This window comes from Eubalaena glacialis, chromosome 4, assembly GCF_028564815.1.
Source record: "Eubalaena glacialis isolate mEubGla1 chromosome 4, mEubGla1.1.hap2.+ XY, whole genome shotgun sequence".
NCBI lineage: Eukaryota > Metazoa > Chordata > Mammalia > Artiodactyla > Balaenidae > Eubalaena > Eubalaena glacialis.
The window spans coordinates 172,767,681-172,839,769 of NC_083719.1; the positions used below are offsets into that span (position 1 = coordinate 172,767,681).

The 72,089-nt window shown below is 42.6% G+C and overlaps 2 protein-coding genes and 3 pseudogenes across 2 annotated transcripts; 1 reads left to right on the plus strand and 4 right to left on the minus strand.

Annotated features, from left to right (window-relative positions):
- Positions 1-7,082: 7,082 nt before the first annotated feature.
- Positions 7,083-8,017, minus strand: LOC133090659 (olfactory receptor 7D4-like; annotated as a pseudogene).
- A 9,967-nt stretch (positions 8,018-17,984) lies between these two features.
- Positions 17,985-27,624, plus strand: LOC133090660 (olfactory receptor 7E178-like; annotated as a pseudogene).
- Positions 27,625-36,998: 9,374 nt separating this feature from the next.
- LOC133090254 (acyl-CoA-binding protein-like) lies at positions 36,999-37,517 on the minus strand. Its single transcript, XM_061188598.1, has one exon. The coding sequence runs from the start codon at positions 37,479-37,481 to the stop codon at positions 37,221-37,223; it is 261 nt and encodes an 86-aa protein (XP_061044581.1). The 5' UTR covers positions 37,482-37,517; the 3' UTR covers positions 36,999-37,220.
- Positions 37,518-37,711: 194 nt separating this feature from the next.
- LOC133090255 (heterogeneous nuclear ribonucleoproteins A2/B1-like) lies at positions 37,712-38,789 on the minus strand (annotated as a pseudogene).
- Positions 38,790-54,196: 15,407 nt separating this feature from the next.
- LOC133090661 (heterogeneous nuclear ribonucleoproteins A2/B1-like) lies at positions 54,197-55,264 on the minus strand. Its single transcript, XM_061189036.1, has one exon. The coding sequence runs from the start codon at positions 55,262-55,264 to the stop codon at positions 54,197-54,199; it is 1,068 nt and encodes a 355-aa protein (XP_061045019.1).
- Between the last annotated feature and the right edge of the window lie 16,825 nt (positions 55,265-72,089).

The following is a 72,089-nucleotide window of genomic DNA, read 5'->3' on the forward strand; positions in this document are numbered from 1 at the left end:
TTGTAAATTGTCCTACAGTTCTTGGATATTGTTTTTCTCTTCATATTTTTCTTTGCATTTCAGTTTTGAAAGTTTCACTGCTGTATCTTCAAGCTCACTGATCATTGATTCTTTCTTCAGCCACGTCCAGTCTACTGAGCCCGTCCTTTGATAGCATTCTTCATTTCTGATATAGTGTTTTTTATTTTTAGCATTTCCTTTGATTCTTTCTTTTTTTTAATTTTAATTTTAATTTATTTATTTTTGGCTGCGTTGGGTCTTCGTTGCTGTGCGCGGGCTTTCTCTAGTTGCAGCAAGTAGGGGCTACTCTTCGTTGCAGTGCGCGGGCTTCTCATTGCGGTGGCTTCTCTTGCTGCGGAGCACGGGCTCTAGGCACGCGGGCTTCAGTAGTTGTGGAACGCAGGCTCAGTAGTTGCGCAGGCTTTAGAGCGCAGGCTCAGTAGTTGTGGTGCATGGGCTTAGTTGTTCCGCGGCATGTGGGATCTTCCCAGACCAGGGATCGAACCCGTGTCCCCTGCATTGGCAGGCAGATTCTTAACCACTGCGCCACCAGGGAGGTCCTTGATTCTTTCTTAAAGTTTCCATTTCTCTGCTTACATTACCCATTTGTTCTTACATATTCCCTTCCATACCATATTAACCACAGTTAATTAAAATTCCCAGTCTGGGGCTTCCCTGGTGGCACAGTGGTTAAGAATCTGCCTGCCAATGCAGGGGACACGGGTTCGAGCCCTGGTCCCAGAAGATCCCACATGCCACGGAGCAGCTGGGCCCATGAGCCACAATTACTGAGCCTGCGCGTCTGGAGCCTGTTCTCTGCAACAAGAGAGGCCGCGATAGTGAGAGGCCCATGCACCGCGATGAAGAGTGGCCCCCACTTGCCGCAACTGGAGAAGGCCCTAGCACAGGAACTAAGACCCAACACAGCCATAAATAAAAAAAAAAAAAAAAAAAAAAAAATTCCCAGTCTGGTAATTCCACAATCTCTGCCATAACTGAGTCTGGTTCTGATGCTTGCTTTCTTGTTTTAGACTGTTTCTTTTCTTTTTTCCTTGCCTTTTAATATGCCTTGCAGTTTTTTTGTTGAAATCTTGACATGATGTGTTGGGTAAAGTGAACCGCAGTAGATAGTCCTTTAATGTGCTTTATATTTTTCTAGCTAGAAGTTAGCCTATGTTTGCTGGTTGCTGTAGCTAGTGTGTCAGAGGCTAAAGTATCCTCCAGTGTCCTTATTTTTATCTTCCCTGTTCTTGGGTTCTTCTAGAGACTCTTTTTAAAATTTTTATTTATTTACTTATTTTTGCAGCCTCTCAAATTTATTTGGATTTGCTTAATTTTTATTTTTATCTTTTGGCCATGCTGTGTGGCTTGTGGGATCTCAGTTCCCCGACCAGGGATTGAACCCTGGGCTGCAGCAGTGGAAGCCTGGAATCCTAACCACTAGGCCACCAGGGAACTCCCTAGAGACTCTTTAAATAGGAGCTTAAGACTAGCAATTCTTTAAATTGTAGTCCTTTGTTCTACACGAGCCCAGGAAAATCCTTTCCCTTCAGTTTAAGCTACATGCGTTCCTTTATATTTGTCTTTAGCCCACTGCTACTTTTATGAATTCAGAATAAAAGCTGATTTTTAAAAAAAATACTCAGTTATGCCTTGAGAATCTAAGTAGATAAATAAATCTGCTTCCTAAAGACAAGTTCCAGCCTCAGGCCTTTGACAATCCTTCTGACTTAATATTTGTGATAACTAAAAAAAAAAAAAAAAAGTTTCTCTACCTTACCCAAGAAGAAGGGAGATTTGAATACTGTAACATAGATTAACTGCCATCTTCTACACACCACTGTAAATTAGTCATTCACCTGAGAAGACACAGGTGAAATAAGTCAACTTATCAGCTGGAAACTGGGACCATTTATCGAGTGCTGTCTGTTCAGCCTCACTTCATCTCAACTGCAGTACCTTTCATGCTGGCACCACCTGATAGATCAGTTGGGCTTATAGTGCATTATGCCAGGGGGGCAGGGTCACAGGGCTTCCATCTTCCGTTTGTCTTCCTGAAGTCCCTGCACTCTTTCCACTTGCAGTGCTCCATGCACGTCTTTGGGTGCTTGGTGGGGGGCAGTTGCACATCTGTGAGTGAAGGTGGTGAGTGTTCCGCAGATCAAAAGTTTTCCTCAGCTCATTAGTGAAGAAATAGCAATTATTGACTGGCTCTTGCCTACATTTGAAAAAAAATGTACCCTAGAGGCCAAGCCCAAGGGGAGAAGAGCACTTTCTCTCAGCATTGAGTAAAATATGACTATTTCTTTAATTAGGAGCCCTGGGAGTCCAGCACAGCTACTCCCTCAACCCAGTTCCTCCATCATGTCAATTAACAGGGCAGAAGGAAACTGAATTCCCATCGCCACCTAAGTGGCTCAGAGCTCTTGCATCTCATTGCACTGTTCTGCCAGTTCTTGGGACAGACGTGATACCTTACACAGTCTCTCTGGAGAGGACTTGTAGTTATACTCCTACCCGGTCTTCTTGTCTCACTGTGGCTTTCAGTTCTTGGGGCCTCTCCAGCAGGAAGCAGCTCTATCTTGTGTAATGTTTGGGTAATTCCACTCCACTCAGGATTTTTTCCTCTCTAGGGAACCAGTGAATATCAGTTAAGTGCCTTACACTGGACTAGGCTTTGGGAAGAAAGACATGGTACTGTCCTTACAGGAGTAAAGGTCTAGGAGGAGAGACAGATATAAACAACAAATAAGATAGTTAGTATGGCCTGGTAATCCATTAACGAGGCCCCGAGGAGGGATGTTGAACTTTGGGAGTTCAAGGAAAGCCATATTGAAGAGATGATGCAAGCTAAGTTTAGAAAGCTTATTTATAGTGTTCAGGATCAGATTTGAATAAGCATGTCAATCCTGAGTGCAAAGGCACAGAAAAACACATAATAACATTCTCTGACAAGTAAAAGGACAATCTTTGAAGTAGGAGATCAAGCTGAAGGGATAACATGGGACATTATATAACACATACACATGTACATCAGGACTTTATCAGTCTCAGTTTAAATGTTAGTTGAAGTTGATGGAAATCCATTGGCATCTGATGAGATTTGCTGTGTAGGAAGAAAGGTAGCCTGTGCATGCTCCTTAGTAGAATGGAATGAAGGTGGCCTGTTCATATTTGCTGCATAATAAACTACCCCAAACACCGTGGTTTAAAACAACCACCACTGATTTCGTTTACAATTCTGTTGCTTGACAATTTGGGCTGTTCTTAGCTGGGCTTACCATGTGCTTGCAGTTGGCTGCTGGTTTGGTTACTTGCGCTTCACTCCGGTCTCATCCTCCAGTAGTCTAGATAGGGCCTGTACACATGATGCCAGAGGGTTCCAGAAGAGCGCAAGCTCCACCCTGCAGGGTGCTTTTCAAGCCCCTTCATGTGTCATGTTTGCCTGCACCCCATTGCCCAGTGCAGTCACATGAGTGAGCCCAGTGTGGAAGGGTCCTCAGAATTACACAGAAGGGACATGGGTACAGGAAAGGGAAGAAATGGTACCTATTTTTACAGTTGCCACAAGGCCAGTGTTTATACTGCAAGAATTTCAAATGAGGGAGAATAGCTTTTTTTTTTTTTTTTTTTTTAATTTATTTATTTTTGGCTGTGTTGGGTCTTCGTTTCTGTGTGAGGGCTTTCTCTAGTTGCGGTGAGTGGGGGTCACTCTTCATCGTGGTGCGCGGGCCTCTCACTATCGCGGCCTCTCTTGTTGCGGAGCACAGGCTCCAGATGCGCAGGCTCAGTAGTTGTGGCTCACGGGCCTAGTTGCTCCGCGGCATGTGGGATCTTCCCAGACCAGGGCTCGAACCCGTGTCCCCTGCATTAGCAGGCAGATTCTCAACCACTGCACCACCAGGGAAGCCCCGAGAATAGCTTTATATAGATATACAATTGACATATAAGAAGCTGCACATTCTTAAAATATACAATTTGATAAGTTTTGACCTATATGTACACTTGTGAAACCATTGTCACAGTCAAGGTGGTGAACCCCCAAAAGTTTCCTCATGTCCCCTTGTAATCCTTCCCCATCATTACCCAGGCAACCAATGAACAGATAAGGTTCTTGTTCTCTGGCGCTTCGGTCACTAAGATTTGTTCATCTGTTTATTCAACAAATGTCCGTTGATGCTCTGTTCCAGACCTATGGCCTCCTTCTCCATGCAAGGACTCTTCTGTCTAGAGACCAGTATTTTAGGTCCATTCTGTTTTGGGCCTTAGGAAAACTAGGGTCTAACCCTTACTTTTTTTTTCTCTTCATTTTCCTTTCATTGATTGTTCTGAGTTGTGGTAAATCAGTGGTTCTCATTCAGGAGTGATTTTGTCCCTAAGGAATATTTGGCAATATCTGGAGTTTTTTTTTTTTTTCGTGGCTGCACTGTGCAGTTTTCAGGATCTTAGTTCCTTGACCAGGGGTTGAGTCCTAACCACTGGACTGCCAGGGAATTACCTATTTTTTTGCTTTATTTTTTCTTAATTTATTTATTTATTTTTGGCTGCATTGGGTCTTTGTTGCTGCGCGCAGGCTTTCTCTAGTTGTGGTGAGCAGGGGCTACTCTTCATTGCGGTGCACGGGCTTCTCATTGCAGTGGCTTCTCTTGTTGCAGAGCACGGGCTCTAGGCATGCGGGCTTCAGTAGCTGTGACATGCGGGCTCTAGAGTGCAGGCTCAGTAGTTGTGGCACACCGGCTTAGTTGCTCCGCGGCATGTGGGATCTTCCCGGACCAGGGTTCAAACCCTATCCCCTGCATTGGCAGGCGGATTCTTAACCACTGCGCCACCAGGGAAGCCCTTTTTACTTTTTTGAATGGGATGTGAGAGTGGCAGAAACTGCTGGCATCTAGTGGATAAGGCCACAGATGCTGCTAAATATCCTACAATGCATAGGGCAGTACCCAACCCCCGCTCCAAGAATTATCTGGCCCCAAATTTTAACAGTAGCCAGGTTGAAAAACCCTGTGGTAGAATAATAATTTCTATACCTGCAACTAATTGAAAGATGGAGGACAATCAAATACTGTTCAGGCTTATTAAGATGGTCCTATCTTGGCTTCATCTTACTTCAGTGCCCCAGGTCACCAGGGCCAGAGGTTCCATAGAATGGTTGGAAACTAAGACATTGCACTGAATAAAGTGATTTTTTTTTTCCAGTAGCAATCAGTTTTTATCTCACCCTCAGACCTCTCCTGGAGAAGAATGCAGCTGGGCAGAGCTTTGTGGGGTGCAGGATCCTGCCAATAGATATACCTCTTTTTGGCACAAGATGGGGGCACAAATAAATAAATATTGTGTTCATGAATATGATATCCACTGCTTTTTCAAAATGTGTACATTTGATACTTAACACTGATTTTCTATAATCACCCCAGCAATTATTTACAAATGAAGAATCTGAGGCTGCTTAGAGACAGAGTAAATGATAAAGTTAGGATTCAAACATTGGAATCTGCCTGCGTCCAAATCTGGTATTCACCAAGAGGGTTCATCGTTCCTCAAGTCAACCCAAGACAGGTTTTAATTCTTTGCTCTCGTTTCAAGAGAATCTCCCCACGGAGCTGAACCAATATAAAGGATGCTCTGCCCTCCCAGTTCCCTGTTGTAAGGAGTCCTTGTTTGGGGCCATTTCCTGGTCCAATCCTTAGTCTCTAGATCCAGGAAAGTTCTCTCCTGGAATCTACAGATCTGGTCTCCAGCACATGGTGCTCCCGGGGCGATTCAGAGGGCTGAGCCTTGCACAGGGCCCCCTCCTACATGACGTCCTCGGTGCCCTAAGTCAGAGCTCTGGGGATTCATTCAGCCTCATCTAAATCCATAGCCTGATCAACCCTCTCTAGTCAGCTTTTCTACCTGTTCTGCTGATAATGGATCCCTTTGTACCTTCACATGGTGAACATGGACCCAGACAGCTCTCATGGATCTTCTGATGGCTAACAATTATTGAGTGCTTATACCAGACACTGTTCTGGGCTCTCTTATGTGTACCATTTAATCCCCACCAGAACTCTTCAGGAAATATATTATGGGGCATAGAGGCACAGAGAAGTTAAATAACTTGCATGAGATTGCACTCGACGTGAATGATGGCAATATTAACCCAGAGCCCTCTTAGCCTCTATGTTCTGCCACCCCTCAAAATATGATAAGTGCTATAGAAACGAATGAATAGGAGGATGGTGGTCAGGGTGGGGCTCTCGGAAGAGCTGACAGTTTTGATTTGAAGCCCAACTTGTGAAAAGGAAACAGGTGTGTGAAGATTTGGGGAAGCATGGGCCAGCCAAGTAAGACAGAGAGTAGATTGCTTTCGACCTTTATTCCATATCAAATGGATTGATAAAGACCAGAATTTCCCTTCTCTTAACATAGTCACTACAATGATTTTCCTAAAGAAGTTTCTTATTAAAATTCTCAGTATAGGTCAATAGCCAACACCAAAGCAAGAATCAGTAAGTAAAATCTTATGGAGTGAGGGAGGTTGGTATGAGACAGTCCAAGTAATGGTTTTCAGACCAAGACCAGGGAAAAACATGGTCCAGTAGGCATGGTGCTAGAATAACCGAGAGGGTTAAAGTATGAGCCAATGTGTAAACTTTTGTTGTCACTCTTGTCCTCTCTTCTCCCCATCTGCATTCCTTGACTTGATTTCTCCCCCCATGATGCTTGTAGGAATCTATATCCTTGAAATCGTTTGTTTTCATGAGAAATTTTGTTATTGGTTGGCCATTTTTTAAAAAACTTTTTATTGGAGTATAGTTGATTTACAATGTTGTGTTGGTTTCAGGTGTACAGCAAAGTGAATTAGTTATACATATATCCATTCTTTAAAAAAGATTTTTTTCCTATATAGAGTTGTCCATTCTTTCTTGGTGGACGGTGAACATTCTGGTGTGCTGCTTCAAGTTTGTCTTTGGCTCAGGAATGTTTTCTTCTAGTATATCATAAATGGTATTTCTTTTCTATGTCTTCAGGTTACATATTCAGGAACACCAGTTATCAGCACTTGGGATCTCTGTTGCCTGCCCTTAACTTCCATTATCTCACTGAGAGTACGTTCCTCTAGTGAAAAGTCTCCTCAGAGCCCCCTTCATGTCCCTGTTCCTCAGACTGTAGATGAAGGGATTCAGCATGGGGGTGACTACCGTGTACATCACCGAGGCTACTGAACCCTTTCTGGAGGGATGGACTGTTCCAGAAGTGAGGGAGACCCCAAGGCCTGCACCATAGAACAAGGAGATGACTGAGAGGTGAGACCCACAGGTGGAAAAGGCTTTATACTTCCCACCAGTAGATGAAATGCCCATTATGGAGGAGATAATTCTAGAATAAGAGAAAAGGATCCCAGTCAGGGGAATAACACCCAGCAGGCCAGTTACAAAATACAGCAGGATGTCATTAACAAGGGCGTCAGAGCAGGTGAGCTTGAGAATCTGAGCAAGTTCACAGAAAAAGTGGGGGATTTCTGTCTCTTTGCAGAAGGACACCCTCAAAACCAAGCTTTGCGACAAAGAATATGTCAGGCAGATCAACCAAGAAAGCAAAAGCAGGAGACCACAAAGGCGAGGGTTCACGATGACCGTGTGTAGTATAGGGGGTGACAGATGGCCACGAACCTGTCATAGGCCATCGCTGTCAGTAGCAAATTATCTAGCCCAGCGAAGATCATGAAAAAATACATCTGGGTAAGGCAGCCTTCATACGTGATGCCTTTGTTCTGCATCTGGATGTTCACTAACATCTTGGGGACTGTGGTGGTGCTGAAACAGATGTCAGTGAAGGACAGGTTGGAGAGGAAGAAGTACATGGGGGAGTAGAGGTGGGAGTCTGAGATGACGGCCAGGATGGTGAGCAGGTTCCCTATAACACAGACCAGGTACATGGACAGGAACAGCCCAAAGAGGAGGGGCTGCAGGTCCATATCTTCCGAAAGGCTCAGAAGGATGAATTTTGAAATAGCTGTTTGGTTCCGTTTCCATATAACTTATGGAAATTGCCTGGAAAGAGGCAAGAATAATGTTCAAACAATGACAAAACAGGAAAGTGCCATACATTTGAAACTCATTGACTCATGAAGTCTTATGTTTTATCTAGCATTTTCTAGACCAAGATCTCCTCAATAATACCCTCCCTTCCCTGCTTCGACCACTACTACAAGGAACACCTCTTTAAAAATGAATGTCCCACACCATGCAGGGGTGTCTTGCATCTTCCCTGACTCATGACTATTCCTTTGCTGTGTAATTCCTGCGAAAGTACCAGCCTCGGTAACATCTCCTTTCTGCCTTGCCATTGTGGTCTCTTCAAGTTCCAGGGAAACGTAGAGAGAAAGAGATCATTGGGAGTTACAGAATTTAATGATGTTTTATTACCCTCATGCCATTTGCCTTGAAATAATATCTTGAAGCAGACCATTCTGTCTCAAGTTTGACTCGGAGAAGGATATTGTGCAAAGATTTTATAGATAATTCCTCCATTATCATATAGTAACTTCTCCATTACTCTCCCAATTTGTCCCTCTATTGTTGTCGTAATGATCAATGTAGCATAATACACCCCAATTCTAAAGACCAAATCAGAACTCCCACCATACATTCTAATTGTGCCCTGCATGCTCGTGTTGCAGTTCTTTAAATTTCTTTAGGTTGAGAGGACTATGCCTTTTCTGTTTCATGTTAATTTTGTAACCTAAGCACTTAGTACAGTACTTGGTATATAATAGGTGCTCTATAAATATTTGTTGAATGAATGACAGAAATTGTCAGGGTGTGTAGAGGCAATTCCCTATCATAAAATCTTTTTTTTAATTAATTAATTTTTGGCTGCATTGGGTCTTCGTTTCTGCACACGGGCTTTCTCTAGTTGTGGCGAGTGGGGGCTGCTCTTCATTGTGGTGTGTGTTCTTCTCATTGCGGTGGCTTCTCTTGTTGCAGAGCACAGGCTCTAGGCGTGCAGGCTTCAATAGTTGTGGCACGTGGGCTCAGTAGTTATGGCTCATGGGCTTAGTTGCTCCACGGCATGTGGGATCTTTCCAGACCAGGGATCGAACCGTGTCCCCTGCATTGGCAGGCGGATTCTTAACCACTGCACCACCAGGGAAGTCCCTATCATAAAATCTTTTAACCAAGAACAAAGAGACCATTTATCATGAAGCCTTTTCAATTGAAAATGAAGAGAATGAGAGCCTTCTACCTTTTATGTCCCTCCTTAAAATTAAAAAAAAAAAGTCTTAATTTCTGTTTGAATATTACGTCTCTACCACAGGAGGGAATTTCTAAACTAAGAGACAGTTATCCTCACTTTCATATACATTTAAGAAAAAGTTCCTTCCTTTGAGTTGAAATGTGTCTTTTTATAACTTACATGGTTTTAGTTCCTCTCTCTGAAGATCATTTCTCTTTGTCATGATAATATTTAGATATTTGTAGACCTCTAAATGATTCTCTGCATCTCCTCATCTTCTATTTATTCCACAATTATTTGAGTGCCTACTGTATGCCAGGCAGTGGGTTAGAACTAAGTATAGAAAGGTAAGAGGCATGGGCTCTGCTTTCCTGTAGCATTGTTATGGAAATGTCGCTGCCTTTGACTCCTCTGAGGTAATTATTCTGATTAAGACTCTTATGATCAATCCACTCAAGGAAAGTGATTAGTAGGAGTATTAACTGGTCATACTTAAGGAATATTAACTTAGTTGAAAATTCAAGAAAGTTTGTAAAAGGAGATGAATGAGGACAGGCAACTTTTAAAACAGTGCAATGGACATAAATACAGAGATATCAATGGGACAGACTGGACAGTCATGAAACAGATATTAGCCAATATGAGAATTTAGTTTGTAATATAGATATATCACAAATTAACCCATAAAAGATAAATGATATAATAAATGGTGTTTAGAAAACTAGAAAACATTTGAAAAATACCTCAAAATAAATACCTAACAGAAAAGAGAGTGACTGGCAAAACTGAAATCAGAACACTATTAGAAATGAATACAAATAATGTATTTATATGACTTCATGAAGTGTGCAAGCTTCCTAAGTAGAAGAGCAGTGAAAGGAATCACAAAGGATTAGATCAGTAGTTTAAAAAACATTCAGTAGGGACTTCCCTGGTGGTCCAGAGGTTAAGAATCCACCTTCCAATGCAGGGGACACGGGTTTGATCCCTGGTCTGGGAACTAAGATCCCACATGCCATGGGGCAACTAAGCCTGCGTGCCACAACTAGAGGGTAGCCTGCGCGCCGCAACGAAAGATCCCAAATGCTGCAACGAAGATCGCACGTGCTGCAACTAAGACCCGACGCAGCCAAATAAATAAATAAATAAATAAATAAATAAATAAAATACATTCAATAAATCATGTGTTTATCAATAATACCAAATGACATGAAGTAGGGAGGATTTATAAGAAAATATAAAAGTGCAATAACAATATATTAGAAAGCTCGTATAAACAGTAAGAAAAAAATAGAAAAAAATAAAAGGCTAAATACAAGTGGATAAAAACATGAAAAAATGCTCAAGTTCCATAAATATATCAATGAAAACCAAAGTAAAGGAACAATTAGATGCTATTTTTGTAGACTTTATTTTTTAGAGTAGTTTTAGTTTACAGAAAAATTGAGCAGAAAGTGGAGTTCCCATTTATTACCCCTCTCCCTGCTGGTCCTTGGTTTTACCTATTATTAACATTTTGCATTGTTGTGATACATTTGTTATCATTAATGAACCATTATTCATATATTATTATTAACTAAAGTCCATAGTTTACTTTAGAGTTAACTCTTGGTGTTGTACTGTTTTATGGGTTTTGTCAAATGCATAATATTATTTATCCACCATTATAGTATCATACAGACTACCCTAAAAATCCCCTGTGCTCCATGTAATCTTTCCCCTCTCCAACCACTGGCAACCACTGATCTTCTTACTGTCTCTATAGTTTTGCCTTTTCTAGAACGGCATATGGTTTGAATCGTGTAACCTTTTAAGACTGATTTCTTTTACTTACATATGCATTTACAGTTCTTCCATGTCCTTTGATGGCTTGATAGCTCACTCCCTACTATTCCTAAATAATATTTAATTGTCTGGATGTAACCACAGTTTGTTTACTGAAGAACATCTTGGTTCCTTCCAATTTTGGTCACTTATGAATAAAGCTACATAAAATTTGTAGAAGTTTTTGTGTGGACATAAGTTTACAACTCACTTGGGTCAATACTAGGAACACAACTTCTGGGTAATATGGCAAGACTATATTTCCATTTAAAGAAATAGCAAACAAAACAAAACAAGACCAGCACCAAATTTAAATTTATCAAATGTTGGTCATAATAAGTGAAACTGGCATGACTGTGTTTGAAAAGACGCCTTTCGGCTAAGCTATTCTAGAGATCAAGTTAGTAAGTATTTGGAACCCTCCAAATGTATATATACACTGGGAGCCCTCTATTTTAATTCTAAGAAAATAGGTTATCAGATTGGTCCCAAAAGATTTAGGTATGAGAGTGTTGCAACATTACTTCTTATGTTATGGTACTTTTATTTTATTTTATTGAAGAGAATGGATGAATGAATGATTTTCTTTTTGGCCATGCCGTGTGGCATGTGGGATCTTAGTTCCCCAACCAGGAATCGAACCCATGCCCCCTGCATTGGGAGTGTGGAGTCTTAACCACTACACCACCAGGGAAATCCATTATGGTATTTTAGAATGTACTGTGGAGTATTGCTGTTACAGTACAGGCATACCTCATTTTATTGTGCTTCACTTTATTGTGCTACACAGATACTGCATTTTTTACAATTGTTAACTAAGTCTATTGACACCGTATTACCAACAACATTTGCTCACTTCATGTCTCTGTCACATTTTGATAATTCTCACAATGTCTCAAACCTTTTCTTTATTATACTTATTATATTATACTTTACTTATACTTGTTTATTATCAGTGATCTTTGATGTTACTACTATTACTCACTGAAGGCTCAGATGACGGTTAGCATTTTTTAGCAATAAAGTATTTTTTAGTTAAGGTTATACACATTGTTATTTTAGACATAATGCTATTGCACACTTAATAGACTACAGTCTAGTGTAAACATAACTTTTATATGCACTGGGAAACCAAAAAAAATTCGTGTGACTCACTATTGTGCTATTCGCTTTGTTGTGGTAGTCTGGAACCAAACTCGCAATATCTCAGGGGTCGGCCTTGTATAATGTTTATAGAACATTACTGTTAGAGTACAGATCTTCCTTGACTTGTAAAGAGGTTATGTCCTGATAAACCCATTGTAAATTGAAAATATCATTAAGTTGAAAACGCATTTAATACACCTAACCTACCCAACATCATAGCTCAGCCTAGCCTACCTTAAATGTGCTCGGAACACTTACATTAGCATATAGTTGGGCAAAATCATCTAACACAAAACCCATTTTTAAATTGAAGTACAGTTAATTTACAATGTTGTGTTAGTTTCAAGTGTACAGCAAAGTGATTCAGTTATATATATATATGTAAAGAATATATTCTTTTCCATTAGAGGATATTACAAGATATTGAGTATAGTTCCCACAAAGCCTGTTTTATAATAAAATGTTGACTCACTCATGCAATTTATGGAATACTGTACTGGAAGTGAACAACAGAATGGTTGTATGGGTACAGAATGGTTGTAAGTGCATCGGTTGTTTACTCTCCTGATTGCCTGGCTGACTGGGAGCTGCGGTGGCTGCCACTCTCCAACATCATGAGAGAGTATCTACCACATGTCACGAGCCGGGGAAAAGAGCAAGAATCATAATTTATAGTACGGTTTCTACTGAATGCTAATCGCTTTCACTTCATTATATAGTCAAAAATAGTAAAGTTAGGGCTTCCCTGGTGGCACAGTGGTTGAGAATCTGCCTGCCAATGCAGGGGACACGGGTTCGAGCCCTGCTCTGGGAAGATCCCACATGCCGCGGAGCGGCTGGGCCCGTGAGCCATAGTTACTGAGCCTGCGCGTCTGGAGCCTGTGCTCCGCAACAAGAGAGGCCGCGATAGTGAAGAGGCCCGCGCACCGCGATGAAGAGTGGCCCCCGCTCGCCGCAACTAGAGAAAGCCCTCACACAGAAACGAAGACCCAACACAGCCATAAATAAATAAATAAATTTTAAAAAAAAATAGTAAATAAATAAATTTTTTAAAAAAATAGTAAAGTTAAACCACTGTAAGTCAGGGACTATCTGAATACTGTGTGGAGTAATGTTTATAGAGTGGAAATTTTTGAACAAACAAAATGGGATGGTTGAGAACACTAACATGACAAAGAGTCCATATTATAATCGTTAGTGGGGAGAATAGGACAGAAAGCCATTCATTTAGAACAATAGCAATTTGGAGATGAACTGTGACTAGAAAGAAATTCAACAGAATGTCCACGTTGATTGTATCTATGGGATTATGGGTGCCTACTTTCTTTTGATTTTGTTTCTTCCTATTCTACATTTTTTAAAAATTCTTTTATTTTTTGGCTGCCCCACATGGTATGCCGGATCTTAGTTCTGCAACCGGGGATCGAACCCACGCTCCCTGCAGTGGAAGCACAGAGTCTTAACCACTGGACCACCAGGGAAGTCCCTACATTGTCTTAATTTTCCACAATGAGAATATATTATTGATACTTTGTGATCAGAAAAAATTACTTATAGAGAACTATATTCATATCTTGGAACAAATTTCAGGATGGCCTTTCCATTCTCCCTGTTCCCATGGGGTAGGTCAGGTATAGCCCCCTCAACAAAAGATAATTTATCATGAGCCATTATTCTAGGCTAAGAGGGAATAGTGGTTGGAAGAGGAAAGAAAAGGGAAAGCAGGAGTAAAATAAAAATATAGAGATGGGCTTCCCTGGTGGCGCAGTGGTTGAGAATCTGCCTGCTAATGCAGGGGACACGGGTTCGAGCCCTGGTCTGGGAAGATCCCACATGCCGCAAAGCAGCTAAGCTCGTGCACCACAACTACTGAGCCTGCGCTCTAGAGCTTGCAAGCCACAACTACTGAGCCCACGTGCCACAACTACTGAAGGCTGCACGCCCAGAGCCCGTGCTCCGCAACAAGAGAAGCCACTGCAATGAGAAGGCCGTACACCACAACGAAGAGTAGCCCCTGCTCGCCACAACTAGAGAAAGCCCGTGCACAGCAACGAAGATCCAATGCAGCCAAAAATAAATTTTTTTTAAAAAAGAAAAGATGAAGAAACTGTGTAATAAGTTGGGATTCTCCAGAGAAACAGAACCAGCAGGGGATGTGTGTGTGTCTGTGCGTGTGTGTAAAGAGATTATTATAAGGAATTAACTCACACAATTATGGAAGCTGACAAGTCCCAAGGTCTGCAGTTGGCAGGCTAGAGACCCAGGAGAACTAAGGTATAGTTGTTGTCTGAGCCCAAAGGTTAGGAACCAGGAGAGCTAATGGTATAGTTCCAGACTGAAAGCTGGCAGGTTTGAGACCCAGGAAGATATTTTAGTTCCAGCCTGAAAGCTGGGGAAAAAAAAAAAAAAGGAAGTTGCAGGCTGAAGGCCGTCAGGGAGAAGGAATTGTCTCTTACTCAGCCTTTTGTTCTATTCATGCCTTCAACTGATCAGATGAGGCCCACCCACATTAGGGAGGGCAATCTTCTTTCCTTAGTTTACAGATTCAAATGTTAATCTCAGCCAGAAACATCATGGACACACCCTGAATAATGTTTGACCAAATATTTACCATCACAGAATTGTATAGGTTATAATTGGTGTGTTCATTTCAAATGTAACAGCCTGCAGAACTAAAAGATCTCCACCTGGCTGCAATGATAATGAGGGATTGCAAACTGGGTAACATCCAGTAATGGGAGGCAGACATTGCTGATGACTCTAGCAGAGAATTGGAGATATTTGCTTTGATTTTGAATATTTGGTGGTGGTGGTGGTAGTGGTATGTATACAGCATACAGAATAAAAGATCTGTATGGGAGGAATATAATCAGACTACGTGACAGGTGCAGGTTTATTGCTTCAGAACTCCATGGATCATAGGCAGACAAGCGAGAGGAACTTTGTCAGTGGGAACATCTGAGACTCAGACATGCAGTAGGATATGAAGCCAGGACTGAGTGAGGAAGGCTGTTGCTACAATACTGATTAATAAAGCACATGGACATAATGAAGATTGCTATTTAGGGAGAGTCTGACTGCCTTTGGTATCCACATGTCAACAGAAATGGCCACTGGACACTTTGTTCACTCACCAATGCTGCTTTAATTCAGGTCCACATAACCTCTCCACTGGGCTACAGACTGGCATCCTTCTAAGTTCATCCTGCAGGGGATGTCAGAATAGTTCAGTCTCATCATTGTATGCATTTTAAAAATCATTCAGTGGCCCCATATCCTCCAGGAGAAAGCCCAAATCCCAATGTCCTCCACGATCTGGTCCCTGTCTTATTACTTCAGCTTTGTCTCCCACACTCCCACCCTCATCATGTACGCCAATCCATCCTTTGAATTAAGGGGAAAATTACCCAAAACTTTTCAATAAGGCAAAAGGATGCCTACATTTCTTTTCAATATCATGCTGAAGTATTGTCTGATAGGCCTGCCTAATTCTCTCATTTTGGGGGCAATTGTTCCTTTGTTCCGTACCTAGACTCTGTGAAGTTAATGTTAACTCATAGCAGATTAATAAATTGCAAGTAGTTTTTGTCCAGTGGAATGCAAATTATTTCTGTTCATCTAAAAATATTACCCCAAAGGTTATGTTTTATTGCCCTGTGAGACTTCTCTATCTGATAGAAAAGATAACTCCAAGGGCTAAGGTTTTCTTTTTCTGTATTTTTTTATCTAACTTGAAAAACTAAATCCATCATTCCCGACAAAATAAATCCCTGTTCCTCAAATGCTCTGCAAACTAGCTTTACTCACCTGGCTCCCTCATTAATAAATGTCCTTGACATACGCTCACTATATATTTGTAGGAGAGTCACATTTTAATCTATTGGAATATAATACTTTGACATTAGATACTCAACTACTCAACATCTTATAATTTTAGGAACATCCTATGCAATTTCATAGCTCTGGACCTTTGCACTTACCAGCCGCTCTCACTGGATGAATCCTCTCTCACCTGGAAAAAGTCCTATGCTCTCTTCCATACCCGGTCCTGAAATCTTCATTGGCATCCGCAGGCAGTGATAAGCACACTCTCTTTGGACCTCCCCGTACCTTGTGGAAACTGGACCACATCTGGGACAAGCTATCACACTGCATGCACGTGTTCATTTCTTGGTTTTGCATCCTCCCAGGAGAGCAATACATTATAGTTCCCTCTTTATGTGCAGTACCTAGCTCAGTGTTAGGCATAGGGGAGAAGCTCTGTAGATGGAGAAATGTCCCCCTGAAGAAAAAAATGGGGGGAAGGATATTCAAGTGGGTGTAGAGTGGGTTTTGAGGGGGAAGCCCAGAATTTAGGGACAACGAAAGGAGAGCTGACGTAGAGATAGAGGTAAGAGAACATAGACTGTAGACTGGGGCTTGGAGAGCCCTTTCCAGGGCTGGGGACTTTTTCTTGGTTTTGGTGGGCTTTTCTTCCCCCTACATCCCTGCCTATATGCCAGGAAAGCATGCAAGGAAAAGATATGGCTCCTTCTTACCTCTTTGCCACAGCAGTTTCTAAGCAACACGAGGTCCTCACAGTGGAATTTCTGAAGGTCTGGGCTCTATGATCTTTGCTTCTCCCAATGGAGGACAAATAAGGACGGAGATCAGAGACAAAGAGCTGAGTCTGGGACTCAGGGCCAGACTGATACCTGGTATGGCACAAGGGCGTTTCCTCCTGGTATGGGATAGGTGAGCCAGAGGAGAAGAAAACAAGAGGATTATCTGGGGCTGAATCCCCTCACTTCCCATTAAATAATTTGCTGCTTTGACTGTTTCTAGAGAGTTTCCCCCTCGAGGGTCAGGGGAGTGATCTGCTCTGCCATGTCTACCCACTGGGAGCAGTGTTGGAGCCACCTGTGGGATCTCTGCCCTCACCTCATCTCCACATCCTCCAGCCCCACACCTCAGCCCTCATTACACCCTTTTCTTCCTAAACCACTTCTTCTCCTCTTGGTTGTGGCCTCCAGGGTACCCAGCTTCCCTTAGGGAACATCTTACTGCATCTCCAGTTTCTTTACAAGTCTAAAGATTAAGAAACATCTTTGGTCACATCTTGCTCAAGATCCCTGGGGATACCTGCGGACCTTGCTTTGGAACAAATATCAAAGCAGTGGAGAGGAGGGCAAGCTTTCCAAAGAGTCACCTGAGTGACAAGGCAATGATCTTGACCATGCCCAGGCCCTAATGGGCATGAGGTACCTTGACCGTGAGTGTCTGGAATGAGCCTGAGGTCAGGAGTACCTGAATGATGGGGATGTCAGGACCTTCACAGAGCCCTTTGCTAATCCGCTTTGCAGTCAGCCTAGCAGATGTCCCCCTGTTCATTCAACATGTAAACCCTTTTTGAGCACCTTCCATTTTTTTTTTTTTTTTTTTTCTGAAAGTTAGATTTAATGTCATTTTTTTCCTCCTTGGAACCATAGATTACATAAATATTTCCATTAGATCCAAGATAGAGTTACATGATAACAATGATGAATTGAAAATTATAGTTATCCATTGGATATCAGAAGAAAAAGGAGATAGAAATTTATAGTGAAAATTAAACTCAAAGGAATTCAAACTCATTCCATTTGCAATCAAAGCACACACTTAAGTATGAGGTTATGCAGCCTTAGCAGATGAGCTGAGCTAATTTATAGGTATTTAATTAACTCCACAGGGTACAGTCCCCTGCTGTTGCTTTGTGAATGTAATATTTATATTGATAATTATAAAACTAATTTAAAATATTAAAGGAGACCTACATGAATGCAGTAAAGCCCAATCTCTCTCAGACTCCAGATGGTCCATATCAGATTGTGAAAACTGACCCAACATTCATCGGGAGCTTTACTTGGGACTTCAGTGGTAGGGGAACAGGACGAAAAGAGAGATAAAAGAAAATAGAGCAAGATTCCTTCCTTTTGTTTTCTTTGGGTGGAGGAATCTAGAGTATCCTGTTTTCTTTTTACCATCTTGGCTGAAAGTAACATAGGGCCAACAACAGGAAATAACATCTCCTGTAAAAGACATAGACTGCTGACAAACCAGTCAAGCCCTCAATTAGAATTAATTCAATGTAACTTTCTTTTTCTTTTTTTTTTTTTAACTTCTCTTGCATTTCTCCCACTTCCTGTACAGGCACAGTTTTTCAAAGTTAAAAGCCATCGCATGACTGTTTACTCCTTTCTCTTTAAGAACTGACTCTAGAGTTGGTTCAAGGATCAGCCCACACAAGCGACAGAACTGAAGGATTGTGATGGACATGTTTCTGTCCTCCCAACAGCAGGGAACAACGGTGCTGAGTTTAGTGAGCAGAACTCTCCTGAAAAAAAAATCCATTAAACTCAAACTTCTTAGAGGAAGTAATGGCAATGTAAAAAGTGGTATTATTTAGTTGACAATATTTACTGAGCACTTGATGGACAGTGTCTGTACAATTTCTCTAAGCTTCATCCTGCCTGTCTTTGAAGAGGAGAATGGAAAGTATTATTTTCTAAATTGTCTTGGGTTAAAACTCTGATTGATTACAAAATATTAGAGAAATTGTTAGTAGAGCAAATATGCTTTTAAAAGAATGAAAACTTTATTCACTACTCATAAGTGTACTTAAAATCCAACACTAGGGACTTCCTTGGCGGTCCAGTGGTTAAGACTTCGCCTTCCAATGCAGGGGGTGCGGGTTCGATCCCTGGTTGGGGAGCTAGGATCCCACATGCCTTGCGGCCAAAAAACCAAAACATAAAACATAAGTAATATTGTAACAAATGCAATAAAGACTTTAAAAATGGTCCACATCAGAAAAAAAAACTTAAAAAAAAAAATCCAACACTATATCTATTCCCGTACATCATATTTAAGTAGCTCTCTCTATCCTCTGCTTCTGTCTTCCTATCTCCGTCTCTGACTCTGATGCTCCTGTACTCCTGCCTCCCTCTTGTAAGGACCCTCATAATTCCATTGAGCCCACTCAGATAAATCAAGGTAATCTCCTCATCTCAAGGTCCTTAACATACTTACATCTGCAAAGTCCCTTTTGCCATATAAGGTAGTATACACACAGGTTTCAGGGATTAGGATGTGGATAACCTCGGGGGAGCCATTAGTCTGTCTACCCGATATGCCAGTTGCTAAGCTTTTTCCTTGGTGACAAACCCACTTTTCTATTTTGCTGATTTGAGATAATGGACTTCACACACTATATTTCTGCTTTAGTAGCTGGTTCTCTGTTGGGTTATGCCAATAGGGGGCATTAAAAGATATCGGAAGGCAAGAAGAAGGGACTGAATTCTTTCTGTATAGCTTGATGCTCTTACTGGCATTGCTCCAGCAATGGTCCTTACAGGCAGCAGCAGATGGCTAGTACCTTCCATTTTTGATCGAGTGATAAACAGGTCGGATAAGGACCCTCCCCTCATGGGATTTCCTTCTAGTTGTGGGTGAGGTTATGCAAGGGGACAAAGGATAAATAAACAGGTAAATAGATAATGATGCATATGATTAAAATAAAATAGGGCTATGTGCTGGAGCAAGCCTGGGGGCTTCTCAGAGGAGGTGACATTTGGAGATAAGATGGAAATGTTGAGAAAAGGCCAACCAAGCAGAAGGGGAGTGGAAAAGTATACCTGGCACTCGTGGGAGAGGAAAGCATGAGTGCAAAGGTCCTGAAACAGGAACTGGTTTGATATATTTGAATCACAGGCCTGTGTTTCAGAAGGCAACGTGGAAAATAGTGTGAGGTGGGTGTGGTCAAAAGTCAGGGCCCTGGTCATTCAGGGCTTTATAGACCCATGTGAGGAATTAGGGATTTAATGTAAGAGAGATGGGAAATCACTGGAAGGCTTTGTAGCAAAAATGATGTGATGTGATGTGATGTCCTTCTCTGATTTCTAAGTTTGCTCTGGCTGCTGTGTTGAGATTGGGCTGTAGGCGGGCCAGACTGGAGTTAGAGAGACCAATGAAGAGACACAGAGACCATCTTGGGGAGCAGTGGAAACAATCATTATTACTACTCAGGAGATTTTTATTCTGATCTGTCCATCTGTCTTATGTATTTCCAGTTAGTTTAATTCTGACCTGATCATCCCAAAGGGAACACAATAAAATTTCCAAGACTATGAAAGGCCTAGACCCCAGGAAAATGCCAACCACCTAGACAAAAAGATGGGAGTGCCAGCAAGCCAGCCTGTGCCTGTCACCCCATAGTAGCCTTTTTCTTCCTCCCAGGTCTGATATCAGGTTTTCAGGATGGGAGACAAGGCACCTTTAGAGAGGTCCATTGGGTTTGTGTGGGCCTGGAGGTTCACTGCATATTCCTAAATTGGGGTTCTGTGGTATGTGGGGTCGATAAGATGGGAGTGTCGGGAGCCGTGTTTCCTCATCATCAGGACAAACAGGACAGTTGGGACAGAGATGCTAGGGCACCAATATGCAAGGTATCTGCTCCGAGGACTTTGGAGTTTATGTTCTTGGTTTTGATAGGGGTGCAAGGAGTCTCCCTCAGAGTTCTACTTTTCTCCGCCACGTGTTTGAGCTCCCATAGGCATCTTGCCTACTAGAGCAGGAAATGGGTGCCTCTAAAGTGTCCCTAAGTGCTCCAAAAAGATTGTGAAAGTGATGATTAGAATGAGGACAGGGCTTCCCTGGTGGCGCAGCGGTTGAGAATCTGCCTGTCAATGCAGGGGACACAGGTTCGAGCCCTGGTCTGGGAAGATCCCACATGCCGCGGAGCAACTAGGCCCGTGAGCCACAACTACTGAGCCTGCGCGTCTGGAGCCTGTGCTCTGCAACAATAGAGGCCACGATAGTGAAAGGCCCGCGCACCGCGATGAAGAGTGGCCCCCACTCGCCGCAACTAGAGAAAGCCCTCGCACAGAAACGAAGACCCAACATAGCCCAAAATAAATAAATAAATTAATTAATTAATTAAAAAAAAAAACAGATAGCTGTTGCATGTTGGAAAGATCTTTAAAAAAAAAAAAAAAAAAAAAAAAAAAAAAGGGCTTCCCTGGTGGCGCAGTGGTTAGAAATCCGCCTGCCAATGCAGGGGACACGGGTTCGTGCCCCGGTCCGGGAAGATCCCACATGCCGCGGAGCGGCTAGGCCCGTGAGCCACAACTACTGAGCCTGCGCGTCTGGAGCCTGTGCTCCGCAACGGGAGAGGCCGCGACAGTGAGAGGCCCGCGCACCGCGATGAAGAATGGCCCCCGCTCGCCGCAACTGGAGAAAGCCCTTGCACAGAAACTAAGACCCAACACATCCAAAAATAAATAAATAAATAAATTTAAAAAAAAAAAAAAAAAAAAAAAAAAAGAATGAGGACAAGGAGGACTGAATCTTTATAGAGGGCGTCCTAAGTGCCGGGCTCTGAGCTATGCAACTTGTTTCATTTCATCTGCACAATCACCCTCAAAATCTAGGTGCACCCCTTATTATTATTATTATTAATTTTTGTTGGAGTATAGTTGCTTTACAATGTTGTGTTAGTTTCTGCTGTGCAGCAAAGTAAATCAGTTATACATACACATATATCCGCTCTTTTTTAGATTTCCTTCCCATTTAGGTCACCACAGAGCACTGAGTAGGATTCCCTGTGCTATACAGTAGATTCTCGTTAATTATCTATTTTATACATAATAGTGTGTATATGTCAATCCCAATCTCCAAATTCGTCCCACCCACCCCCCCTTCCCCCCTTGGTAACCATAAGTTTGTTCTCTATGTCTGTGACTCTATTTCTGCTTTGCAAATAAGTTCATCTGTACCAGTTGTCTAGATTCCACATATAAGCGATATTATATATTTGTTTTTCTGCTTTATTATTATTTTATAGAAGAGAGAAGGAGCACAGAATTTTTGTGTAATTTGTACAGGTCATGAAGTAGAAAGGTGTGAAGCCAAGTTTAAATCAGGAAGTCTGACTCTCAACACAGGGCAGCTGGCCACTATTCTCCCCCTGCCAACCCAACTAGCCGTTTCACTTCCCTGGACAAGCCAGGAAGAGATCACCTGCTCACTCTGGGCTCCATTTGGGGGTGCCTGGTACAACCACGGTGGAGAGCAGTGGATGGCACCTGCTGCAACAACTAAGGAGGACATGTGGCTGTGATCACAGGCAGAGAGCACGGAAAGCGTTGGCACACGATAGTTTAGGGCAAAGGCCCTGCTCCTGGATAGCCCTCCAGCTGTCCACTTCCTTCTCCATTCGTGTAATCAGTCCACGCAATCTCAAAAGGAGACATAAAGTCAGACAACATTTAAGATGTCCAGGCTACATAGAACCACACAATCTGACAAGTCTCAGAATTCCTCCTCCTGGGCCTCTCAGAAGATCCAGAACTGCAGCCCTTCCCTCTGGGCTGTTCCTGTCCGTGTACCTGGTCACTGTGCTTGGGAATCTGCTCACCGTCCTGGCCGTCATCTCTGACCCCCACCTCCACACCCCCATGTACTTCTTCCTCTCCCACCTGTCCTTGGCTGACATTGTCCTTGGCTCCACCAACTCCAACATGATTGTGGACATCCAAACTCACAGCAGAGTCATCTCCTATGTGAGCTGCTTCACTCAGATGTCTATGTTTTAGCCTTTTTGGAGACATGGAGGCTATACTCCTGAATATGATGGCATATGATCAGTTTGTGGCCATGTGTCATCCACTGCACTACCCAGTCATCGTGAATTCATGCCTCTGTTGCTTCTTAGTTTTGGTGTCTTTTCTTGTTAGCCTTTTGCAATCCCAGCTGCACAATTTGATGGTGTTACAACTTAACCTGCCTCAAGAATGTGGAAATTTATCCTTTCTATTGTGATCATTCCCAACTCCTCAACCTTGCCTTTTCTGACACCTTCACCAAATAACATAGTCATGTGTTTTGTTGGCACTATCTCTGGATTATTCCCAATCTCAGGGACCTTTTACTCTACTATAAAATTGTAAAATTGTTTCTTCCATTCTGAGAGTCCCCTCATCCAGTGGGAGGTATAAAGCCTTCTCCAGCTGTGGCTCTCACCTGTCAGCTGTTTGCTTATCCTCCTCCCCCATCCCCTGGAAACCTCTAATCTACTTTCTGTCTCTATGACTCTGATTATGCTAGGGACCTCATATAAATGCAATCATACCATAGTTTTCCTTTTGCGACAAGTTTCTTTCACTTAGCGTACTTCACGTTTCATCCATGGTGTAGCAGATGTCAGAGTGTCCTTCTTTTTTAAGGCTGAATAGTATTCCATTGTATGGATGGATGGACCACGTACTTCTGAGGATGGACATGAGGGTTGTTTCCACCTTTTGACTATTGTGAATGGTGCTGTGATGAACATAGTTGGATGAGCATCTGTTCAAGTCCCTGCTATCGGTTCTTTTGGATACACACCTAAGAGTGGAATTGCTGGCTCATACAGTAATTCTACACTTAGCTTTTTGAGGAACCACCAAACAACAGCTGCATCATTTTACATTCCCACCAACAGTTCACTAGGGTTGCATTTTCTCCACAACCTTGCCAACACTTGTTATTTTCGAGTTTTGTTTTTTTTTTTTAATTGTAGCCACCCTAACAAGTGTGAATGCACACACCTTTTAATGCAGCAATTCCACTTCGGGGAATTTATCTTTAACCTCTTCCAGAACTTGCTTTTGTTAGTTCATTACACATCCTGGCCATCCTTCCATGTCATGCATGTAATTCTCGCCCTCTTGTTGATGCCTGTGCTATTTCCTAAGAAGGATGGACCTGGGGTTAACTATTGTTTCCTCATGGACAGTTACACTGATTTCAATTTTTAGACATTGCCACATTGCAACAAATACATGCTTCATGGGAATACTCCAAGAAACACAGTTCATAAAACCTTCCAAAAACCCAGCTTCTTTCACTCTTTAATTTGCTAAGCACCCCTGAAAGACTGGAGTCTGTGGGCTGTTTGCTTTCAGACCGTGCTTACATGAGAGCTCTTGCACGGTCGGTAGGTCTCTGCAAACTCTTCCCCCAAATAATAGAGCTTTGGTGGCTGGACCTAAATTTCTGCTGAACATTTCTGCAAAGTGGATAGAGGTCGTTTCACGCTCATGTTTAGTTTCAAACTGTGATTCCCCAGAGACCCTATGCCTGGGCGGTAATGAGCAGGCAGCAGCTGACCTCATCCGGTGGAAAAAGAATGGCCAGCCAGCTACTCAGCTGCTGTTCCATTGATCAACTCCCAGTTTCGTCTGGTGTTCTACATTTCACTATGCAAAATTTAAGAGATGCAAAACTACGAAGACCCACACAACAGATATCCGCATACCCACCCCCCAGGTTTTCCAAGACAGCTCAAGTCTCCAGCCCACCCCTCCCCAGTTTCCTGCCCTGGACCCCACCAGAGGCCAGAGACAGTGGCTGTCTGTCATGAATCTGGTGTTTAGTATGCCCTGACTTGCCTGTATATCATCACAGAGAATTGGGTTTTGCTGGTGTTTGGATTTTATTTTGTTTGCTCTTTCTTTAAAATTGAAGTATAGTTGATTTACAATGCTTCACGTGTACATCAAAGTGATTCAGTTATATGTGTATATCAGTATCTTATTTTCCATGGCATGACTGTAGCCGGTGTGGTGTCTTTGGTTTCCACAGGATCGATCCTGGTGAGCAGGAAGGCTCCTGTTGACCCATGTATGGGTTTGCTGAGCCCGCTCTGTCCTTCTACACGTGTTTTTTTCGATACACTGAAATTTCCTACAGTTGACCACGTCCTATGCAAACAGGGAGTTTCATTTCTTCCTTCCTGATCAGTCTGCTTTTTCTTGCCTTATGGAAGCACAAGGCTGACCTGAAGGGTACGGACAGAGCTGACTCCTGGTCCTGCTCCAGCCCCCGGGGAAAGGCTTGTGTGTCTGGTCAGGAGGGGCATCAGCCTGTGGGGGGACAGTGAGCTGGGACCCACCACGCACGCAGTCCAAAGAGACCTCAGACATGGCATCAAGTGTGATTTACGGCACGGGGTTGGTCCTTACCTGCAGTGATAATGGTGCGGCTGGCTCCACGGATGGGAACAGACGGTGAAATTGGATGTGGCACCACAGGACCAGGTTACTCAGCCTTGACGGCCAGAGTGAGAGACCTGGGCTCAGTCCAGAAGCTGGTGGAGCTCAAGACAGACGGAGAGATGGACAGACAGATGGAGAGAGACAGAGTCAGAGACAGATGGAGAGAGATAGACAGCCGGAGACAGGAGATGTTGCGGCAGAGGGACCCTTCTTTTGTGACTCGTCTCTTTGGAGCGTGACCTGGGGTGGGACTTGTACTGACTGGCCGCAGCTGAGCCTCTGGACATGGGGCTCGAGTGCTGGGGGCCCGGGCCGGTCCTAGCTGTGTCTCAGCACACCTGAGGCGCCAGGTTCCTGGACTCTCACCAGGACCACAGTAGGTGCCACATGGTGACTGGGAGACTGACACACTCACCTCAGAGCTCCAGGGTCCTTGGGGCTTTCATTGGCACTTTGGACTTTCCATGTACCAGAAACTCTGAAGTGATGGATGGTCATGGGGTGAACACAGTGACCTCCGATGCATCTTCGCTTCTCTTAGACTTGTTTTTAAGAGATCGAGAAGCAGCAGGCGTCTCCTTGGGACCTGCCATCTCGCGCTGTAGCTGTGACCCAAGGGGGAGCAGTCTCCGGAAAGCGGATGGGAAAATTGCCACCTGGGAACGTGGCCCTCCTCCCCGTGCTGGAAGCTATGGGAGGGACCTGGCAGTCGGAAGGGAGCCTCTGCACCTCTGGACCTTCCCCGGCCTGCACCCACCTACTCAACGCCTCCTCCTCACCAATCCCCCTCCTCACCAGCCCGACCCTGGCCCGCACACCCTCTCGGCCACCTGGCCCTGTGGTCCTTGGGGTCGTGTCTTGTAGTTTAAAAATAACCTCCCTTGGGGACTTCCCTGGTGGTCCAGTGATTAGGACCCTGTGCTTCCAGTGCAGGGGGTGTGGGTTTGATCCCTGCTCAGGGAACTAAGATCCCACAAGCTGCGCAGCCAATCAATCAATCAATAAATAAAAGAAGGATTAAAAAAATAAATATTGGGCTTCCCTGGTGGCGCAGTGGTTGAGAATCTGCCTGTCAATGCAGGGGACACGGGTTCGAGCCCTGGTCTGGGAAGATCCCACATGCCGCGGAGCAACTGGGCCCGTGAGCCACAACTACTGAGCCTGCGCGTCTGGAGCCTGTGCTCCGCAACAAGAGAGGCCGCGATAGTGAGAGGCCCGCGCACCGCGATGAAGAGTGGCCCCCGCTTGCCGCAACTAGAGAAAGCCCTCGCACAGAAACGAAGACCCAACACAGCCATAAATAAATAAAAAAAAAAAAAAAAAAAAAAGAAATAGTTACTTTAAAAATAAAAAAATAAATATAATAAAATGGAAAGGGTGTTTCTGCATCTTAGTGACACAATGTTTAAAAAAAAATAACCTCCTTTGCAAAGCCTCCCCCAACTCCCCACCCAGCCCTCTCCAGAATCCCAGTGTCCAGCCACCCGGTGGGCATAATGACAAGGTGCCGACCGCGTTCAGATGAGCTCAGCGGAAACCAACGGTGAAGACAGGCTGCCCAGAGGCGCCGAGGAGCTCTGGACGGGCCTCGTCCCTGGACGCCCAGGCACAGCTCGTACCTCAGCCCACCAGGCGTCACGCATCCCGTGCTTGTGTTGCAACAAAAATAGAAATGAGACTTTTTTTCCTGATAAACAAGGAAATAAGGAAACAATGAACAGGCTGGCAAATAACATAAGCAGGCCTGAAAGAGTTAAGCAACCTTGGTCATTCTTAGTTGTTAACTACTAACAAACACTTGTCGTTAGACTTGTCCTTCACAAAGATGATTACTCTCTGACTCCATATGAATTACCCTTTGCACCTGGCATTTCTTCTCCCCCTATACTCCTTTGCAGCACCCTTCATTTCAGGAAGAAGGTCACGGGCTAATAACCTCAGGGACAACAGACCCAGTGGCTGAGCCGCCTGACCCCAGCTTCGGCCATGAATTTGCACAAGAAAAGAAATGCAAGACCTTTATTACTTTGAGCCTTATCACATACCCCAGACCACGAGCCCTGGGCTATATAAGCTTTCTCTGTTCCCCAGGGAAGGGGTGGGGGGGTGGGGCGCAGTTCTCGTGCACTAGCCTGCTGTGCTACGCCTTTGCCAGGAAAGTTTATTTTTCTCGTTCCTCCAAAACTCTGTCTCCGTATTGCTTTTTAGCATCAGTGCACAGAGAGCCAAGATTTTGGCATTACTTCTCGGGGTCTGTCCCCACTGTGCGGGTCCCCAGGCTGTGTGCTCACCGGTGGACGTGCTCGCGGGCTCCAGGCCTTTGATGGACCAGCTCCTGGGCCCTCCTGCGTACTCCTTCATCCTCTTCTCTCTGCCCTGAGTCTCTGCCCCGCTCTGCGTCCAGCCTCCCGAATCCATGAACAGCTCACTGATTTCCAGTGTCTCCTGTGACTCGGTTAAATCACACTAAGGCTCCACATTTCTCCTGAAATACACTTTAGCTGCCTTCCCGTGCCTGTCGGTATTGTCAGGTCTAAGTATTTCTAATTTCCATTATGATTTCTTCTTAGACCCATGAACTATTTAGAGATGTTTTCAAATGTATGGGTTTTTTTTTTTTTTTTAAATCATCAACAAGGATTTATTGATGGCCCCTCGTAGCAGTCACTGTGTTCTAGGTGCTGGAGGTACCCAAAAGAGCACTCCCCATTAAATGTGTATTGTTGGCTACACATGTGTTTTTGAAACGCTCTAAAGTTTTAATTTTTTTTTTTTTTTTTTTTTAATTTATTTATGGCTGTGTTGGGTCTTCGTTTCTGTGCGAGGGCTTTCTCTAGTTGTGGCAAGCGGGGGCCACTCTTCATCGCGGTGCGCGGGGCCTCTCACTGTCGCGGCCTCTCTTGTTGCGGAGCACAGGCTCCAGACGCGCAGGCTCAGTAATTGTGGCTCACGGGCCCAGTTGCTCCGTGGCATGTGGCATCTTCCCAGACCAGGGCTCGAACCCGTGTCCCCTGCATTGGCAGGCAGATTCTCAACCACTGCGCCACCAGGGAAGCCCTGAAACGCTCTAAAGTTTTGATTCTGCAGTTTTTTTCTCAAATATCAGAACACACACACACACACATTTCCATAACCCTTTCTTAAGATCACAGGCCCATGAAGCGGGTGCCTCATGGCTACAACAGCCCTGTTGCCCAGCACCACAGGCCACCTCCTCCAGGAAGCCCTCGGAGTTTTTTCAGACCATACATAGGGCTGGACGAGGGTACCACCCAGCCCTACCCCCTTAGCAGGGAAGGGTCCATACAGACAGTGCCTTCCTCCACCCCGTCCAGCTACTTCCTGGGATGGGAGGGAGGGCGGCTGAGATACCCTAGGAGAACCACCTCCTGAGCCTCTCCTGCCTGAAAGCTGGGATAACAGCGGGGTGCCTGCATTGAGCCCCTCGCTCCCACCCCTCGCAGGACTCCATAGGGTTCACGTAGGAGGAGCCGCTCTTCCTGGTCCCTGGGCAGCCTGGCCACCAGGCCGCACGTGTCTCCAGGCTTCAGCAGCCTCAAGCTGAGCCTGGGGCCCAGTAGGGGTTTTCACTGCAGGCCTGAGTGGCCAGCCTCTGTGCCAACGTGCAGAACAATGCAGGGCACAGTTCTGTGTAGGTGCTACCTGGGACAGGTGCTATCCCTCAGCCCCGGGTGCACCAGCATTCCCAGAACCGGGCTGAATTGCAGGCTCGTGCTCTGGCCTCCGGGCTCCTTGCTCCACCTCGGACCTCCTGCTGCCCCCAGGGCAGACCCTGCTCTCCCAGGACGTTAGCCTCCCAAAGCCCGTGCCCTCTCCTCACGCTGAGACAGGCTGGGACCTGGGACTCTTTGCTGCAGGGCTGCAGGCTTGCACCTAGACACACCTCTCCTGGAGCAACAAAATACAAAGTAACTGTATGGGACTAAAAATAACTGCATGCATGAGCAGTTGGGACAAATTCTGGACAAAAGATACAAAGAGACCAAAAACCCCAGTTCCCACTTTTGAAGAGCCTGGAGCAAAAGCAGGGGGTTGGGAGCAAAAGCAGGGTACTGTGCATGCCCCCTGCACACATCACCACCAAAGGGGTGGGCAAACCACCTAAGCCGCCCCTCCAGCCCGACCCCTGGACACACCCCTACCCTCACCCCATATAAGGAACAAGCTCGGCCCTGCTTCAGGGAGCGAGCAAGCAAGGGTACCTGTTGTTTCTTCTCCTTCCCCCCTGCTGCAGCAGGGGCCCCAATAAAGACTTGCCTGAATGTCTTGTCTGACCGCTGATCAATTTCTATTGACTAAGGGGGCCAAGAACCCTGGTCGGTATCAACACCACACCTGGCCCCCTGAGGCCCCTGCAGGGACAGGCCATGGTGGGCTTCTAGGTCCATTCCTAGATGCGGCCAGAGTGGGAGAACAGCTCCCTGGGTTTAAAATGATCTTTTCATTGTCGATTCCTGACTTAATGGCATTGTGATTAGAAAATGTTCCTTATGATACTGCTTCTTTTTTCTTTTTCTTTCAATTTTTATTTTTGGCTGTGTTGCGTCTTCGTTGCTGCGCACAGGCTTTCTCTAGTTGTGGCGAGCAGGGGCTATACTTCATTGTGGTGCGCTGGCTTCTTGCTGTGGCTTCTCTTGGTGTGGAGTACGGGCTCTAGGGGTGGGGGCTTCATTAGTTGTGGCGCGCAGGCTCAGTAGTTGTGGCGCACAAGATTCATTGCTCTGCGGCATGTGGGATCTTCCCGGACCAGGGCTTGAACCCATGTCCCCTGCATTGGCAGGCGGATTCTTAACCAATGCGCCACTAGGGAAGTCCCAATACAGCTTCTTTGGTACTTGTTGAGATTTGCTTTCTCCCTGGTATATGATCAGTCTTCCTAACCTTTGCACGTACGCTTCAGAAGCACAGGCAGCCCCTAGTTCCATGTGTGTCCCCTTGATCAAGCCCAGCAGCTGTTCATCGAGGCTTCTGTGAATTTGCTCATCTCTGTAAGACTCGTTGGTTACGACATGCAGGACATCCAGGCATCTTGTCCCTCTCAGGTCCCATCGGTTTTCGTGTCTGTCTTTTGAGGCTGTTAGAGGAACACAGTCTGGGTCCCGTCCCTTCCCCGGGAACCGCGTCTCCAGACAGCATGTCCCTGATGCTGTCAACCCCCAAGGCTGCCCCCAGATTCCCCACCAGCACACCCTCCTCCACCCCTACCGTACTCCCGTCCTCACACTTAGGGTTGCTGCTCATAACTGCTTTTAGAGAGAACTTATTTCATTTCACTTACAATCATTGCATTGTGTTCACCTTGCTTTTCCTTTTCTTTGTAATATGAACACACGAGCTCTGCCCTTGGAACATTTGAAGTGCACAGTGCAGTGTTGGTAACCACAGGCGCCTCTAGAACGGATGTTTTCCAGTCATACATACTTATGTCTTTATTTTTAGTTTGAACTTTTTTTATTGAGGTATAGTTGATTCACATTATTATGTTCATTTCAGGTGTACAGCATAGTGATTCACAATTTTTAAAAGTTACCTGTCACGCATTTTTAAACTGATTTTCATTCTGGAGCTTCTGCTGAGTGTCCAGGAGCTGTGCAGGGCACAGAGACTAGAACAGATACCACCCTGCCCACGTGAACTTCAGGAAACAGTGGGAATCAGTAAAATGTTTTCAGGTGCTTCACTGTGCTAAGTGCTCAAGAGAAAACTGGAGCAGGGGAGTCGGGGCGGGGCAGGTGGGCGGGGCTGTCCGTCCTTCCCTCTGGGGAGGAGGCTTAGACGCCCAGGGGTGGGACAGGATGGACGGGGGCGTGGCCTGTGGGGTCTCCAGGCCAGGGTAGCTGCTGTGCTGGGGCCAGGGTTCAAGGGCAGGAGCAGGAGGCAGGAGGGCGCCGGCTGAGCAGGGTCCGGGCCCTGGGGGTGCCGCCCCTCGTCCCTGCCCCTGGGGAGTGAGGACCTGGGCTGTCGCTGTTCGGCCCGTTCCTGTGGGTCGGGGGCTGCGCAGGGGGAGGGCCGTGGGCGCAGAACCGGCCGAGGCCACTGTCATTTCCAGTTCTCTGCTGTTTCCTGTCCTATGGGGCCCCACCTGACACCCTGACTGCGGGGCAGAAGCTGACAGCGAGCGGTGAGTTCACGACCCGGGTCCCCAGCCACCTCGACCGCTGGGACTGGTCAGGGGCGCCTGGCACGGAGGGTCCACACAGTGCCGCTGGCTTGGGCTCTGGCCCTTCCTGTCATGAGGATGGAAGGCAGGAGTGAGGGATGGGAAGGTCTGCTGATTCCTGCCCTTCTGGGCAGTCCTGGAGCCCGTGACCCCGCCCTGCAGTCTGTACCCCCAGACACTCCTAAACGGAGTTGTGGGGCAAATCTGGGGAGCACCCATCTGCTCCAGCTCCTCTGGGTGCAGAGGAAGAGCGGGACGCCTCCCACACAGGCACGCACAGGCCTCCTCGGGAGCCAGAGCTGGAGGGGGACACCTGTGCCAGGTGACGTGGTGGAACCAGGCCGACAGCACAGGGAGGCTGGTGTGGTGCCCACGCAGGGCCTTATTCACGTTGCTCTGCTTTAGTGGGGTCTTAGTTCTGAGAAGTTACAGAGACCCCCGAGCGCCCTCCTTGCAGGAACTTGACCACGTGCCCAGCCTGCCGACCCCTCCCCACGGCCAGGGGGGGGAGTCAGAGACCACATGGGGTGCCACACCCTGAGGACGTGCGCGACCTGAGTCGACGACATGGAGGAGCCCCGGGAAGATGTCGTGCCAGCTGTTTCGGGACTTAGAGGAGCTGATTCGAAAGTTCACATGCAGAGTAACTAAGCAAGAACAGCTGGGAAAACCCTGTAAAAATGTGAATGAGGGACTAGGTACACCAGCTACAAGACATAGATAAAGGTTACACTAATGCTACCGTAATTACCAAAAGCCTTTCTAAGTCAGACAGAATCCTAGATTCCACTTTAAAAAGTGGCTGATGCAACCACATGAAAATCAAGTGTCTGCATGGGGGAAAAATCCCTAATCAAACTCAAAGAAACTGTGAAACTGGGGAAAAATATTTACAGTTCTAATGCCCTTAATGGGTGAGGACTTTCTACGAATCAGTTTCTTACAAGGCAAAAATATGAGAAATGATAAGAAGGGATAGTTCACACAAAAAAGGAAGGAATGATAAAATATGCTTGTTCACCTCGCTCCTAAGAGATGTGCACATTGACACCAAATCAATGTCACCGTGTCCGTCTCACCTCAGCAGCGAGGTCACAGCTATGAGGGAAGGTCGAGGAATCTCAGAGGGTTCTGGTTGGGGGTCATCGGGTACCATGAACACACTGTTAAAGCTAAGAGCGCGGAGGTGACAGACAGCGTCCTCTACAGGTGGGAAGCGCACGAGCTCGGAGCCCTCCGTTGGCCCTTGTGCATTTGCCAGATCAGAGAAACATGAGTGCCCATCAGTAAGGAACTTTAATAAAATCATGATGGAAAGCAGCGACAAGTACAACCGTATCTAAATGTAAAACTGTCATTCTGCAAAAGACACAGTTAAGAGAATGAAAAAGCTACAGAGTGGGAGAAAAGATTTGCCAATCGTATATCTCACGAAAGACTCGCGCAGAATAAGAACCAAAGTGCTGGCGAGGATGTGGAGCAACAGGAACTCTCGTCCAGCACCGGTGGGGATGCATATGGCGCAGCCACAGTGGGAGACAGCTTGCCGGTTCCGTACAAAACCGCACACACCCTCACCACGTGCTCAGCAATCATGCTCCTTCGGATTTACCCAAAGGACTTGAAAACATACATCCATGTAAAACCTGCATGCAATCTTCTCTGCTTTGCTCATGATCGTTAACAACTGGAAGCAACCAAGATGATCTTCAAAGAGGGAATGGAAAAACCGTGGAATTCCATGAAACGGACTACAATTCAGGGACACAAAGGAACCAGCTATTGATTCACTCAAAGCATGGGTGAGTCTTAGACTTGTTTTGCTAAGTGAAAGAATCCAGACCCATGTATGACTCCATTCACAGGACGTTCTGGAAAAGGCACAACCCCAGGAGGATAAGGAGCAGTGGCTGCCGGGGCTGAGAGGCTGGGGGCTTAAGCTGGAGCATGGATGCGGCGGCCCCACCCTTGTGTGAAACCCACGGGCTGTGCATCCCAGAGACTGAGCTGTTCTGTGTGCAAACTGAAAAAATAAAGAAAATCAAAGCTCGTCACCCTGTACACCTGGGCTCTATGTGTTTCCTTGCATGTACGCTTTACCCCTGAAAAATGTTTCACACTGAGGTGCCCTAAAGACTTCACTGCTTTTTTGCCTTATTTCTTAAACACACCTGTTTTGTCAGACAATATGAAACTAAAAGCATCAGCATGAAACAAGCATCCCTGTGTTCCCTTCCCCAGGCAGCAAGCCCTGTTCCACGCGCTGGCAGCCTACTCCGTGTATGTCACCGTGAGTAGCCCCGCACCCAGGCCCTGCCCCTTCCGGGAGGTCTTCACGATGGTCAGGATGCAGGCGCACAGGGTCACAGGGATGACGTAGGGGGCCCCCCAATCTTAGACTGAGACAGAAAGGCTTGGGTGCAGACTCCACTTTTCAGGACAGAAACAGCACCTAACTCCTGGGTTGATGAGACCCGCACTTGACGGGGCTGCCAGGCGCTCGCCGCAGCGGAAAGGTTTTGTAACAATTAGCTCGAGGCCTGACAAGCATTGCTGTTGTCATGAAACTTGAGTTTTGATCCTGAAGATGCCGTATTATTAATCGGAAACTTAGCAGGGATGGACCTTCCCAGTAACCCAGACGCCTGTGGGGCCCCAAGGGTGGAAGACCCCACCCCATCTGCTCTTTCCAGAACATTCCCTCAAAGAACATCAGCTGAGACGACCCCACAGGCTGCCCACAGTGGGGTCTTGGGCCAGCCCTCTGGCCATGTGCCCTCCCAGGCCCGCACGGGCCACAGTCAGGGTCCCAGACTGCCCTCATGGCAGGACCTCCACGCCGTGCTGGGCCCCATCGCCCTACACGCCTTGTCTGAGACAGAGGACCTCAGGATGGCGCCCAGAGCCTCAGGCACGGGGCTGCCGTGGTGCTGGCGCCTGAGCTGCTATAGGGGTTCTCCCGGCCCAGAGGGTATCTCGGGTGGCCCCTCCAGAGCGGTGTGAGCTTGGCCAGGAGAGAGCCCATCAGGAGCTGAGGTGGTAGTGTGGGGAGGGGGCAGAGGAGGCCTCCGGGTGGGTCCTCCATGCACGTCTGGCTCTTGCAGGAGGTGGGCTACTGCCAGGGCATGAACCACATTGTGGCCGTCTTGCTGATGTTTCTGAGTGAGGAGGACGCCACCAGGTGGGCTCGGCTGCGGTCTCGTCCCGAGTCACCCTCTGGGGTACTGAGTGGTGGGGCGAGCCCCGGGCCTTCCTCCTCACCTCCATCCACCTGCTCTTCTGCTCTAAGACTCGGCTGGCCAGGGCTGGGCATCGGGGCAGCCACTACAGATGCCAGAGTAGATTTCACATCAAAGAAAATTACTAGGGACAAAAAGGGACATTACCTGATGATAAAAATGTCAACCCACCAAGAAGACAGTGATTACGACAGAGAATCAACATACATGTAACAAAAACTGATATATCATCACATTGTGCATCCTTAGGGAAAAAAAGACACCACACCATATAACCTAAATATATACCATTTTTATTTTTCAATCGTACCTCAATAAAGCTGGAAAAAAAGGGAAAGAGAAATGTATCAACACATAAGATGGTTTGATTGATGGTAGATGATAGCTATGTGAAAAAGCAAGTACAGCGAAACATTAACATGCATTTGATTGTAATGAGTATTTCTTCTTTATTCTGTTTTGAATAAGTTAGCATGCATTTATTATACACATATATTTGACTAGTAAAGTAGACCCTTGTTGCAAATTTCTGCCCCTTCGTGTTGACTGTGAGTGCCCTTTGGCCACTGGAAGGCCAAAGGTGCAATAAGTTATCTCTGCTCTGCCATAGTTGTACCCACAAGACTTACTCAGTAGCGCTCCATGCTGCCTCTGCTCTCAGGAGCCTCACAGTCCTGCGGGAGAAACTCTTCTTACACCACTCCCTCCTCCTAGCCTTGGATAAGCCCTGGGGCCTGGCATTCTCTTTCTCTTTGGAGTGAAAGTGCAGCCTTACCAACTTCCCTTTAGCAAATCACTCTCTTTGCTAAAGAGTGTGACGTGGCACATCCGTCTGTCCCGCGTCAGGTAGGGCCTGGGCTGCTGGGAACCAGGGTTTATCCTCAGCTGCTGGCTGTACTGAAAAGGCCTCCCTGGCAGAGGCCAGCCTGCTGTGTGTCTCCATGACACTTGCACCCATCAGAAAGGAGGCTTTTGGGCTTCCCTGGTGGCGCAGTGGTTGAGAATCTGCCTGCCAATGCAGAGAACACGGGTTCGAGCCCTGGTCTGGGAAGATCCCACATGCCGCGGAGCAGCTAAGCCCATGAGCCACTACTGAGCCTGCGCGTCTGGACAGCCATAAATAAAAAAATAAAAATAAATAAATAAATAAATAAAAATAAATAAATAATAAAATAAATAATAAATAAATAAATATAAAAATAAAAAATAAAAAAATATTAAAAAATAAAAAAAGGAGGCTTTTAACTCAGAAGTGTCAAGTTAATCTTTCCGGGGGATGAAGTTCAAAATGCCAGATAAAAACCCTTTAGCTCCTGGTCATGGCATGGGTACTTGTGGTGACCCCAGCTCAGTGATTGTTTACTGCTCTGATTGGAAACATTTCAGGATTTTAATTGGTAAGCCAGTGCCCATGCATGTCCATGCATCATCAGTTTGGTGACATCTACTTCTGGACCTCTCAAAACCCCCCCTTCTCAAGGTTTATCTTTCAAACTCCCACCAGGAAAATTTCAGGCTCTCCCCTCATTAAGCACAGCTCAAGGCAGTAGAAAAGAACACAGCCATCCCCAGGGCTACAGCTTGGTGGACTCAGGCGAACTGCTGCTTTAGGACACATTGGTAACAAGACAAATGTATTTGTGATTACCAGAGGTGGAGAATTGGCGCGAGGAGAAAGAGGATGAAGGTTGTCAAAAGGTTCAAACTTCCAGTTATAAGAGAAATACAAAAGATGTAATGTACATGAGGGCCATACTTAACACTGCTGTATGATAGTGAAAATTAAGAATTCTCATCATAAGAAAAAATGTTTTAAGTATGAGATGAATGTTAAAGTTTTGTGGTAATCAGTTCACAATATATGAAAGTCATATCATTAAGCTGCACATTTAAACTTATATGGAGCTGTATGTCAGTGATCTCATAAAACTAAGAAATATTTATTTAAAAGATAAAAAATAAAAATGCAAAAAATGATCAATGAAAGAGGACAACCAACAGTTGTTTTTCCTTTAGAAGTCTTTATTAGATCATAAATGTACAATAGCTTCTTAAGTCTACACAGACACTTCGGTTTTTTAAAGGAATACATGTAACATTATGTCTCATTACACCATGGTCCTGGATAACAGCTTTTCAAAACTTTGTGAGAAAATTCTTGAAAATGGTTTCATATGTCACCCAACACTTACAAATTTCAACATTATCAAAGAAGGTATGCTTCTACACTCTTACAAAGACCAGTAGAAAGAAACAATTAGAAAGCCAAGAAACTGTCTCAAAAGCATTGTTTTCCACAATCTTTCCTCCATAGTAAGGTAATGTTCTTTTTTTTTTTTTTTTTAAGTAACAAACGTACTTTTAATTGATCTATTGATAAAAACTACTCAGGGAGGATCAGTAACCATTTCAGCCCCTACTCTGTTAGTGTCATATCCTGGGCTATTTTGAGCAACTGGGTTAACTAGTTATTTATTAACTTCATCCACAGTATTAGAAAAACAAGGTATTAGATAGTTTAGGTGAAATGTGTGGCTGGCAGCCAAACCCAGTCCCTTACATTCCATATTTTTTCTTTAGTTCTTCTACTTTGTCGACATAAGCTTTCATGGCATCTTCCCTGGAAGTCCCTTCCAGCTCATTCCAGGCATCCCACTTGGCCTTGCCTTTGAGGTCCAACATTCCAGGCCGTTCTGTATTTATGTCACCCACGGTTGCTTGTTTGTAGCAGCTGTAGATGAACAGCATATCATCTGCTGACTTGGTCTTGAGGTGCTTAACTTCCTCAGCAGCTTTCTCAAACTCAGCCTGAGACATGCCGGCGGCGTTGCAATGATTCTAGGAAGCCCACGAAGACGGAGGAGCAGAAAGCAGTCCAGGTAATGTTCTTAAATAATCCAATCCATTCACAAATGGCTCTCCGCATCTGCTCTGATGTCTTCTGCCATATCACTGCATATTTCTGCATGACTGAGGTAAGAGTTTCCACGACCTGAAGATGTTCTGCTGCTTCTGGGCTTTCCCGCTTGCCCACAGCAAATAGAAGCTCAGTATCGGATGGTCCCTCCATAACGCCCACTTCCTCCACTGCCTCCTGGACCATACTTTCCTCCACGGTGTAATCCTTGTTCCTGCAGCCAAAGTTTCCACCCTTCACTAAGCTTAGTTAGAAGGTTGCTGGTTATGATTTCTGAAAATCATTGTCGTTTCCACTCACACTTTCCTCCTCCATAGATGCCATACCCACCCCCGGAGCCTCCACCCTGGTTGCCAGATCCAGGTCCTCCACCACCATATCTTCCTCCTCCTCCATAACCAGGGCCACCTCCAAAATTGTCACCTCCAGGTCCCTCTCCACACCTATTAGAGCCATGACCAAGTCCACCGACCACTCCTGAATCCGTCAGATCGTCCTCCAAATTTCCTTCCTCGTCCTGGTCCTGCTCCAACATTTCCACCACCACCAGGAGAATCTCCAAAACCGACGTTGCCTCCTCTTCCACCTCTAGAACTGTGGATTTCCTGCATTTTAGGTCGAGACAAGGCCTTTCTTACTTCTGCATGATGACCATTGATGCTATGGTATTTCTGCAGCACAAGCTTATCCACCGGATCATGGTCATTAAAAGTAACAAATCCAAAGCCTCTTTTCTTTCCAGACTCCCTATCGGTAATTATCTCAATGGCATCGATTTTTCCATATTTCTCAAAGTAATCTCTAAGATGATGCTCCTCAGTATCTTCTTCAATTCCACCAACAAACAGCTTCTTCACAGTCAAGAAAGCGCCCCGCTGTCCAGAATCCTCTCTTGGGACAGCACGTTTGGGGGCAACCGTTTTCCCATCAATGGAATGAGGTCTGGCAGCCATGGCAGCATCCACTTCAGCCATGGATGAAAATGTGACAAAACCGAATCCTCTTGATCTTTTGCTGGCAGGATCCCTCATGACCACACAGCCTGTAAGTTTTCCCCATTGCTGGTAGTAGTTCCTCAGACTTTCTTCTGTGGTTTTAGAGCTCAAGCCACCAATAAAGAGTTTACGGAATTCTTCTTTTTCCTTCTTCCTCCAGAAAGTAACAGTTTTGAAAGTTTCCTCCATCTCGGACTCCATTGCTTCAGCCATTTTCTTGAAGCTGAGGGAGATAAGGGAGATCTCAGGGGAAGATCATGGACCTGGAACCTGACCTGCCCCGGATCTGAGGTGAGAACGAACCTCCGATGCTCCAGCAACACTTTCTAGGAGCACCTCCACGCAGGACCCGGTGACTCCCTTGAATAATTCTTGGAACACCTTTCAATTTTCCTGCAAAACACCATTTGCACAAGTGACCTTTCCTGATCCACTAATCAAAATCAATATTACATTTTCTATTTTTTTTCCAATTTTAAATTGTATGGGTATTGCTCTCTTTCATTTTATATTGTTTTTCTCACTAAATTGACATCCAATGAAGAGAAGACTGATCTGGACCTTAATGTTTAACACTGACATATTATTCACTTATTGCTTTGTCCCTAGGAAATGCTCAGATGTATTTTTGAAAGAATTTATCCATACCCCAAAACAAACCTTTTTTTCTACATTTTTGAAATAAATTCACTCAACTACAATTATGCACTGATAGTCTCTTTTGTGATATACTGCAGTCAATTCTCATTAAGATTTCAAATCCTTTTTCTCTTTGTAATCCATTTTAAGACTCTAGTCACTGAAATCTGTGTAAAATGTAAAGCTAATCAGTGCACACTTTCTTTTATATGTTTTTTTAATTAATTTCTGGCTGCGTTGGGTCTTCGATGCTGCAAGTGGGCTTTCTCTAGTTGAGAACCGGAGCTACTCTTCGTTGCAGTGCAACGGGCTTAGTTGCGCCGCGGCATGTGGGATCTTCCCGGACCAGGGATCGAACCCGGGTCCGCTGCGTTGGCAGGGAGATTCTTAACTACTGCACTACCAGGGAAGTCCCCACCCTTTCTTTTATATCTTTCATTGCTGTCCTCGTATTTTTTTTTTAAATTAATTAATTTATTAATTTATTTATGTATTTTAGGCTGTGTTGGGTCTTCGTTTCTGTGCGAGGGCTTTCTCTAGTTGCGGCAAGCGGGGGCCTCTCTTCATCGCGGTGCGCGGGCCTCTCACTATTGCGGCCTCTCGTTGCGGAGCACAGGCTCCAGACGCGCAGGCTCAGTAGTTGTGGCTCACGGGCTTAGTTGCTCCACGGCATGTGGGATCTTCCCAGACCAGGGCTAGAACCCGTGTTCCCTGCATTAGCAGGCAGATTCTCAACCACTGCGCCACCAGGGAAGCCCTGTCCTCATATTTTTAAAGGGAGAAATAATAAATCGAATTTCATTTCTGCTGTCCTGTCATAATTATTAACACTACCCCTTAAAACACTCAAGATGTTTGAGTCTGGAGGGAAAGTTACTTGATCCTCTTATTTACAGAGCACCTAATATATGCCAAGTTGTGAACTAAAACCCAGGATTCAGAATTGCACTTAACAAAGTCACTGCCCCAGTTTATTTTAATGCTGATGAGATAAAAGGGTTAAATGACTGAAGAGTGTCTACTCTAGTGTTGGTATGAATAAGTGCTGTTAGGTATGAATAAGTGCTCTGATTAACAGTAAGGCTAACACAGAAATAGAAGGAGGCTTGGAGGAAGAGCAGTAAGAAGGAGAGAGGGAGGGAGAATTAACTACAATTTCTGATGATGATGAGATTAGGGGAAGCCTGACTGATGACATTGGAGCAGAGAACTCAAATTTTTTTTTTTTTAATTAATTAATTAATTAATTTTTGGCTGTGTTGGGTCTTCGCCTCTGCGCGAGGGCCCTCTCCAGTTGCGGCAAGCGGGGGCCACTCCTCATCGCGGTGCGCGGGCCTGTCAGTGCCGCGGCCTCTCCCGTTGCGGAGCACAGGCTCCAGACGCGCAGGCTCAGCAGCTGTGGCTCACGGGCCCAGCCGCTCCGCGGCATGTGGGATCCCCCCAGACCAGGGCCCGAACCCGTGTCCCCTGCATCAGCAGGCAGACTCTCAACCACTGCGCCACCAGGGAAGCCCCAGAGAACTCAATTTTAAAAAAGAAAAGAAAAAGGGGAGTTCCCTGGCTGTCCAGTGGTTAGGACTCAGCGCTTTCACTGCCCTGGCCCAGGTTCAATCCCTGGTCCGGGAACTAAGATCCCACAAGCCACATGGCATAGCATGGACAAAAAATAAAGAAAAAAAAAAAAAAAAACCAAGCATGTTCTGGGTAAAGAATTTTCCAGAGAGGAGAGCAATTTCAACAGCACAGGGCTAAAAACACTACTTCCCTTCCCAGTGATGTTGGTTTAAACACAAAAATCCAGGGCTTCCCTGGTGGCGCAGTGGTTAAGAATCCGCCTGCCAATGCAGGGGACAAGGGTTCAAGCCCTGGTCCGGGAAGTTCCCACACGCCGCGGAGCAATGAAGCCCGTGTGCCACAACTACTGAGCCTGCGCTCTAGAGCCCAAAAGCCACAACTACTGAGTCCTCGTGCCCCAACTACTGAAGCCCGCACGCCTAGAGCCCGTGCTCCACAACAAGAAAAGCCACCGCAATGAGAAGCCCACGCACCGCAACGAAGAGTAGCCCCCGCTCACCGCAACTGGAGAAAGCACGCACGCAGCAAGGAAGACCCAACGCAGCCAAAAATAAATAAATAAATTAATTAATTTAAAAAAAAAAAACTGGATTATTATCCCAAGAAACTTCATGTACAAAGATATACAAAACCTTGAATATTTCTTAATACCAACACCAAAGAAATAACTTCAGTAAGATAACTTCTTGTTTTAAGAGTAAAGTCTGCTAACTTAAAGATATTTTACTGAAGAAATAAGGATACAAATGGACACTCTTGCCATCAATAAAGATGCCACACTCACCAGAGTCTGATTTGTGAAAAAGGCTGTTGCAGGTTCCCCCAGTTCAAGAGCTGTCCTGGGACCCACTCCTGAGATGCAGACAGCCTGTAGCTTGCTGGAAAAAGGAGTGACTTCTGCCTCTGATTCTTCTTTTATAGACTAAGAGAGTGGATAATCCAGTCACTGGATAATCCAGAGGAGGCACCCTGTCTCAGATTAATGGGATTGGAGAGATTCTTAAATCCTTTCACACAAAGATAAAAATATGGGGCTACTCACATTTGCATACTGTCCTAGATGAAAAAAATGTAATACATATGTGTATGTGGGTGTTACTTAGAGTTTATGTCAACATTTCAGTCAATATTTTAGTATTTCCTTTTTTTCTCACTCTGGAATACATTCTACAAAAATAGGAATGGAAGTTTCTATATATAAAAATTTCCAGGTAACATGTTTTAATACGAAAAAGTAGAGACCATTAAAATGTTTATCAATAAAAAAGTCAAAAATACTTATTGACAAATCTATACTGTCTATATCATACAGCCATTACAACAAAATTAGTGTTTTGTGCATTTACATTTTATCTAATTACTGGGAATTTGAGATGATTACAACCCTCTTACTTTTTCCTCATTCTTTGACCTAAATATTCTCTTTACTCTTTTTACTTCACTTTTATTATTCCATTGTTCCTTCTGTCAACTTGTTAATCCAAATCATGTACAGATCTGGGTGTAGTTACATTGGTGACTAAATTATGAATCCTTCACTTATTATTCTAATACAGGTAATTACTTTTACCACCTTTCCCAATGACTAAAACCTTAGAACCCTTTCAATTCCATTACACCTTCCTGACTTTTCTAACACTGCTGTCATGCATTTTAATTCTACATATATTTTAATCTCCATGAGATGTATCTAGTTCCTTATAAAACAAAATTTATTTATATTTATTTTGAAATTATCCCTTCCTTTCCTCTTCATTCCTTCCCTCATTCCTGGTTTTCAATCTGGGATTTTTTTCCTTTGGACTTAATAACTCACTCTAGTATTTTGTTTAATTCAAGACTGCTAACAATGAAATGTTTCACTTTAAGACTTAAAGACATCTTTACTTGGGACAATATGATGCTCGACATAGAATTCTGGTTTGATATGATACTTTCTGTGCTTTAAAAATGGTATAGATACCAAGGGGGAAAGGGTAGGGGTGGGATGAATTGGGAGATTGGGATTGACATATATACACTACTATGTATAAAATAGATAACTAATGAGAACCTACTGTATAGCACAGGGAACTCTACTCAGTGCTCTGTGGTGACATAAATGGGAAGGAAATCCAAAAAAGAGGGGATATATATATACCTATGGGCTGATTCACATTGTTGTACAGCAGAAACTGACACAGCAACTCTACTCCAATAAAAAAAAAAATCACAAAAAATTGGTGCTCTGTTGGTATCTATCTTATTCGGTTTCAATATCAATGTCACCAATTAACCTTTTTCTTGCTCATTTGTCTTCTGTATTCTCTACAAATCTATTAGGTTACCTTTGGCTTTTAGATCATAGAATAGCTCTGTTTCCTCTGTATATGCTTTTCTTACGGAATGTTGAGTTACTCCAACTGTGGGTGGATGACTTTCATCAATTTGAAAAATGCTTGTGTATTTTCACTTGTGATATTGTAACCGAAAGTGGGGTCCAGCTGCTTGCCACTCAAAAGCCATTAAAGAGGCAAGGTTGGTGGAAAGGAAAGTTTGCTTTATTTTGGATGTCAGCAACCGGGGAGGGGGGTGGGGAGGGCAGACTCCTGTCCAAAGGCTGACCCCCTGCCCCCGACAATCAGGGAACAAGAGATTTTATAGACAGAGAGAGGGGGCTACATGCAGAAAAGCAGTCAGCTCTGACAGTTATCTCGAAATTGGTCATGCAGTGGTCATCTTAATTGTTTTAAGTACAGTTCGTCTTTATTTCCAGAGTTGGTTTGTTCCCATTTCCTTGAGGCCAGTTCTCAGAATTGTGGCAGCTTATGTCATGGCTACAGTCTGGTCATCATGTAGTTAACTTCTTCCACCTGGTAGGGGTTTCAGTATCTAGCTCACAGAATATGGCTCAGAATATTATCTATAGCCCTTGAGAAGGAATTAAAGGTCCTTAACTATGCTTAATGACTGAACTTTTTATTTAGTCTTGTTGGACTGCTTTCCTTTGTTTCTGCAGCATTTTCTCACTTCTCTGATTAAACTTATTCTTTGGCTAAACTTTTTCCACAGACAAAAGTCAGGCTGAGGACATGGTGGTGGGGGGAAGGACCATAAGGTCCTGCTCCATTTCAATATCAATTCCTCCCCACATTTACTCTGCTTCCCTTTTAATGATATCTCTCTTCCATTTTAACTCTGTGTTGAGTTGTTTATTATTCTTCACTCTCAGCTTCTGTTAGGCTATTTGCTCTGTCTTGCTGTTTAGTAATCCAGCTAAACTGTTTAGAATCACTATCTTCTTAATTACCTAAATTCTTAGTTTCAGTTCTAAGACAAACACAATACAAAACTTTAATTTTTTTAAAAAGGAGCAGTTTCACAATGAGGAGAAAATTCTTTCCTTTTGATACAATAACACTCAAACAGAGAGGAGAAATTATAACTTGGATCAGATTAAGATATTTTAGGATTCAGTATTCATCAAAATTCCTCAGAAGGACAGAGGGAATGGAAAACTTGTGTGGGAGAAGAGATTCGCATTACATACCTTGGTAAAGTACATCAAGCTAAATTATGTAAATATTCAATACAAATACTGTCAAATGAAACAATATACTGAAAAAACACTAGAAAAATGCGGCAAACTAGAATAGGCACTGTGTAAGAAAGGATAAATACTCTGTGTGAATACTCCCTTACAACTATAAATCTTGTGAAATCTTGATACAGATCAAGTATAATGAATCAAATTTAACTTTTGTATTGACATGTGCTATAAATCATAAGGCATCATATTTCAAGGCTCAGAAAGAAGAAAAGGATATAATGAAATGAAGCTGGGCCTTATGAGGCCCTCCCTGGTACAAATCCTTTCTGTGTCCTCTGTTTCTTGTTTGTAGGAAATAGGTTTCATTCAGTCTCCTTGAACTTCCCTGAGTTCCAAAGGGCACATTCAAAAAGTAGCTTATGAGGGAAGGGAGGGAATGAAAGGAAGAGCATTCAAGAAACAATAGTGCAGCCTTGGAGCAGGGTGCCTCCTGAAGGAATATGTATAACAATATTGTTGAGTTCTTCTGCAGGAACGAAAGACCCCACCCAGGTGGAGGATGGTAACTTCAGCCTGAGCACAAGATTCCCAAAACAGTGCACTGTTAACCACCAACCAACCAGAAAAAGTCACAAACCCTGCAGCCCTAGATTGGAATTGACATATATACACTAATATGTATAAAATGGATAACTAATAAGAACCTGCTGTATAAAAAAATAAATAAAATAAAATTCAAATTTTACCTATAAAAACTTCTCCCTGAAAACCATGTGGGAATTCAGGGTTTTTGAACATGAGCTACACATTCTTCCTTGCTTGGTCCTGCAGTAAGACTTTCTCTGTTCCAAACTCTGGCGTTTCAGTTTGTTTGACCTGACTGTGCTTCAGGCACATGAACTTATGTTCAGTAACAATAACATATCTTGTTCTGTTCTGGACTACATTTTGAAATGACAATAACTCTATTTCTTTGGTTAAATATAGATGTTATAGAAACAAGGGTCCCCTGTGTGGGTTTACTTTCCTTAATGTGTGTTCTCCAAATTTTAAAATTACATAGGTCACATTGTTCTCTTTCTATTAGTGTTAGCTGGATAAAGCCATGGATGACAGCTAATTTTTTGTGTCAACTTGATTGAGCTGTAGGATATCCAGATTGCTGGTTAAGCATTGTTTCTGGTTGTGTAATTAAGGGTGTTTCTAGAAAAGATTAGCATTTGATTCCACAGACTGAGTAAAGAGATTCACTCTCACCAATGTGGTTGGGTGTTATGCAATTTGTTCAGGGCCCAAATGAACAAAAAGTGAAGGAAGGATGAATGCATTCTCTCTTCCTGAGCTGGGACATCCATCTTTTCCTGCCTTTGGACGTCAGAACCCCTGGTTCTCAGGCATTCAGACTTGGAATCAAATATACTACTGGCTTTTCTGGTTCTCCAGTTTGGAGATGGTAGTTTCTGGGACTTCTCCATCTAATAAGCCTATGAGCCAATGCTTACAAAAATTTTCAGATATATATGAAACATTATGGTGAACAGATCAGATTTATGTTTTAAATGGATCATTGTGACTAGAATCTCATAACTGAATTAGTGGAGAAAGGATTAGGAATCTTAACCTGTCATTGCTAATTTACTAGAGGAGGTCACTCAAAAGATGACATCTTACATAAGTATAGTTAGTGGATGGATTTTAAATATATCAGAAAGTAAAGTTTTAGTGTTTGAATAATTTATTCTGTAAATTGGTCTGGATTTGGTGCTGGACAATGACCTTCTGCTTTCTGTCTTTGTCTCACGTCAGCTTTGTAATGTCCCAGAATCCCTTTCTCAATGTGTGATGCCTGTACCAGCAGCATCAACATCACCTGGGAGCCTCTTAGAAATGAAAATTCTCCATTCCCACCCTAGATCTACTTGGATTGACGTCTAGAAATCTGAGATTTTAAAACCCTCTAGATGATTGTGATGCACTCTAAATTTGAGACACATTTCTCCAGGGAGACAAAAGGGATAGAATATCCAAATGAGCTGAGACATTCGCCATGGATGGTGGTCTTTGTCCTCCATTTTGTTCAAATTTCACATTTTAATTTTAAAAAGAAAGCTCCAAACAAATGCTGGAGAGGGTGTGGAGAAAAGGGAACCCTCCTGCACTGTTGGTGGGAATGTAAATTGATACAGCCACTATGGAGAACAGTATGGAGGTTCCTTTAAAAACTAAAAATAGAACTACCATACGACCCAGCAATCCCACTACTGGGCATATACCCTGAGAAAACCATAATTCAAAAAGAGTCATGTACCGCAATGTTCATTGCAGCTCTATTTACAATAGCCAGGACATGGAAGCAACCTAAGTGTCCATCGACAGATGAATGGTTAAAGAAGATGTGGCACATATATACAATGGAATATTAGTCAGCCATAAATTGGCTGGGGCATCTGATTCCCCCCAGAAAGCCAAAACAGGTCACTTCCCAAAGTCCTATGGTCACTTTCAAAGGCACTGTAGAGATCATAACCAAAGGACAGGTTGAGGAGTAGGTGGGGGTTCTTGTTAATCTCCTCAGTGGCCAGAGAGAGAAAGGCCAGAACATATTGGTAGTTCTTGAAGAACCGCCTAAACAGAGGGGAGAGTATTAGGCAGAATGGTTTAGTAATTCAGGGGTGAATCCTAAGCCAAGTTATGGGAAAAGAAAGGTTTTAAACTCAGGTTTCCCATTCAGGGATTCTCCTGTCTTGTCATATGAAGATGGTGTGAATACTGTTCTGAGGGCTCTGGAAGACACTGGCAAGGCTCTCTTATTCTAAGGAGGCAAATTGTGGCTAATCCACCTAGAGAGGGTTATAGGGCACTGTGAGTGGGGTGAGGTCATATTTAGCTGGATGATAGAGCTGTCAACGGGACAGATTTTCATGAGCTCTTTAAAGGTGAGGTGCACCAAGATAGCAAGATAAGGGACCTCCCTGGTGGTCCAGTGGTTAAGACTCTGTGCTTCCAATGCAGGGGGTGCTGGTCCAATCCCTGGTTAGGGAACATGCTGAGCTGCATGGACAAAAACTTTTTTTTAAGAAAGATAGCAAGATAATTCTCCTCTAGGTATGTGAATAAGGAGTGCACAACCATCTCATAAACAATTTTTCAAAGATTTATTTGAGTCTCAAATGTCATCTTCTTTTTCTTAGGACTGAAAGCCAAGATGCAAGCATTCCCCCTTCACCATACTTGGATTACTTTAAATAGCACCTGACTTAACCGTTCCTAAAAATTTTGGAGAATTACTTTCTGATGCCATATTCACCTGAGGCATTTCAAGGGATTTTCACTCTTATTTTCTATTCTAATTAGTCAGCTCTTATGAAGCCAATTTTGTTAAATTATATTTTCCTTAAAAATATACTCTTCATCCATTATTATAGTTTATATTCATGGATTTCAGCAAAATCTTTTCATACTTTTTCTTCTATAATTTATCATTTCATATGTGACTATTTTATATTTCCTTAATTCCATTCAATAAATATTCATCTGATATTTAAAATAGCTCTTACATTTTTGTACTTCCTAAAGAATTAATGTTTGCTTTTTTTCTTTGTTAATCTTTGTCTTCTTCTTTCCTTGGAATCGTTTTGGTGTTTTTCTAACTGTGTGAATTTCAAGGTTAATATAAGCACATTTAAAATCAACACTTATTTGTTAATAAATTATAATAAACTCAATATTTTCGTGTAAACAGTGCTTTGGCTGTTTTCCTGTGTTTCTTTTTTTTTTTTAATTTAATTTTTAAAAATTATTTATTTTTGGCTGCGTTGGGTCTTCGTTGCTGTGCGCGGGCTTTCTCTAGTTGCGGTGATCGGGGGCTACTCCTCTTTGCAGTGCGCGGGCTTCTCATTGCGGTGGCTTCTTTTGTTGCAGAGCACGGGCTCTAGGCATGTGGGCTTCAGGAGTTGTGGCTCGTGGGCTCTGGAGCGCAGGCTCAGTAGTTGTGGCGCTGGGGCTTAGTTGCTCCGCGGCATGTGGGATCTAACCCGACCAGGGCTCGAAGCTGTGTCCCCTGCATGGGCAGGCGGATTCCTAAGCACTGCGCCACCAGGGAAGCCCTTTCCTGTGTTTCTTACATGTTTCCAATGTTGGCATTTTCTAGATAACGTACAATTTTATTTTGGGTGAACTGTTTATCCAAATATCGTGAGATATTTTAAAAACAGTTCCCAAGTAGTGGCTTAATATTTCTAATTTTTAAAAATGTCATTACATTCTGCTCTAATAATTTTATGTTTTTTTTTTTTTTACTTTAGAATTTGAGTATTTTTCTGTTTTCAAAACGAATGGTCAGTTTTTCCCTCTCCATTAACTTTTGAAAGAAAACTGTATACAGTTCATATAGAGGACACACTTGATATACATCAAATAGCTCCTCCACACTGATGCTGTTTTTTAGAGATCTCTTCTTAATTTCAAGTATTTGAGCTGTCATAAACTGGGAAAAGTGAGTTCACTATTTTTTTTACTTTTAAGATTCACCTTATATCTTACTTTTATCCTTATGAAAGGATTTTTTTTTGTATTTGCTGTTGAGGTATAACACTTGAGTCAGCTTTAAATTCGATGTGTTTAATTATCTCTTCCTTTAATTTTAACCTCTGAGATGATAAGCTCATCATCACAAACAAATGGGCAGAAAACCTGAAGAGATCATAAACATCAACAAAGTTAGATTTGTAACTTAATTTTAAACATAGCACACAAAGCCCCCGACATAGGTTGCTTAAGCCATCTCTCTGTAAACTTTAGGAAACTTCAGGGTACATATAAAGTGCAAGTCATAACATTTGTGCCAGAAAATAAAACATCCTCCAACCAACTCTCTTAAGGCTGAGGAACCAGTACATGGAGTTGGATATTGAGAAATCGATTTCTGTCCCATCCCATGGACAAAGCTAAATGTAATTATTCTACACAAAATTTTACCTAATAAAATCCAGCAAGGCATTATAAAAGACAAAAAGAAAAAAAATCGTATGACATAGGACAATGTGTCACAGCACCCAAAGTTTGGAAGAAAGGAAAATCTATGACTTCTCCCAAACATTTCATCTAGAGATCAGACCAATTCTTTAAAAACTCTTCCAGAAAAGGAAGAAGATGTAACACTTTGAGTCATTCTGCACTACTTGCATTACCATAATAACGAAACAAGACAAGGATATTAGAAGAAAAAAATACTGCAGATGAATTAATCATAACTTATTTATTGTTACATAAAATTAATGAGAACAGCTACATAAATATTCCATGTTTATAATAATGACATTTGTAGACATTAATAATGCAAATGTACATTTACTTATATTAAACTATGTTCATGATAAATTGTTATGTATGAGAAGCAGTTCACAGAATGAAGTTGACAGTATATGCCCACAGAGTAACCCACACAGCTTAAGAAAACATTAGAGCTTGACAATTACATGATGCCTGCAGCTCCTCAGCCCAGAATGGAGATGTCCATGTATTTCTCTGGCTGCAGTACAGAAGGTAGGCTGCAAAGTTTGGCCTCCAGCCTTGTGACATTACTAAAGACTCTCACCACTCCCACCACAGTGACCTCATGGACAAAACAGGTTCTCTCTTTCCTTACACAGTGCCTGAGATCAGAGAGGTGCCTTCACCGGCTGATGGTCACTTCCTGCCACCCTAGCCTTGGTAGAGAGCAAATAATCAGTAGCTTCCACCAAACCAGAGAATGTACATACCTGAAATAATTTTCATAAAACATTCCACGTTATGTTTTGGTAAAAGATACAGAAGCAAACCGAGAGGAAAGGAAATATGAAATGAGACAGCTGGAAGGGACAAAGATTGGGCAGGCAGAGATTCTTGCACAGATGAGAGAAAAGGTCAGCAGCCCTCCGCTGCAGCAGCACCTGCTCAAATGATTAGTGTTAAGGCATTCCAAAAGGAACCAGTAAGGAAACAAGCACATAGGTTCTAAACGTCTCCTCACTCTTCTGAAGACATGGGCATGTTGAGAAATGTTGCAGAAGCACTGCTTACTCTCTAAACCAACAAAGCACGAACAGAACACAGGATGCCTGCTGCAAACCCATTTGTTAAGCATCAATACTGTAACTCAACCAGAGATATGCATGCCACACAATTAGATAAAGTCCAGATTTTAATACAGTGTTCATCATTTTTCCTGGAGAAGTTAATGATATGGATAAATATGAAGGGCTTTAGCCTCTTCTAAACTATTATCTACTTTTCTTCTTTTGGCTTCTAGGATATTGGGCTAAATACCTCATTCTTGATGGGATTAAATGAATGATATTTAGAGGAACTTACTTTTTAGGGTGGTGAATCCAAGCCATGTAGGGTCTCTCCAGGGGGACACATTTCAGCAATCTCTTTGTCAGCAGTGAGCTTCAGGCTGAGCCACTTTCTCCTACAAGTGCCCTCAGGCCAAGGGGATCAGTGACTCAAAGGGATTGTGTGCTTCAGTCTAAGGGCCCTGGCAGTAGGAGGGGCAGGGGTTCAGCAGTCTCACTAATTCTAAGTCTTCCAAGAACTGATCTTGGGTATCCTGCTGATGGAGTGGACAGGAAAGATGCATAATTCTGTCCTCTGTCTTAAGAAAAGTGAGGAGAGGAGCGTCCCTGGTGGTGCAGTGGTTGAGAATCTGCCTGCCAATGCAGGGGACACGGGTTCGAGCCCTGGTCTGGGAAGATACCACATGCCGCGGAGCAACTAGACCCGTGAGCCACAATTACTGAGCCTGCGCATCTGGAGCCTGTGCTCCGCATCAAGAGAGGCTGCGATAGTGAAGAGGCCCGCGCACCGCGATGAAGAGTGGCCCCCATTTGCCGCAACTAGAGAAAGCCCTCGCACAGAAACGAAGACCCAACACAGCCATAAATAAATAAATAAATTAATTAATTAATTAATTAATTTTTTAAAAAACTAAAGGAAAATAATTAGCATAGTTTAAAAAAAAAAGAAAAGTGAGGAGAAAAAAATTTTAAGGTAGTACAGAGACAAAGAAAGGATAGAATATTCAGAATCCCACTGGTCTACATTTCTGCCATTTCTGTGTGCACCTTAGATCATTTTCAGGGGGATGAAACACACGCACACATATGCGAACAAGAACTTACAAATCGGGTGACAGTTGTTTTGGCCTTCTCAGGAAGGACAGCTGGAATTCGTCTGCTTCCTGATTTATGAAATAAAGGGGAAAAACCCACCCACTACCAGATCCCCATCTCTATAGACACTTGGCTTCTAGTATAGCAAACAGTCCTCAACATCCATTGTGCATGCACTGTGTAAAGGCTGCAGGAATAGGAAAAGCCAAATCAGAGAGAATGACATGGCACAACAGAGAGACAAAACCCTGTGTCTAAGCTGAGCTGAGGAGAAGATGGATCAGGGGTGAGTCTACAGGCTCTGCTTTAAGAAAGGAAAATTTCCCCTCGTGTACACCACAGCCTATGCCCACTACCATTCTGTCTCTCAGCCTGTGGAAACACTGCAGGGCATGTGCCAGGCTGGTGTGCCAGGCAAGGGCACAGTCAGAATCATAAAGTAGGTATTTATAAGGGAGTCACAGTGCAGAGACCTCACCCTCAGTGTCACTGTGACGGGAGCAGCCTGGCTTCCCCTTCTTTTTACTGCTTCATATCAGTCCCAACAAGGACCTCTGGGAATGCTCCCGTCCTGGGGCTCTGCACCTGTCCCCCTCCATCTTGGAGAACAACAATGAGAAAAACATGTTTTTTCCCCTTGCCTCTCTGATTTCATCATGAGTGTGACCACAAGACTTCATGGATAGGGAGGGAGTGGAGAGGGAGGTGAGGGAGGTGTGGAGGAGACAAGCCCATCCTGACCCTGAGAGCTCTGTCATCCTGTGTCCATGATTGATGTCCCTGCAAGGAGCTCCTGGTGGTTGTGTCAGACACACCAAAGGGGAACTTTGTGCACGCTTGGTGAGAATGTCAATTGGTGCAGCCATTTTGAAAAACAGTATGAAGGTGTGTCAAAAAATTAAAAATAGAACCACAGTAGGAACCAGCAATTCCACTTCTGGGTATATATCTGAATAAAATAAAGCCACTGTCCCAAATAATCGTCTACGCTCGCATGATCATTGCAGCATCACTTCCAACAGTCAAGACATGAGAAAATGACCTAAATATCTATCAAAAGCTGAGTATATCAAGAAAAAGTGATCTCATGGGACTTCCCTGGTGGTCCAGTGGTAAAGAATCCGCCTTACAATGCAGGGGACACAGGTTTGATCCCTGGTCAGGGAACTAAGATCCCACACGCCACCGCAGGGCAACTAAGCCCATGCGCCACAACTACTGAGCTCGCATGGCTCAACTAGAGAGCCTGCGTGCTGCAAGCTACAGAGCCCACGCACTCTGGAACCCATGCGCCACAACTACGGAGCCCACGTGCCCTGGAGCCTGCGCACCACAACTAGAGAGAGAAAACCCGCACGCCACAAACAGAGAGAAGCCCGCACGCTGAAACAAGATCCTGCATGCCTCAATGAAGATCCCACGTGCCGCAACTAAGACCCAATGCAGCCTAAAATAAATAAATAAACCTTTAAAAAAGTGATTTCATATTTTATACATATGTAAATATCTGTGTATATATACACACACATATTTTATGTACAGATACAGACACATATATATATATACACACATGCAATGGTATACTATTCAGCCATAAAGAAATCCTCCATTTGAAACAACATGGATGGCAGTTCTGATAAGTGAAATAAATCAAAGACAAATATTGTATGATCGTATTTATTTGTGAAATCCAAAAACAAAATAAACTCATGGAAAAAAAAATCATGCATCATGCTCGTGGTTCCCAGAAGCAGAGAATTGGTGGGAGGAAATACAGGACGGAGGTTGTCAAAAGGTACAAACTTCTATTTATAAGATAAATAAATACAAAACAGGTAATGTTCAACAAAAACTCATATACCACAAGAGCAAATAATCAAACTATAATATGGACTAAGGAACTGAATAGACATTTATCCAAAAAAGATATACAAATGACCAATAGGTTATTATGACAAGTTACTCAACATTACAAAAGATGTAAGGTACAGGATGACCAAAATTAGCACAGATGTAGGGTGTATATCAAAGTTGTTAAGGCAGTAAATCCTACAAATATTCATCGCAAGAAGAAAAACTTTTTTCTGGTAATCATTTCATAATGTGTGTAAGTCATATCACTACCCTGCAAACTCTGATATCATAAAACAAGAAAAATATTTAAAAGGTAAAAACTAAAAGTGCAAAATTATCAAAGAGGACAAACTACTACTGTTTTACCTTTAGAATTATTTTATTAAATCTTAAAGGTGCAACAGTTTCTTAACTCTGCACATGAACTAATTTTCTTTAGAAGAATGATGTTATGTCTCATTACACCATGATTCTAGCTAATTGTTTTTCAAATTTTTGAGAAAAGTCTTGAAAAAGGATTCAAATATCATCCAAAACTTTGAAATTTAACATTATCGAAGAGGGGATGCTTCCACATTCTTACAGAGACCACTGGAGAGACAACAATTCAAAAGCTAAGAAACGGTCTCAAAAGCATTTTTTCATACAGTCTTTCCTCCACAGGAAGGTATTGTTCTTACATAATCGAGTCTACTCACAAAATGGCTCTCTGTACCTGCTCTGGTGTCTTCTGCCATATCACTGCATATTTATGCATGACTGAGATAAGAGTTTCCTGAATACTTATTTCGATAACCTAAAGCTCTTCTGTTACCTCTGGGCTCTCAACGTCTCCTATTTATACAGTCAAGCTCACGGCAAATAAAAGCTCAGTATCGGCTGGTCACTGCATAACGCCCACGTCTTCCACCGCCTCCTGGACCATAGTTTCCTCCACCGTATGATCCTCCCACGTTCCTGCTACCACTCAGTTTTCCAGTCTTCAGTAAATCATACTTAGAAGGTTTCTGCTTATAATTTCCCAAATCACTGTAATTACGACTTCCATAATTTCTTCCTCTATAGCTGTCAAAACCACCTCCGGAGCCCCCATCCAGGTCGCCATATCGAGATCCTCTACCACCGTATCCTCCTCGTCCTCCTCCATAACCAGGGCTAACCCCCAAATTGCCACCTGCAGATCCTCCTCCACACCCATGATAGCCATCCCCAGATGTATGTCCTCTTCCATATCCATCAGATCTTCCTCCAAGTTTCCTTCCTCGTCCTGGTCCTGCTCCAACATTTCTACCACCACCAGGAGAGTCTCCAAAACCGACGTTGCCTCCTCTTCCACCTCTAGAACTTTGGACTCCCTGCATTTTAGGCCGAGACAAGGCCTTTCTTACTTCTGCATGATGATCATTGATGCTATGGTCTTTCTGCAACACAAGCTTATCCACGGGATCATGGTCATTAAAAATAACAAATCCAAAGCCTCTTTTCTTTCCAGACTCCCTATCGGTAATTATCTCAATGGCATCGATTTTTCCATATTTCTCAAAGTAATCTCTAAGATGATGCTCCTCAGTATCTTCTTCAATTCCACAAACAAACAGCTTCGTCACGATGACAAGAGCCCCTGGCTTTCCATAGTCCTCTCTTGGGACAGCACGTTTGGGCGCAACCGTTTTCCCATCAATGGAATGAGGTCTGGCAGCCATGGCAACATCCACCTCAGCCATGGATGAAAACGTGACAAAACCAAATCTTCCTGGTTTTTGGCTGGCAGGATCCCTTATTAACACACAGTCTGTAAGGTTTCCCCGTTGCTTGTAGTAGTTCCTCAGACTTTCTTCCGTGGTTTCAGAGCTTAAGCCACCAATAAAGAGTTTACAGAATTGTTCCTTTTCTTTCTTACTCCTCTCCAAAGGAACAGATGTTGAAGTTTTCTTCATCGCAGGCTTACTCGCTTGAGCCATTTTCCCGAAGCTGAGGGGGATGAGGGAGATCTCCGAAGACTAACATGAACCGGAGGGTCCCGGCCCCGCGGTGAGAACCGAACCTCCGCTGCTCCAGCAGCAACACCTGTAGGAGCACCTCCACCGGGGACCTGGTGATGTGCTACTGCTCTGGAGCCGCTGCCGCCCTTGAACCAATCTTGAGCAACTTTCAGTTTTTCTGCAAAACGTCATTTTGAACCGAGTGACCTTTCCTGATCCAGTAATCAAACTTCTTATTACATTTCCTCTACATTGATTTTTTTCCGAACTTTTAATTTTCTCTGCATTGTTATCTCTTTTTGATACAGTTTTCCTCACTAAATTGGATATTCAATGAAGAGATCACTAATGTGGACTTTAAAGTTTTACACCAAAATACTTACCTATTGCTTTGCCCTTACAATGAGTTCAGATATCTTTTTTGAAAGAAACTATTCAGACTACAAAAAGGATTTTTCTAAATTTTACAAATAAATTCACTTAACTACAATCATGTAATGATATAATCTCTTTTATGGTAGACTGCAATCAATTGTCATTAGGATTCCAAATCCTTTCTCTGTCTAATCCATAAGACTCTATAATCAAAATAATATCTTTAAAATTTACATTTAATCAGTACACCTTTCCTCTTAAGTCTCTTATCTGTCCTCAAATATGTTTTTTAAAGGGGAAATCAGTTCATTCCTTTTCTTCTACCATAATTATTAATACTATCCTTTTCATTACTCAAGATATCCCAGTTTTCAGGGAAAATTACTTGATCCTCCTAATGATAGAGCACCTAATATATGCAAAGTTGTGTCCAAAAACCCAGGGTTCAGAATTTCACTTAACAAAGTCATTGCCTCAGTTTATTTGGATCTTGGTGAGAGGAGAGGGGTAATATACTAATGAATGTCTAATCTAGTGTTAGGTATAAGAAGTGTTGTTGTAAATAGTAAGGTCCACATTGAGAGAGAGAATGAGGGAAATATGGGGGAAGTGAAATAAGGGATAAAGGGAGGAAGAAATTAAATAAAATTACTGATGATGAAGAGCTTAGGGAAAGCCTAACTGAGGACATATATGAGAAGAAAACTTAATTTTTAAAAAAAGAAAGAAAGAAAAAAAGATCAAGCACAGTGTGGGTAAAGAATTTTTCAGAGAACAACAGAGCAGAGACAAATATACTTCCACTTCCTAGTGATGTCAATATTTTTTTTTAAATCTCTCCTGTTATTCCAAGAAAGCTTCAAATACAAAAATATACAAAACCTTGAATATTTTGTAATATTAATACTTAGGATATAACTTTCAATAACATAACTTCTTTTAAGAGCTAACTTAAATAGATTTTACCAAAAAAAAAAAAAAAAATGCAAATGAACATTCTTGCCTCAATACAGATGGCACACTCACCAGAACAGGCTGATTTGTGAAAGAGGTCGATGCTGGTTCCCCCAGTTCCAAGAGCTGTCCTGTGACCCACTCCTGAGATGCAGACAGCCTATGGCTTGCAGACAAAAGCAATGACTTCTGCCTCTGATTCCCCTTTTATAGAGCGAATGGGTAATCCAGTCCGTGGGTAATTCAGAGACACACCCTATCTCATATCAAACGGATTTGAGAGATTCCTCAATCTTTATACATGAATGCAAAAATATGGGATTATTAACACTGTCAGAAAGTATCCAAGGTGAAAAAATGTAATACATCTGTGTATGTGGTGGTATTTGCAGTTTCTATCAACGTGTTAACATTTCCTTTTTCTCCCACTATGGACACAGTCAACAAAAATAGGAATGGAAGTTCTATACACAAAGCTTTCCAGAAACGGATGTTTTAATAATAGCAAAAAAAAAAAAAAAGAGAGACTATTTAAATGTTTATCAATAATAGAATATCCAAAATGTTTGTTGACAAGTCTGTAATGTCTATATCACACAGCCATTCTAAAAAAAAAGAAAATTAATGTTTTGTGCATTTACCTTTCAACTAATTCCTGGTAAATTTGACACGAATTCAACTACCTTACTCTTTCCTTACCCTTTGACCTAAATAGTCTCTTTACTCCCTTTACTTCATTGACTAGGGTTTAACTCTTTTATTAATCCATTTTTTCTCTTGAAACTTGTTAGTCGAAATTATATACACATCATTGTGTAGTTATATTAGTGATTAAATGATGAATCCTTCCCTTAATAATCTAATACAGATAATTACTTTTAGCACCTTTCCCAAATGCTAATACCTTAGAACACTTTCAATACCATTTTAATTTTCCTGAATTTCTATTACTGTTGTCTTGCATTTTAATGCCACAAGTATTTTAATGTCCATGAGATGTATCTAGAATTGCTTTATAAAACAGAATTTATTCATATTTATTTCTACATGAGCCTTTCCTTTCCTCTTCATTTATTCCTGCATATCTGGTTTTCAGTCTGGGATTATTTTCCTGTGGACTTAATAACTCACTCTAGTATTTTGTCTAATGCAGTGCTGCTAACAATGGAATGTTTCATTTTACATTTTTTAAGACATCTTTATTTGGGGCAATATTGATGCTGGGTATAGAATTCTGGTTTGTCAGGAGTTTTTTCGGCACTTCAAAAATGGTGCCCTGTGGATATCAAAATTTTATTTATGTTTAGACATCACCAGTTAGCCTTTTTTGTGCTTATTTGGTCTCTGTATTCTCTCAAAGTTTTTACATTAATGTTGGTTTTTAGACCATAGTGTAGCGTATCAATTCTTGTGTATTTACTTGACTCAGGGAATGTTGAGTTAGTTGCATCTGTGGGTTGATGTCTTTCATCAGTTTGAAGCACGCTCATGTATTTTCACCTCTGATATCTGTTCCTCCCCCACTTTCTCTCTATTCCCCTTTTAATCACATCCCACTTCTCTTTTAGCTCTGTTCTTAGTTTTGCTATATTGCTCATTCTTGGCTTTTGCTGGCATATTTGCTCTTGAACTATCTTGCAGTTTAGTAATCTGGTCTATCGCTGGTATCAATACCTTCTTAATTACTAAATTCTTAATTTTAGTTCTAACAAAAACACTATACCCAGCTTTAAGTTTTGAAAAAGATAAGTTTTGTAATGAGGAGAAAATATATTCCCTTTAATACAATAAAACTCAAATACATAGGGGAAAATTGTAACTTAGATCATATTAAGATATATTAGGAATCAGTATTTATCAAAATTCACAAGAAGGACATAGGGGGTGGAAACCCTGTGTGGGGGGAGAGATAAGCGTTACATACATCTGGTAATATACATGAAGTCAAATAACGTAAATACAGTAGTTCTGTCAAATGAAACACACGACTGAAAACCCCCTGGAAAAATACGTCAAACTAGGGGCTTCCCTGGTGGCGCAGTGGTTGAGAATCTGCCTGCCAATGCAGGGGACATGGGTTTGAGCCCTGGTCTGGGAAGATCCCACATGCCGCGGAGCAACTAGGCCCGTGAGCCACAACTACTGAGCCTGCGTGTCTGGAGCTTGTGCTCCGCAACAAGAGAGGCCGCGATAGTGAGAGGCCCGCGCACCGCGATGAAGAGTGGCCCCCGCTCGCCGCAGCTAGAGAAAGCCCTCGCACAGAAACGAAGACCCAACACAGCCAAAAATAAATAAATAAATAAATAACGTTCCCTTAAAAAAAAAAAAAATAAGTCAAACTATATAATAAGTACTCCATACAAGGGGATAAACTAATACTCTGTGTGAATGTTCTCTTACAACTGTAAATCATATGAAATCTCCATAGAGATCAAATAAAACAGGGTCAAATTTAACTTCTAAATTGACATGTGCTGTAAGCATAAAACACTATATTTCAAGGCTCAGAAAGAAGAAAGGGATATAACATATCTTGTTCTTTGTTCTGATGTGGACTGCATTTTGAAATGTTAATATATCAATTTTTTTGGTTAAATACAAATGTTATAAAAACTAGTTTCCTCTGCTTATGTTTATATTCTTTAATGTGGGTTCTATAAAATTTTAAACTACGTAGGTCACCTTGTTATATTTCTATTGGTGTTGGCTGGATAAAGCCATGTGTGATGGTCAGTATTTTGTGACTGTGCTAAGGGATACCCAGTTAGGTAATTAAGCATTATTTTGGGTGTGTTCTTGAGGGTTTTCTGGAAGAGGTTAGCATTTGATTGGGTAGACTGAGTAAACAGATCCACCCTGTCCAATATGAATGTGTTTCACCCAGTTTTCTGAGGGCCCAAATGGAACAAAAAAGGTGAAGGAAGGGCGAATCTATTCACTCTTCCTTAGCTGGGACATCCATCTTTTCCTGACCTTGGAAATCAGATTTCCTAGTTCTCATGACTTCAGACTTAGACTCAATTATACCACCAGCTTTTCTGGTTCTCCAGCTTGGAGATGGCAGTTTCTGGGACTTCTCCACCTCATAACCCTGTGACCCAATCCAAGTAATAAATTACCAGATATATACGAAAACTTTTGTTGAACTGATCAATTTTATATTTTAAACAGATGATTGAGACTAGAATCTTATAATTGGATTATGTGGAGAAAGAATTTGGAATCTTAAGCTCTATTTGCCAACTTACTGTAGTGTATCACTGAAAAGATGACATCTTTGCATAAATATAGGTAGTAGATGGATTTTTAAATATTTGAGAAAGTAAATTTTAGTCTTTGTATAATTTATTACATAAATCTGTCTGGATTTGACCAGACGCTGGATGATGACCTTTGTCTTTCTGTCCTTGTCTCACATCCGCTTCATAATGTCCCAAAATCCTGGTCTCAACGTGTGGTGCCTGTTGTGCTTCAACATCACCTGGGAATCTCTTAGAAATGAAAATTCTCCATTCCCACCCCAGACCTATTTGAGTTGAGTTCCAGTAACCTGAGGTTTAAAAACCCTCTAGACGATTGTGATGCACTCTATACTTTGAGACACATTTCTCCAGGGAGAGAAGAAGGGCAGAATATCCAAATGAGTTAAGAACATTCTCCATGGATGGCAGACTTTGTTCCCGTTTTGCTCAAATTTCACATTTTATGTTATTTTTAGAAAGCTCAAAAAAAATGCCCCAACTTCACGGAGGATACAATAAGACCATGAAACTGAGGCAAAGCAGAAAAACATGGTTTGAGTTCTAGACACCCAGTAAGGCTGATGAGCTGCATATTCCAGAGGTCAGTTAATGGAATAATTTCCCAGACCAACTTTTGTAGCTTTGATTTTGGAACCTTAACAATGATCGTACTCCAAGGAGGAGTGTTTTCCACTTGGAGAACCTTGACAGGAATCTCATTGCCTTCACTGCCACACTAGATCCAGAGTCAAGGAAATTCATTGACCTGGCTCACAGCATAGAACACAAAATAAACATGTTTACTCAATAAATGTTTACTCAGTAAACATGTGATAAGTGAATAATTGGTGGCTTCTTAATTCACAGAAGGCAGACAGAGAGGTAGCTTCACTAGGTGAGGAAAGCAAAGAATTCCTTTATATTTGCAATGTTTCATTTTTTTAGTATTGTAATGTGAACAGTTAGTATAATATTTTATTAAAATTGCATTCTGAAAATTTTTCAAAAACCTCCAAATCTGAAAGTATAGAAAACTAACTTCTGTGAACCCACCACTTCCTTCAAATATTGTCGACTAATCAACAGTCTGGCCTTGTTTATCCTTACATCCACTTCCCAATAATTAACCAGCTGCTTATTGCTGAGAGCACATCAGCAATATTTCACTGAAATATTTCAGTTTCTCTTCCAGATGAGAACTTTTGGAACACAAGCACAACAACATTATCGCACACAAAAATAAAAATAAGTTGTTTCCGTAATCAATCATCTAGTCAGTATACAGAGGTTCTAGTTTTTCAACGTTGTTTCTTGAGTTTATATTTTATCAACATTTGAGTCAGGATTTTATTAAAACCCATATCTTGCAATTGGCTGATCTGTTTCTGAAGTTATTTTTAATATCTGTAGTTCATACTTCTTGGAGTACAGCTGGGATATCTGTGTGGGTGTGCACCGATGTGTGAATTATTAATTGAAGGAATCAAGGTGTCTTGCAAAGTTTACTGTAGTTTGGGTTTTGGTCCTTGCCACCCATTTACCTTTTTTCTCTGCCATTCACCATCTCATGAAAGTCATTGTTGAAATTAGAGGCTCATGTTCAGTTTGGGGGTTTTAGCTATATACACTCATATGTGGTGTTACAGCCATTCATCAGAAGACAATACAATGTCTTCATTGCAGTTTTTAAATTTTAGGAATTTCTGACAGTTTTACACATTTCCTAGTTCCTTGCTGTTCACAAACTGAAACATTCAAAATATATTATCCTATCTCCCTTTTTTATGTAGAATCATTATGTTCTTTTTAATTTATTTTATTGAAGTACAGTTGATTTACAATATTGTGTTAATTCCTGCTGTACAGCAAAGTGGTTCAGTTATACATATATATATATTCTTTTTCATATTCTTTTCCTTATGGTTTATTACAGGATATTGAATATATTCAATAGTTCCCTGTGTTATACAGTAGGACCTTATTGTTTATCCATTCTCTATATGATAGTTTGCATCTGCTAATCTGCAACTCCCAATCCATCCCTCCCCCACCCCCACTTCCCCTCAGCAACCACAAGTCTGCAAGTCTGTTCTCTATGTCTGTGAGTCTGTTTCTGTTTCCCAGATAAGTTCATTTGTGTCATATTTTAGATTCCACATATAAGTGATATCATATGGTATTTGTCTTTCTCTTTCTGACTGACTTCGCTTAGTATGATAATCTCTAGGTCCATCCATGTTGCTGCAAATGGCATTATTTCATTCCTTTTTATGGCTGAGGAGTATTCCATTGTATATATGTACCACATCTTCTTTATCCATTTGTCTGTGAATGGACATTGAGGTTACTTCCATGTCTTGGCTATTGTGAATAGTGCTGCTATGATCACTGGGGTACATGTGTCTTTTTGAATTATAGTTTTGTCCAGATATATGCCCAGGAGTGGGATTGCTGGATGGAATCATTATATTATTTATGCCTTCAAACGTCCATATTGGAAGCACATTAATTGCATAATACATACCCATAAAAATGGCCACAGTGAAAATTGCTGACGATACTAAAGGCTGTTTAAGCCGTGGAGCAACTGGAGCTCTCATCCATTGCTGGTGGGAGTGCAAAATAGTACAATCACTTGAGATATCGGTGCAGTATTTCCTTTTATACTATTATATCACACAACAATTGGTGCAACTTTCCCACTCAAGATAGTTGCTTTTCAGGAATAAAAACTTACATTCATGAAACCTGCAGGTAGAAATGCTTCTTAGAAGCTCAATTTATAATTGCCAAAACCTGGATGGTACTCCAACATCCTTCACTGCATGAATGGATAATTAACAGGACCCGTTACTACAGTGGGATACCCCTCAAAAATAAATGCAACATGGTTTTCTTTAAATCTAATTTCAATTTTAACAAGTGTAAATTTACTGTATGTATTAGAAAAGTTATAACATGTAAACAATAATAATATTGGATTGGCCAAAATGTTCATTCTGTTTTTTCCATAAGATGGCTCTAGTAGCACTTGGTTGTCTTTAACTTCATTTGAAACAGTTTTGTTAGATTGTATTGTGAAAGCTGTTATATCAGTGTGCATTCAAAAAAAACTTATCAAAATTGGTGAATTTTTGTGTAGCCATTTTAATATTGAAGATGGAAGAAAAAAGCAACATTTTCGGCATATTATTCTTTAATATTTCAAGAAAGGTAAAAAAGCAACTGAAATGCAAAAAAAAAGATTTGTGCAGTGTATGGAGAAGGTGCTGTGACTGATCGAACATGTCAAAGTGGTTTGCAAAGTTTCGTGCTGGAGATTTCTCGCTGGATGATGCTCCACGGCTGGGTAGACCGGTTGAAGTTGATAGTGATCAAATCAAGACATTAATTGAGGACAATCAATGTTACACCACGCAGGAGATAGCCGACATACTCAAAATATCCAAATCACGTGTTGAAAATCATTTGCACCAGCTTGGTTATGTTCATCACTTTGATGTTTGGGTTCCACATAAGTTAATCAAAAAAAACCTCCTTGACCGTATTTCCACATGCGATTCTCTACTTAAACATAATGAAAATGTTCCGTTTTTAAAACAAATTGTGACAGGTGATGAAAAGTGGATACTGTACAATAACACGGAATGGAAGAGATCATGGAGCAAGCGAAATGAACCAACCACACCAAAAGCCGGTCTTCATCCAAAGAAGGTGATGTTGTGCATATGGTGGGATTGTAAGGGAGTCCGCTATTATGAGCTCCTTCTGGAAAACCAAATGATTAATTCCAACAAGTACTGCTCCCAAGTAGACCAACTTAAAGCAGCACTTGTCGAAAATCGTCCAGAATTAGTCAACAGAAAACGCATAATCTTCCATCAGGATAACGCAAGACCGCATGTTTTTTTGATGACCAGGCAAAAACTGTTACAGCTTGTCTGGGAAGTTCTGATTCATCCACCGTATTCACCAGACATTACACCTTTGGATTTCCATTTATTTCGATCTTTACAAAATTCGCTTAATGGAAAAAATTTCAATTCCCTGGAAGACTGTAAAAGGCACCTGGAACAGTTCTTTGCTCAAAAAGATTAAAAGTTTTGGGAAGATGGAATTATGAGTTGCCTGAAAATGGCAGAGGGTAGTGGAACAAAAAGGTGAATACATTGTTCAATAAAGTCCTTGGTGAAAACGAAAAATGTGTCTTTTATTTTTACTTAAAAACCAAAGTCACTTTTTGGTCAACCCAATGGTAATAATAAAATCCCGAGTATCTGTATCCGTGAAATAAAGTATATTTTGTATCAAAAAAAATTACTAGGGACAAAAAAGCACATTACCTGATGATAAAAAGTCAATCCACCAAGAACATAGTGATTACAACAGAGAATCAAAATATTGGGTTGGCCAAAAAGTTCCTTCGAGTTTCTGTAAGCTCTTATGCAAAAACCCGAACGAACGGCCAACCCAATACATGAAACAAAAAAATGATATATCATGATATTGTGCATCTTAAAAAGAAAAGAAACCACATCGTACAACCTAAGTAATATAATTTTAATTTGTCAATCCTACCTTAATAAAGCTGGAAAAAAAGAGTGAGACACATCAAAACATAACATGGTTTCCTTGATATATTGCTCATAGCTATGAGACAAAGCAAGTATTTAAAATGGCAAAATCTATGTTGTGAGTATGCAGGTGTTCACCTAAAATTCTTTGAGGTTTTCTGTACTTTTGAAAATATTCACGATAAAATCAAAATCTAAAAAAATAACTGACATAACTGAAAGTAAAAATAGAGTAATCCAAAATTATAACTGGCGACTTCAGTACCCCCCCTCAGGAAGTGACAGTGTTACTCAACAAAAAGTCAGCAAGAATATAGAAAAACTGAGCAACTATCAAACATCAGTATCATGTTGACATTTATAGAACACTGGGTTGAAATTTATAGTACACTCCATTCAACAACATCAGAATACACGTTACTGTCAAGCCCCCATAAAACATCCACCAAAATAGAACATATTATGGGCCATTAAAAAAACACTCAAGAAATATAAAAGAATTGAAATCATACAGAGGATGTTCACTGACCATGATGGAACCAATTTCAAAGCAATAACATAAAAATGACTAGAAAAGCTCCAAATAATTGATAATTATTCAACACACTTATAAATAACCTATGGTAAAAATTGAAACCCTCAAAAAAAATTTTTTTAATAGACAAAAGTAATGAACATGAAAATACAGCACTTCAAAGTTTGTAGAATGGAAATAAAATAGTGCCGAGAGGGAAACTTATTGCACTATATGCTTATGTTAGAAGAGAAGAAATGTCTGAAATCAATAATCTGAGCTCCGCCTCAGGAAATTTTAAAAAGAAGAGAAGAGTAAATTTGGAGGATTGGAAGGAAGGTAATCATAAAAATAATGACAAATCAATGAATTCTAAACAAATACAACAGGGACTTCCCTGGTGGCACAACGGATAAAGACTCCGTGCTCCCAATGCAGGGAGCCTGGGTTCAATCCCTGGTCAGGGAACTAGATCCCACATGCATGCCACAACTAAGAGTTTGCATGCCACAACTGGGGAGCCCATGTGCTGCAACTAAGGAGCCTTGGAGCTGCAACTAAGGAGACCTGGAGCTGCAACTAAGGAGCCCACCTCTGCAACTAAGGAGCCCACCTGCCGCAGCCAAGATCCAGCAACCAAATAAATAAATATTTTTTAAATAAATTAACAAATACAATAGAGAAAAGGAAACACATTATGATGAAGTAATATGGCAGGAAATAAAATCCCTGATTAAGTAGAGATGTACCATCTTTATCAATGGTTACAGTATTGGAAATAGCTGATTTTCACCCAAAGTATTTGGTTTAATGTAATATAGTTAAAGCCATAATGTAATTTTTAGAAAGTAAAGATGTAGATTCTCAAATTCACAAGGAAAGGAATTTTTCAAGGAGAACTAAGACATTTTGGGTGGGGGAACATGAGAGAGAATATGGAAAATAGTAATATACCAAAATAATCTCCAGAGTTCATTATCAGAGGAAAAAACCAAAGTATTGAATAAGAATACAGAAGCTCTAGAATCAATCCCTTGTTAATATAGAGGCTTACTGTTTGATAAAGTTGCCATTTCGTTTAGAATCTGCCTGCTTTGCATACCCTGTGAAACTGCACACAACATGTGATACCATAAAAAAGATAAACCCTGTGGCTGTAAAATGCCTTAATCCCTGCTGTCCTTTAGAGCTAAGCCAGAGATCCCCACGAGGCTGCTGAGTGACATCAACTAGACATGTAAGTTTCCTCACTGACTACCTCCCCTCTCTCTAGTGAGAGTTCCCTTGCCCTTCGACCCTTCTGAGTAGTGATTTCCGTGCCATAACCTCTTCAAAATGTCATGCTCCCAGGTACCTCCCCTGCATGCATACTGGTCCAAGTGTTGCCTAGTAAAGCTTGTGTGTGCTACTGCCACCTTGTGTGTGGTCATATCTTTTTTTCTTGCTCAACCCTGAAATCTTTCAAAACCCTTATGCTGGGTTGGATTGGCATGGGAACATATGAGAAATAGGTAGTCAGGAAGAACAACTAGTCTTGGCTTGAGCCCGTTTCTTCCTCCTACCAGGGCAACTTCGAGGACACTCCTGGGCACGTTTATTCTTCAATGCCTCATTTGAGAACTTGCCTGAGGAGCAATTTGCCCGCTAACATTTTTTTCCAATTTACCCAATTTTCTCATTTAATAAGACTTACTTTATGAGTAATTCCTTTTAAGTATAGTTTTATTCAAGAGTATATTTAAAGCAAGCAGACAAAGCCAGATTCTGTTCTGGCATCTTTAAGAGTCAATGTCATAATAAAAAAAGCAGGGGGGAGGTGAGGTTCTGAGTAGGACTAAATCAAAAGACACTAAAAAGTCAATAACCTAATTGATATAGGAAGGTGGATTGAATCCTAGTTTGAAAAAAGCCACCTACAAAAAGGAAATATTTGAAGACAGTTGGAATACGGTAAGTCCCCTACACATGAACCTTGAAGTTGCGAACTTTCAAAGATGCGAACATGGGTTCGCGTGTCCAATCATGTAAGTTAGTTCACGTGTCTGGCGTACATGGTCACGTGCGTGCATCCTCTACAAGTGGTTGTGCTTTTGTGTACTTTACTGTACAGTACCGTATAGAGTACAGTAGCACAGCATCTTTATTTCAAGCCCAGGATGCCTGGAAGCAAACGTAAAAGCAGCAGTGATGTAGCTGGTACAGTGAAGAAGCACCAAGGTATAACAATGAAAAAAAAGTGAAAATAATTGAGAGAGTGGAGGCAAAAATATGTTTTTTATGTATTATTTGTGTGAAAAGTATTATAAATCTATTACAGTACAGTACTATATAGCCGATTGTGTTAGTTGGGTACCTAGGCTAACTTTGTTGGACTTATCAACAAATTGGACTCCCCAGTGGCTTTAAGGGAAGTGTTTTATAGACAAAGTGAGGAAGAGGGTCATGCTGCACAATTCTCTGATTGGTGGATGGGGAGGTAACAGGGTGGTATTTCAGGAGTTAACAGCATCAACTTTCTGGTTCCAGCCACTCTGGGGTTCATGTGTTTGTGGTCAGCGTGCAGTTAACTTCTTCCACCTGGTGGGAGTTTTATTATCAGAAAAACAACTCAAAGATACAGCTCAGATTATTATATATACCCTTGAGGAGGAACTCAGGTCCTTGACTTTGTTTTCTGGCTAAACTATTATTATTTTGTCTTGCTTGACCCTTTTCCTTTGTTTCAGCATTCTCCCCCTTCTCTTATTAAATTTGCTCTTTGGAACTCCGGGAAGGCCTAGGAGGCTAAAGATTTTCTACAATATAAACATCAGGTGGGGGATACAGGGGTCTGTCCCCTGTAAAGTCCCCACAGGTTCTGCTTGGCTTGATATGGACTGAATATTAGATGATACCAAAATAGTCTCAACTTTTGAAGCGTGGTATTGGTATTACGGTTACACAGGACAATGTCCTGATTCTAGGTGATTCATGCAGAAATATTTAATGGTGAAGTGTCATGATATTTTCAACTTTCAAATGGTTCAGAAAAAAATTATATCTACATCTACATGCAGTCAGTTCTGCTATAATGCTTGTTTGAAAACATGATATTTTTCTGGGTATTGATAAATTTGGAAACAATTTGAACATAATGTAAATTTCATGTTTGCTTATGTGCAATTTCATCTGCAAGGCACACAAGAGAAACTGGAGTTAACTGCAGAAAACTGTACCCAGGTGCACCTAGCTGCTCAGAAATACACAGAACACATGCGCACAGCTCAAGACACCGCCAGCTCATTCAGTGCCTCTCAGGTGTTATGAGGGATCCCTATATTCATCTGGGTTCTGACTTTCTGTCTGATTTTAGGTAACTCTCCTTCCACCTCTTCATTATAACTCACAAGTGTCAATGCTTCTGATGATCACTTCTACAAGCAAAGGACAGGCCTCTTTCAAGGTAAAGTGCTCTGTTTCTTGTAGTGCTTTTGTATTTCTTAACCATTCAATATATGTAAAATGCTGTTTTATTAGATTCCTTTTTTTTTAATGTCAGTGACTAGTTTTGAGTGTTGAACCCCACCCAATCCCATTTTTCCCATAAGCCCTGTGGCTTTCACTGTGGGATTATGCATAATATTGGTTAGGAACACCTATGAAAAAGTCTTGTTTAAAAGCAAACTTCCCTGGAGGGGGCAAGTTCCAGCCCACTGGCTGAAACTCATTATGTTCAATCACGTGACCTTCTGCTCTGTTGTCACTCAGGGAAAGCGGGTGGGTTCTCATGAATTGTCCAATCAGGGGCGCAGCACGGGAAGGTGGGTGGGGCAACACTTAGCCGACCGCTTAGAGGCTCCTGTAGGTGCTCAGCGTCGCGTTTCATCTGCTCTCCCGGGTCTCAGGTGTCTCTGCAGCGTATAAGATGCTGTGAACTGCAGAGGCGGTAGGAGTGGAAGGGAGGACCCCAGGGGGACCCCAGAAGCCAGCAAATGGTGAGTTGAGGGGCCAGGTGTCCCAGACAGGGAGGAGGGGTTGAGTCGGAACCTGACACTGTGGGACCCGGACCCTGCTGCGGTCAACTCCGGAGTCTGCAGACCCAAGTCCGTCGGGGGCTCAGCTCAGACCTAAGCCCCCTCCAGCTCTCAGCGCGGGGGCTGGGCCAGCAGCCGAGACTTCGGGCGTCCTGTCCCATCACTGTGCGTGGTGACTTTGGCCCCGGAGCCTCTCTGGGCAGCTCTGCGCCCGCAACCCGTCTCTCCTCAGATTGTGCGTTGACCTCGGGTAGAGTCTTCAGACTCTGTGTCTGGTCTTTAAGTGTGGGTGGAGCTTTAGTCTGTGGGGACCCCAGTGCCACCTTTCTCCCCAAGAGCACCCGTTTTCTCCGGAGTTTTCCAAATGTTTGGGGAAGCAGAGTCTCAAATCCACGAACCTGTCGCCCCAGCCTAGCTCTTCCTAGGGCTGGCATTAAATCCATAAATTCCAGGGCCCTCCCCGCCTTCCCAAAGCCAACTGCGTCTCTAATTCACAGCATCATTAGCAACTATTTGTCCTCCGTGGTGCATGTCAAACAGACGCGGTATTTCTTTTTCCAGGGAGGAAAATTTATGCCTTCATTTATTTAATAATAAAATCAATAGTATTATTAATGGAAATAAAAATTATTTAATGCTCACCATATATCAGGGACTGTGCAAACACCTTACCCAGATCTCATTTAATCCTAACACCTAATAAATATTAAGCTCACTTTTTAGAAGCAAACATTGAAGGATCCAAGAAGTTAAATTCTTACACAAGGTCCCACAGCTACTCTTTGGCAGAGGGGGATGCAGAATTTTGTCATTTTCCCACAGCCAATGAATGGCTCATGTTTAAAGGTGTAGTTTTTGGTTTGTGGATACTTTACCATGAGAGGAAAGCAGAGAATAACCACCTGTAACTAGGCTGTATGAAATCCTTGGGTGTCTCCCCCCAGAGTCTTTCCTGGGCACAGACATCCTGTATCCTATGGGAAGCCCATGGATGTAGCTACCCCTTGAGAAATGTTCCTGCTCCTCCGTGGGTTTGTCACCCTAAAAAGTTTTATTCACTTTTTAGTCACCGTTTTACAGTAACTGTAAACTAAAGAAAGAGGTGAATTTCAGAAAAGTAAAATGTAACATTAGTACATGGCCTGTGTTAAAATTTGTTTCCCTTTTTTCCTGCCCTTAGTGGGTGTTTCTGAAGTCTATTGCTTACTTTTGGGTGCTTTCGAATGTATCAATAATTCCAGGGCTTAGGCTTGCAGAGCAGAAGTGCTCAAGTATGAGTGTTTACAAAACAGTTTCTTGCCATGGAAATAATAACCAGCATCATTATTTTCTGGAATCAATAGATACTTGTGGCTTTTCTTGTTGAGCTAGCAGAATGCCTTACAATCTTCTTTTTTTTTTTTTTTCCTTCTTCATTTTCCATGAAGTGTTGTGTTGCTGTCTTTGCATTTGAAGAAACAGTCACCTCCTCCAGTTTTTACTGACTGGCTTTGGGAGAGAAACACCTTTACCATTAAACCCAGATAGGATATTCTGAGCTTCTCTCAGGCTTTTTCTGTGGATACCCACTTCATGCCTCTTGTTCCCTCTTTTGGACAGAATTCTTAAGATTCTATGCCTTTCCTTGAGCCCTCACATCCAGGCTGGATGCTGTGTTTGCTTCCCCTGAAATGCTCACGTTTGTATGTCTTCCCAATCCCACCTAGTCAAGCTGGCTACATGTGTGTGCTTATGAGCTACATGTGTGTGCTTACTGTGCAGTCTTGCGCTCCTTATCTGGGGGTCATGTGAGGAGCCAGACATAGGGTGTAGGTTGACATATATGGAGCACTGGGTGTGCCCATGGCCAGTTGGAAGTGTCTGCAGGCAGAGTATCCCAAGCAGCTGGTGTACAAGGCTCCTGATGGATTCAGCGAGCAATTAGTAGGGTCTGCAGCCCTTTTTTGGATTTCCAAGCCCTGGTTGGTGTGAGTCCTCATGACTTCCTGGTACCAGCCTTCCAGCCACTCATCCATGCTGACCCCCTTGGTATTCTTTTTTTTTTTTTTAATTAAGTAATTAATTTTTGGCTGCGTTTGGTCTTCGTTGCTGCGCACGGGCTTTCTCTAGTTGCAGCGAGCGGGGGCTACTCTTCGTTGCGGTGCGTGAGCTTCTCATTGCGGTGGCTTCTCTTGTTGCGGAGCACAGGCTCTAGGGCACGTGGACTTCAGTAGTTGTGGCACACGGGCTCTAGAGTGCAGGCTCAGTAGTTGTGGCGCACGGGCTTAGTTGCTCCACGGCATGTGGCATCTTCCCCGACCATGGCTCGAACCCATGTCCCCTGCATTGGCAGGTAGATTCTTAACCACTGTGCCACCAGGGAAGCCCAGTTTTGTGTTTTTTTTAACCCACTGTGACAGGTTTTATTTTGTTTCACTTATTGTATTTAGACCACTGATGTTTAAAGTGATTATTGATATAGCTGGATTAATATCTACCATATTTTTAACATTTTTTATTTGTTGCCCTTGTTCTTTGTTTCTTTTTTGTCTTCCACTTTTCTTCTGTCTTCTCTACCTTTTAGGGGACATTTTACTTGATTCCATTTTTTCTCTTCTATTAGCATATCATTATAACTTTTACATTTTTAGTCATTGCCCTTGAGTTTGTAGTATACATTTACAACTAACCCAACTCCTCTCTGAAGTAATACCATAGCATTTCACTGGATGTGCAAGTTCTCTCCTTTGCCCCTTGTAACATTTCTGTCATTCATTTCACTCATCCAAAAGCTATAATTACTGAATATGTTGCTGCTGCTATTATTTTCAACAAAATGTTATGTCAGATTAATTAAGAATAACAAAAACAAACGATTTAATTATTACCTTCATTTGTTCCTTCTCTAACACTTAACCTTTATCATTTACCTTCTTCCTGATGAATTTCTTTTAACTTTTTTTGCAAAGCAGGGGTATTGGTGACAAATTCCCTCAATTTTTTGGGAAGTCTTTATTTCTCCCTCACTTGAAAGATAATTTTGCTTGACACAAAATTCTAGTTGGGTGGTTTCTCTTTCAACACACTGTGTTTCACAAAACTCTCTTCCTGCTTGCATGGTTTCTGAAA

Coding starts and splice junctions, on each gene's coding strand:
- LOC133090254 (XM_061188598.1), bottom strand. CDS start 37,481: ATGTCTCAGGCTGAGTTTGAGAAAGCTGCTGAGGAAGTTAAGCACCTC.
- LOC133090661 (XM_061189036.1), bottom strand. CDS start 55,264: ATGAAGAAAACTTCAACATCTGTTCCTTTGGAGAGGAGTAAGAAAGAA.